General features: G+C 40.1%; 2 protein-coding genes across 8 annotated transcripts; both read left to right on the top strand.

The window, feature by feature from the left end:
• Nucleotides 1-3554: 3554 nt before the first annotated feature.
• On the top strand, nucleotides 3555-14436 carry LOC105266002 (uncharacterized). Of its 4 annotated transcripts, none has more exons than XM_011303869.1 (3): nucleotides 3555-3693; nucleotides 6922-7080; nucleotides 9422-14436. In XM_011303869.1, the coding sequence occupies exons 2-3, from the start codon at nucleotides 7076-7078 to the stop codon at nucleotides 11535-11537; spliced, it is 2121 nt and encodes a 706-aa protein (XP_011302171.1). In that variant the 5' UTR covers nucleotides 3555-3693; nucleotides 6922-7075; the 3' UTR covers nucleotides 11538-14436. The 4 variants fall into 4 exon arrangements, with proteins under 4 accessions (XP_011302171.1, XP_011302174.1, XP_011302172.1 ...); XM_011303872.1 differs by having other exon boundaries at nucleotides 3578-3647; XM_011303870.1 differs by lacking the exon at nucleotides 3555-3693 and adding an exon at nucleotides 3779-3925.
• A 4698-nt stretch (nucleotides 14437-19134) lies between these two features.
• Nucleotides 19135-56849, top strand: LOC105266001 (tsukushin). Of its 4 annotated transcripts, XR_892120.1 has the most exons (7): nucleotides 19135-19458; nucleotides 19588-19894; nucleotides 33994-34222; nucleotides 47367-47962; nucleotides 50583-51006; nucleotides 55525-56405; nucleotides 56483-56849. XR_892120.1 is itself a non-coding variant. In XM_011303865.1 (6 exons), exons 1-6 carry the CDS (start codon nucleotides 19297-19299, stop codon nucleotides 56234-56236), a joined length of 2430 nt encoding a protein of 809 aa, XP_011302167.1. In that variant the 5' UTR covers nucleotides 19135-19296; the 3' UTR covers nucleotides 56237-56849. The 4 variants fall into 4 exon arrangements, 3 of the variants coding, with proteins under 3 accessions (XP_011302167.1, XP_011302168.1, XP_011302169.1); XM_011303865.1 differs by having other exon boundaries at nucleotides 55525-56849; XM_011303866.1 differs by lacking the exons at nucleotides 55525-56405; nucleotides 56483-56849 and adding an exon at nucleotides 51399-51573.
• The last annotated feature ends 7418 nt before the right edge of the window (nucleotides 56850-64267 follow it).

Here is a 64267-nt window from a genome sequence, read left to right as displayed (position 1 = left end):
TTCATGCTCACTTCTGCCCATTATATATTTTTTATAATTTCTCCCCAAATAATCAAATAACCATCGCCAAATGCACCGAATAATCCACCTTATTCATCCCACATCATTCTTTCATCTGTCTTCATCGATTTCCACCTGTTTTTCATCCAAAAATTCCATCCACGCCACATGCAACCAACATACACGCTACATACACGCTACATACACGCTATAGCGTGTATGATAGTTTGCTAGGGCCCTAATCGGAAGACTGAAATTAGATTTTTTTCGTGGGCCTACCTAGTGATCTTTTTTCAATTAATTTTGCTCTGGCACTCTGTGTCGTTCATTATTTTGATTTTTTCTGTAGTCATTATTCATTTTTGTGGTTAACTGTAAATGGATAAACTTTTATAAATTAAATATTTCACAATGGGATCGATGTAATGAAAAAAAATGAACAAGACATGAACTGATGGAATTCAAATTTCTTATTTCCATACTTTTGTAAGGTCAAAAATTATTTGAATTTGAGTAAGACTGTCACTTGTTGAGCATTTAATTCCTGAAATACGCAGAGCGCAATTAAATTTTGTACATACTGCTCAGGGAATAGTCAAACGATATTAACAAAAATTACAAAATCCTTGCACCAGTCTTTTCCAATTCATTCAAATCCGAAATATTCAATTTAGAGTAATTTATTTAATGGAATTTTGCGCGGAAGTTAATATAGAAAAAAAAGCACAATTGAAATTTTTTAACAATGCAAAATACAGCAAGAAAAATATTGATAATTTATTTTCAAAAATTTTAATTTATACTTCCTGCACAATAAAATAGGATTGCTTTTTTTGCAGTCATTGGCATAATCGGGGTTAGTATCTAGTTCAGCACCGAGAGTGCCCTTTGCACAGGTCTGCACTAGACTGTACATGTTCCCAACAGTACGAATTTTTAAATATAAATTATCAGCTAATGATAGAAAAGATATGAAAAACCTTCATGGATTTTTCTGTTTTTCAATAGCCCATTTTTTAAACCACAGTATTTTATATGCCGCGTCGAAAAATAAAAAATTTTGAGAGTAGCATCTGGCAAGTACTCTCTTGTAAATTATTGGATCATTGTATAGAAAGAGAAATTTGTTGAGATGCTTTAAAATTATCAATATCAATGGAAGAACGAGTTGTACGATGGAATTGAATTTTCAATGACAAACTGGTTAGTAGTGATTTTCCTGCCTGAGTCAGTTAGACTCTTGAATATCCTTTTACCAGTACCAGTACTTAAAAAATCTCGTTTCTACACCACGATAAATTAAGTACATGGTATCTAACACAAAGCTTGATGTTGCACCCTGTGTGGGGTGTACTTATATTTATTGTAGGGTCTAGGCTCGAAAACATACATTTCACCAATTGTTTATCGGTATTTAAATATAAGAGCTTGTTACTTCAATTAGGTCATCTGATTGATTACAATGATTACGACTAATACACGGCGGAGCCCGATTTGGATCTGCCTTCTGCTTACCCAAACGACGTAAATACATAATAGTTTATGTGTTATGACTTTATCTGCAGAATCTAGTTACACTAACAAGTATCATGGTGACAATGCTGTAAATATTCAACAATAACGCAATTGACGCATAAATATCATATCAATTTTAAGACAAAAATTCAATAAAGGAATGATGCCTTGATTATGTTTAGGATCTGCTTCAGCAAGGAATGATGTATCTGTTCGGTGTCACATCCTCCTCTCGGATTGGATACACGGTTCGATGTTGTTCACAAACATTCTATCCTCCATGATTTATTATACATTTGAGAAAAGCACGAGCCAGTCTGTCACAATAATTACATATACATTACGTAATTTACATCAATACTCTCTTTTGGAGAAAATAGATTTCTTCTGTAAATCTCTCTAGGTATTGAAACAAATCGTGGGGTTGTTCTTGACTACAAAAAATGGCTGGAAATGGTTGATATAAGTCTTTATTATGAACTAAGTACAGAATGGGCCAGAGCTGATTTGGATTCCATTTGAACAATTGAACTCCATCAACATTAATTTTTTAATAAATGGTACGATCTGAATATAATTCACGACTTCCACATTTTGACACGATTATTCCAAGCCCAAATACACGAAGTCTGCCCATCAGTTATCAAAGTTTTTTTTTGAACACCTTGATAGACTTGGAAGTAAACGAACTCTCAATATCTTGAGTAAACCGATACGACGTGTGTGTGGTAGTGTTGTTGATTTCATCTTCATAGCAATCATAAAATTCATCCTCGTTCATACGATTTCCTTTTTCATCGAGCACTTCGTAATTTCCAACAAATTCATGGATGTTACTTCGAAAAATATTGTTCACACAATTTATAGCGCCTGGATCCCTAGCGGAATTTCCGGTTAGGATATAACCGCCAGTCGAATCGCCTGGGTAATCCTCACTCTGAGCATCAAGTATATCTATGTCTTGAATCTCTTTGCTCTTTCACTCAGAAATGCAGCAGATAAAACATCCATTTCTACATCGTTCGACATCTTGCTCGTTATTCTCGAAGACTCTTTACCTTCGAGTTCACACCGTCTCTGATTCTCATTCGTTTATTACTATCCGAGCCGGATTTGTTTGGAATCCGTGTAAGCCCCATTCGACATGGAGCGACTATTTTCAAGCCCCAAAGTCATCCATTTAAGTATGTGCCTCTCAGAAAACAATTTTCATTGACTGATGCCCCGGCAAAATTGAGGTCATCGAATTAGTGATTTTTTAATTAAAAATAAATTTACGTTTATTCTTTGGAGTAGTGGCGTACGTCGCAAATTAAAACATATAATCGCGAGACCAGAAATACAAAGGAAATCGGGAAGAAATAATTCGGAACTGGCTGTATTTTCAAATACTATCTACACACGGAATTTCGGTTCATATGGCTCATTGTTCCTCTATTCCAATTCCTTTTATTTTCCCCTTATTCTCATTAATTAATTTCGTTATTTTGATGAAAATCCACGATATGAACCCTGGCGTAGCATTGTGACCAAGGCAGGCCCTAATCGAGCATTCAAATTGAACGAAGTGCAGCTTGTAGTAAGAGATATACAAATAGTTGATACAAATAGGTCAATTATTGAAGAACTTAATTTTACTGGCATTTGAATAAATTAATTCTCCATCATTCTCGTTAATTCTTTTTCAGAACCACTTTATTTTTAACAAAATTGAAGTTGCACGGTTTCATTTCTGGATCCGACAAGCGCTCTTAAATACTCCATAATCAGTTTTTTCGATTGAACAACAGATTCATTAAGATGACCCAGAAGGTCTATGATGTATCTGAAACATTGAAATCAATATTTTCTATGTTGCACGTTATACCAAATAAATATAAAATAATCTTGCAGTAAAAAATTGTAAAAGATAAGGAGAGTGCGAGTCGCCTCAGAGTAGTTGAGATATAAAGAGCGCTATCATTTTCTTTATCATGGCGTCACGATAAGTAACCAGACTTTATCTCCGATTGGGCACTTCACGAATGCCATATCTGGCGAAGTTCACTATAGTGCGTCGCTCGTAACGTGAAAGATGGTTTAACGTACCAGAGAATATATTCGTATTACTTTATCAGTTTGGGTGACCTTATGTAATTTTAATTAAATTAACTCAAATTGTTCATTGATCGATCGCAGGTAATCAGTTTAAGGAATGACACAATACTACATGAATAAAACTTCCAAGTGAAATATTAAAAAATTTTCAAGCTTTTCCTATCAGTCACTTTCGTTCGGCGAAATCATAGAGTATCTCGTTATCTCGTTGCCGGTGATTCGATTCCCCAAGCTCTATTATCCATGCAAACACCGGCATAAGTGTTTCCGTGTATTGACCTCATGCATTAATGGAACATCAGCTGATGATTTGGTTAAGTGAAATTGATGCAATAAAAACTATTTTCAATATCACCTAAGTATCATGTATGAACGGAAAATCAGTTTTCAATTAGATATACGAAAGAAGAATTTATTCTCGAAAGTAGTTGATAAAAACGTCATTTTTGATTCTCCAAAGTATTGTCCTTAATAAATTACGGACTTACTTTAGAATTTATTATTCTTTCCTATTAATACTATATAGAATCTGTTTTTCCAGAAAGTTTAAAATATTATCCATTCAATACATGTCAATTTGCTGACCTATTCCGAGTAGTATGTTTCTGGTTTCTCAATTGGTTTTCAATAAGTAATTTTTGTTTCTTCGTCGCGATTTAGATGTCATAACAGAAAAAAGGACTTCGAAGAATTAGATCTTATCATTTTACCCGTTCGGGATTTAAATTGGAAACATGTCGCATGTGAAGCAGTGCAGTATTCACTGTGTTAAGCCACCAGTGTTCCTTAACTGATCATATCTATTGTCATTTGGCTACTCGGATGCACTGGCTAGAATGCAATTCCATTCAACTGCCCTCCCGAAATGATCAAACCTTAAACATCGATTATGAAATCTTTCAATAAATACTGTATAGTAATTTTTCTTCCATAGGACAATCATTTTTCTTGAAACGGTCTATACATTAAAAACTCTGCTTTAAATAAAATATTGATGTGGAGTAATGTCCGGATACAAATATCTATACGGGAAAACAATATATATGTATAGATTGACTACATATGGATATTTCTTCAGGATGCGATATAAAATGTATATCACAGCTTTATTTGACTGCATAACAGACAATAGTATCATGGACTTTATTTTGATTCAGTAGACACGGCCGGCTTAATTCATTCAATCCTTATTAAATTGATGTGGATGACAATTAAAGAATGTCTTGATAGGAAACTCACAGCATCGCAACCGTGGAATGTCTAAAAAAATTGGGATAAAATTAAAATGAATTGACTATCTTATACACCTCAAGATTCAATTGATCAGTTGATCCAATTTCAATGATGATTTTTTAAGAGTTTGTGGAGGAATGACGATAATTTTAATTAAGTACAAGAGCTCAAAGTCTGATTTGTTAGAGCATGGTAAGGAGGGAAGAGCTATAAGAGTAAAGAATCTTCTGTATGGAGAGAAATAGTCATTAAAAATTACAGAACCTTACACGGAGAGAAATATTCAAGAAAAATTACGGAAGATTTCACGTAATCTGCAAGCGATAAATCACATAAATTCTACGATCGGTTCCGTAAAAATTACTCATGCGCCCGACGACATACGCTAGCCATGAGTCACCGTGAGGGAGGTATTTTTATGGAACGTTTCGTAATTTTCTTGAATATCAAGGAATTTTTATGTGCTGAGGCATAATAAGAATTGAAGTTCCGTTCGATTTTAAAACATCCAAAAAAATTACGTGACTTTTTCGTATTTTTTCGGTGATAGAAAGCGAAAAGTTACTGAAAGTTCGTAACATGTACGTGGCATGTTCCGTAATTTTTCTGGAATATTTCTCTCCGTGTAGTTTACTTACTGATTACGAAGAAAGTGACGAAGAAAACTTAGAAGGTTCAGACAAAAATTACCGGACGTTTTGAAAAGATTTTAAAGTCGTTTCATAAAATTTTCTCTAACGATTTTTTGCTCCGGAATCACGGAAAATATACGTAATTTTTATTGAATATTCTTATAGGCGGCTTATAGTTGGCTTTCGCATGGATGCCCCGTTTATTTTCAGCGTTTTACCAGCGTTTCGCAAACATTGCAGTCTGCATCTTCAGGGCTAAGAGCTCCGATTCTGAGCTGCAATATTTGAGGGTAGTCGTTATATACAGACTACAATGTTTGCGAAACGTCGGCAAAAACGCTGAAACTAAACGCGGTATCCATCCGAAAGCCAACTATAATAATAATTATTGCCGCGAAAGCCTCAAAATTGAGGTTAATTGAATATTGTTTTCCATGCGAATGATTCATGGGTAATTATTGCAGAAAATTCTTCTTTGAGAATTTTGTAAATACTTTTAAGATTTTTCAAATTGTAATTACCGTACCTTACAATTGATTGAATGAAAGTGAGTGGCAGCTGTCCCTTTAGGGCAGAGGTGGGCAACCTCAGCTGGTGGAGCTGCTCGAGCTCCCGACCTCCATTAGGCAAAATTGTCCTAAGCCATAAGGTTTATGGATGCACGAGTTGCACCCCCTTCGGGCCCATGGTCTCCTGCGCGTGGCAGTAGTGAGGATATTCTGCACATACTTGCTGGTGGAAAAAGTAAAATAGAAAAATTTTCTATTTCTCTAATGGAAATATTTTTTCAATTATTAATTTTTTTGTTGTTATGCTTTTGATTAATTATTGGTCGTTTTTAATCGACTTTATAAAGAAAATATTCGGACTTTTGATAGATTTTTTGAAGAGGAAATATTGTTTTGAAGACCAGTATTAAATATTATCATGTTGTTAATAGACCTTTGCATGCATTTTCTAACTTTTAATTTCTATCTTTCCCGCTCTCGATGCCAGCTTAAAATGCACAAACTTCTCACCATCAAAAACATTATCGGCATCCTTTAATGTTTAATTGATGATTAAAGTTTGCTCTCTCAAGTTCACGAGCATCTCACTTTCATTTCCACCGATGAATGTTGAATCTAAACCATCATCTTTTAATTCCATTTTTTTCTAATCAAAAAGGAAATGTTCAAACACGTGCATGGGAATTAAAATAATTTTTCCCTCGCATTTCAATCACGCTTATGCGCCATCTCCCGATGTTACCCACACCGAACAAATATACCACAACTTTATAATCACGTTAGGTCCCTTATAATTGGAGCCTCAATCATTTTATGGCTACAGCCTATCTGAGGTTGCCCACCTCTGCTTCAGCGAACAAGTAGAGGGGGAGTGGAAGGAAAGTATACTGAATGGGATAATACTAAATGGGAAAAAAATATTTAAAATTTTTCAGGTAAAGAAGTGTTACAATTGTTCTCCATGTGCTGCTTCCGGAATGATTTGCATTTAATAAACTTCCCCTCAACCCCTCCTCTACTCGCCCGCTGAAAAGAGAACTGATCCTCACCGCAATTTGCAGATTTCTAATTTGGCGACTTCTAGCAATTATGAGGTAAGATAACTGCAATTTAAAAAATATTAAAAATATTTAAAAAACTATAAACAAAAATTTTTATTGATAATTCGCTATTTTTCCGTATTGCTCCTCACGATTTTTCGTCTGGGGATTCGTACTGCATAAGTCCCAAACTCGAAAAGTTGGAAATCACTAAAAAATAAAAAAATATTGGCCGGGTTTTTCGGAAGGGGTTTTATTTCACTCGTGAGGTTGGCCAGTTCTTACCTTGAGCTCAAACGCCAACTCCACATGGCTAAAAACCCCACATCCCAGCAGCTTGGAAATATCTCTTATAGCCATCTATTCCACACGATCCATCAAGCAGAACATTTTCAACTGGTGCTTCATTATAATTATCCTGACATCCAGATTAAAAAAACAAGGACTCCATATGCTTAATTTTTTTTTTACTTTTTCTCCACCATGCCTGCATTGTTGTGGTGCATTTCTGCTTAATGCAGGCTGCACCAACGTTTCCGATAAAATAAGCAGTGCGAAAGACTGTATAACAGTTGATATATAACTATTACTCTCTATATATGCTTCTTTTTGTTTCTGAATGGCAGTATTGCAACTGTCCGATCCCGAGCCCGCAAAAATTCGAATTTGATACGAAAGCATGTAGAATAGTAGGACATTCAAAAATCCCAAATTTTTGAAAATGTCCGTGCATCCCCTCCCGCCAAGAGTAAGGCAGCATACTCACGAATTGAACAACCAAATCCTCTGTGAACAACTACGACCATATTCACGGTGTATTTCCAATACGGCATCCCAACATTACAAAGTATTATAAATATCCTAAACACGCTCTCATTGGAGAGTTGAAACAAATACAGAAAACTCGAAAACTCGAATTCCTAAGCAGAGCTAGTACATATTTGAGAGTAACCAAAATACATCTGTACCTCTAATTTATCAAATCACTACTACTGATGTCGTATTTTTATCACACTGAATAATATGTAGAAACTTAGTGATTGAAACTGTAGGAAAAATACTCATCTACATCTATGTATATCCAGCACTAAAAAATGTGTATTATAAACATTCGCATGTAACTCATTAGTTGGAGGCCCCCGGGTAATACCCAATTGCACCTTGTGACGAAACACGTTAAAATATAAAATCTCTCATTTCGCGTTGCTAATCGAGAACCGCTCCCTCCCGTAATTTAAGGTGGTTGTCGCGCGACAGTCTCTGTAAAAAGTTTATCCGCTGTAAAAGGGGCCAGTTTAGAACACAATCTTTTAGCGGTATATAGTCTCACTTGATTGATTGCATTGTGCATGGATAGCTAAAGCATAACTATATGTTTTCCATATTAACTATTTTCAATTATATAAATTTATGAATTTCTGATAATTATATACCGTAAACCAAACGGTCAATCGATTTGATTTTTTTTTCTGTATTTCCTCCCACGATGTATATTCCACGTTTTTTTTTTATTTCTGAAACTGTCGAGCCGTTGATTTTTGAAAAATTCTAATCGGCAAAACTCCATTTAAACACGTGTTAAATCACTCGAATTTCAAAAATTTATATCTCAAGTTCAAAACGGTCAATTGCAAACGGAAAAGGCTCATTTTGTTACTAATTTTTCAAACTATTCACGATAAAATTGTTAACGAAAACTGTCGAAAAAAAATTCTACGCGACAACAACCTTAAGAAATATTTTTGGAAAAGCGACCAGCTGTATTTTTCTCCTTAAAAAAAAAATTGAGGTGCAACGAAAAGCTTCCCTGTTTTTTGCTACATAGCTTAACGATTTGTGATTTCTTTATGTTATTTAGTGAAATTGCAATTAATTTTGAATAATAAAACGTAGCGAAGCTACTTGGAGAGGGTATCCCAAAACCTCATGTCTAAACTTCACCTCAAATTTTGAGGTGGAATTATGGATTGAAGAGTTCTGTGTTGCTTTTCGATCAGACGCATTCTGTTCTTCTTATTCGGGGTTGAATTTGGGCGCAGGATAAGGGAGGAGGAAACGTGATAACGGATCTTCAGATGACGGGCTCCTGATTCGTTTAATTTAACCTTGAATAAGTTGAGGAGAGTCCGTTCAGTCGGAACGGAACGCTGGCGACTTTTCGATCCACAATTCCACCCACAACGTTGGGTTGACAAACCCATGATTAAGATTTTTATATTTGATTCGTACAAATTTGTGGGAAAACGAAGATTAATCTTATGACTGAAAACACTAACAATTATCATGAAAAAATTAATTTAAATTGCTGTGAATGCTGGTAAAAATATGTTGAACACAGTTGGTTCACTCCATTACATTAGCATACATTACTCATGATAATCTTTTATATTTTCAGATCTACTGAAAAGACACTCACCAAGATGCTGGAAATTGTTTTCATCTTTCCTGTTCTTGGGCTTTTCATTCTTCCAACGATACCTGTGCCAACATCAGGCCTGCACAATTTAAAAAATAAGGAAACACTTGTCGAATGTCGTTACCTGGATGATATCAAGTTCACCAAAGCTTGTGAGCTCAAAAGTCTGAAAGTTAGCTCTGCAAGCGCGAATTTATCCTCTTCAAACTTTGGAAATAACACAGCACTACAACGTCTAGATCTCTCTCATAGGAAGCTCCGTCGAATTGAACCAGGAACATTCTCAAATATGCGGAGTTTGCTGAGTCTGGATCTCTCACATAATCGCTTAACTCATCTAGGACATGGAACATTCGAAGGACCAATGCACTTGCGTGTACTGAATCTCCACGGTAACTCGCTTGTCAGGATTCCAGAGGATGCAATCAGCCTGAAGAACTTGAAATTTTTGGATCTTTCGGGAAATAACCTCACTTGTGATTGTCAAACGCTCAAAACTCGAGATGCATTGATTTTACAGGGTGTCATGCTCTCCACCAAAGCAATTTGTTCATACCCCGCAAATCTAAAGGGAGCTATGCTAACTGAACCTGATGCAGAGGTTATATGTATATTTGAAAAGCAGGATCAAGATCCAGAGATGCAGAATGATCAGCCTGACATTTCAACAGAAGGATCCGGAGATCGCGCTGCCGGTAACCTCTTTAACGAACTTGCAAATGAGAATATTTCTGAGCAGACTGATTATCTTTCACATTCTAGTTCTGAGGCACTCCCGAAACACAGCGAAATCACTTCTTATGGTGTCCCTCTAACAACACCTTTCATATCCTCTGAAAAATATGATGAACTATCCTCCACCAAGCAGCCCACCATATCTTCAACTTCTTTATCTACAGAATCAATCATTTCTGAAAATAATTCGGAACAGTCGAAAAGTCTCGATGTTTTGACGGAAGGATCAGGGCCAGATCAGGAAGATGACGGGTCTGGTCTGGGATCCACTGGATTATTAATTCCTCCGATTACCTGGGATAACGTCACACCTGAAATTCCGGAAGATGAAATTTCTGACGTTGGAGAAACTGTAACTCCAAATCCAACATCGACATCGACGGCTCCTGGTCTTCTAGATGGTTTCTTCGGATGGTTTTCTTGGAAATCATCAGAACCGACGACATCCATGCCAGTCACCACAATATCCTCAGAGGAGCTTACTCCTGAAGATGAACATTTTATCGGACTTCCTAACTTCAACAAATCGTCGCACAAGCAATCCAGTCCTCTGGATTCTTTGAAACCTATAGAAGGGGAGAAGAAATTCAATGTATCAATCAATGATACCGTACTCTATAACTCGAAACTTCAAGAATCCCCCAGTAAACCGTCAGTAATATTCGAAGAAACTCAGGCGGCAGGAGCTTCTGCAACTCCAGAAACAAAGAAAGGAATGGGCTCTTATATAGTTTTGGGAGTTCTTCTGGGAGTACTAGCAGCTTTGATCGGTGTTGCAGCATATAAAGGTAACTTCTGTAGGGAAAGAAGGAAAAATAATTGCAGAAATGGCAGAAGTGATGTAGAAAATGGAACTGAATTGAAGGACCTTCGAAAGTCATTACTAGATGGAACCAACTTAATGCAGTCAAAAATATCGTCGTATGAAGGCAAACCTGAAGGAGTGCCTCTAGTCACAATTGGCGAGGAAATCGGCTCTGCTAAAAATCCTACCACATATGTTGCATCTGTTACTGAATCCCCTTCAGATCTGAAACCTCCAAGAAAATCATTTTCTACAACGGAACCACAATTGATAGAAACCAAAGAGAAAGTTGCGAGTACTTCAAATCATCAGAATGACCAATGCATCGATCTTAATGATCGTATTATCAATGGCAATAACGGGACCAATTCGCTAGGTTGGATCAGAGAATACCCGTCCTTAGAAACTGTTTCTAAGCAACACCGTACTAATCTTATATCTTCAAGTCCTCCGGCTCAGAGGGTCAAAATCATCATGCAAGATAATCCCGCGAGTATCCCTAAGACACCCTTACTCATCACCAGATCTGGTGATAATCTAATAACAACACCCTGAACTCATCCAGGACAGTTATAATTTTTCTTATCAATGGCGATTCACGCTTCAACGATTTCTTGAACAAGTTAATAGAGTTAGATGGAAGTTACTAAAAGAACGTAGTGATAGCAGCTACAGTGAAAACTCGCCGAGCACCCGTCTAAATGCACAACGTTTCACCGTGTGATGAAAAACATTCCGCCATTCTAACATTACCTCCCTTGAGCATTCTCTGTCTAATAGCTCCCGTTTTCTCCCTTATGCGCGAGAAATGAGCGTAGAAGCATTTACCAGCTGACAGACCCCCGCTTGCCACCTACGTGCATCTCTTCTGGTTCTCAGTGTTCTCCCCCTCTCAGAGTTGCAGAGAGTGCGCTCGTTAACTGACATTGCAAAAAATCAGACCACCAAACCTGAGCAATTACCGAATTTTCACTGCATATCTTCTCAATCGGTTTCTGTGCATATCACGTGTTCTTGAAATCCTAAATAAATTCTCAGGAAACTTGATCTTTAGGGGAATAATGTCTAAAATTTTAACAGTTGATTACATGAACATGTTATTTTTACGAGTATGACAGTAATAATTTTGAAAAGGTAATGGGGAAATGAGTTGTAGACAAGAATTCACATTTATATTTATATTTAAAATTATCTTTCATATGAGAAGGTGACGACTATTAAATTTTTTTTTCGGTTGGATCCACGGGATAGAAATTTAAATGGCTTGGTAGCATATTTAAAATCCTTCATTATGGATGTAAGTTCCACGCTGAAAAAATTTTCGGTAATTAGTTGGTAGATTTACACCAGCACACGAGCCCCAATCCAGGTCTAAATTTTCCACGAATCTCACAGGATCGTGTATATAAATCCTTTATATATCTCCGCGCACGTTCCCAAGTGTAGACATTTAAGGGAAACAGTTGCATACCCTAACTTTACTGCGCTTTAGATCACCCAGTGCCAACAACTTGGAATGATTACACTGGTTGATACACTTAGAGACAATGGACAACACAAAGATGAGTGAATGTCCGTACGGGAAAAGCCTTGCGACTACCAGGGGCAGATAGCCAGAAAAAACGGGTCCTATTGTATTGTACACGTAGTCGGCGTGGCGAGACCCAATGCTCGTCTCAGAAAGAGGTATCGTCATGTCTGAACGCGGAAAAATTTGAATTTTTGAAAGAAAAACATGAATATTTTTCTTGGTGTATTTTGCATTGTAAAACGATATCAGTTATTCATTCTTTTCTATATTAAGTCCAAATGGAATTTTTCGGTAGCAAATGAATCGAACAATACTGGCGAAAAGATTTTCTAATTTGTGTTAAGAGTGTTTGGACATCTCCTAAGGGATATTTGAACCATTTAATTGAGTTTTCCGAATTTCAGGAATTAAATGTTCAGCAAGTGACAGTCTTACTTCAATTGACAAGATTTTCGACCTTGAAAAAGCACAGAAACCAGACATTTTAATTCCATAATTTCATGGCTTGTCGACTTGTTTCATTATATCGTTTCCACTGTGAAATCTTTGAACATCCACCCATTTCCAGTTAACGACGGAAATAAGTAATAAGGGCAAAAAATTCAAGATAGTTAGCTGCGGAAAATGACTGAGCAAAGATAATTGAAAAATGATCACAGATGAAAAAATCTCATAAACAATCCTAGTTTTTCACTTAATGAAACCTTATTGAATGCCTATGAAAATTCCATTAGTGTTTGGCTGACTGTTATTTGGGATTTGTTCCATTATGAACATTGAAAGAATAAAGAAACTCATAGGAAAAATTAATTAAAAAGAATTGATTTATACATATCATTTGTGGGAAATTTCCTTCAAGAATTGCTATTAAAAAAAACTTCTAAAGGAATTTAATCACAAACTTATATAATTTTTATAAAAATCTTATAGCATTTCAACAAAATTATATGGCGAGTCCGATAATATTTTCAGTTGAGTTGGTTTTATACGTGATATCGAAAAGACCCAGTGGCGGCGTCGATTAATTTTAAATTTACCCTCAGGACGTATGATGGGTGATGTTATTAAGAGGGTAGTTAGCCTACAGGAAGAATTTTTTAAGTTGAATTGGGGAAAATTGGTTTGAATTTTTAGGTGGTAAGATTTTGTAAATCAAGCCCTACTTTATATAATTATAATGTAAAAAAATACTGAAGTTTCCTACCATCACTAATTTGCTGACATTTTATAGTTCACTGAACCCAATTTGACGTATCTTGGAACAACACCAGGTATCGGGCTACCCATTGATGGTGTATAATTTGGCTAGTTACTAATCGTAAACACGAGTCTCATGCGCAATTCAGCCTGGGTCCGAGGTGTAATTTTTGGTGCAAATCTACTAAGTAATTATCCAATGGTTTTAATGTATGGGATTTCCCATGTGGAATTCGGTATTGCAAACTTTTCAAATCCTAATATTGGAAAATTACTAAGCATAAATTTGGTCTAGGCTGTTGTGATCAAATTATTTCTTTGGCCCAGGCTCGTCTAGGCTGATGTGATGGAATTTTTTTTTTTCGTCCACATGGAAAACATATATATCCAGAAATATAGGCCATTAATATCCGAATATATGTCGCATACATTCCGGCAAAAGATACATTATCTATATGCATGTAGTTTAAATAAATCCGTGCCGATATAATTTTTGTAATAATTTTTGGATTATATGTTTCGTCATGCGGGGGCTGATAGGTTTCTCGCCGTCGGCTCAGGCAGGATATCGGTATCGTTAGAAAGCACCGAGTATACGACTTCCATTACCGCTCAATCTCGACAGGCATGATCTCAGATTTGCATTATGTAGCGGGAATTGATAGTACCATTTAGAAGGTGATATGCTGTGTATAAATTTGAATAAATAACTAATCTGAGTCTTTATTCATATTGACACTTGAATTGTAAATATTGTAACCATTGGTTAGATAAAGAAATAAATTTATTTATCTTTTGTCCATAATTGAATTGTTTCTTTCTGTACACATTCAGTCTACATTCGATAATCTACGTTCATTTGTGGATATCAGTATAACATCACGTCCGGCCTTCATCAAACGTAATTTAAAAATATTTTTTATAGAAAACTTGTGATTTAATATCATTTAATGATCTACTGATGTTGGAAGCTCTGACTAAATTGAGGAGGAGCAGATTGAGTGAAAAGCTGCCTGATTTGAAGACCCTAATTCGATTTTTTTATGCTTTCTAGGGATTTTCATCAGTTGAGATATGTTTTCGGGCAGCGAAAAATATCGATCTCACACCACTGAAAAACTGATTTGGTGCATATTTGATCATGGTGAATGTTAGAGGTGCTGCACCGGATTTTAGTCTCACCGCACATCCGGCGTCGGACTGAGGAAGATTGGAAACCCTCTGAAAAAGATGGGTTGAGGTTTTTCTATCTGGGCTAACCAATCAAACGTCCAAACCTGATGGCTCTAGATAAAACGTTATAGATAAGGCTTTTGTACGATATATCACTTGTATTCCAGGTACCAGCTCGTGTTTAAAACGAAATATTCAATGGCGCAGACAAGGTGAGGGAGGACCGATCTGCTTCATCCATATGGCTGCCAAGTCGAAAGTACCTAAAGTGAAGAATACTCCTAAAGAAAATATTTTATTGAATCAACATTTACACTTCAGCGTGCCGTAACTGGCCAATTACACACGAGGAGCTTCAGTCTTCGCATGTATTTCGAAATGCACTCTGAAATGTAAAATAACCTACGCCACTCTGGCGTTAATTTTATTTTTCACGCGTGCAATAACAAACCTCGCCGTCAGATTGGTTTATTAACCTCACACGCGTAAAAAACAAAACTAACCCCCTTGAAACGTAAAATATTATTAATATGTAAGAATCACTGGATTGAGAGAAAAAAAAATTGATTCCTTGTACCACGCAACGTTTGGCCTTGCCATTTTTAATACTTTTCTGCTACCGATGAACAACATTGATCATAATCCTTCGAAATAGCCTACAGTCTTTATCGAAGCATGGGAATTACTACTCAGAACTTAAATTTTTAAGAGAGAGATAGGTGGAAACCAGCCGTCGGGCACTAACTTGCAAATTAAAATTTCCATAACTTAAGTGGTAAGACTGGAATACACTGGAATACTGGAATACGATGTTGTCGTAAACTACACTTGTAAATTCTCAGTGGATGTGAAGAAACCATTAAAAAATAAAATTTGTTGCTATTGCTTGCTGGTATGATGAGATACTAATTAAGTAAATGAGTAATCAGAATAATAATGATAATTGACAAAAAAAATAGTAATCATATCGAAAGTAAGAATAGTAAAAAAAATCTGTTTTAAAAGAAAAAATACTCTCCGAAGCTAGAGTTCCACTCTTCAACCTTTAAAACGTTCATACTGGCATTATTGAATGACACTGTCTATTGACGATAGAATCATTAATGAGGGCCTAGGTAAATAGAGTAGACAATCTCATGTAGATATTTTTGTTGTATTTTCTGATCTTATTGTACATTATTCTTATATACATTATTGTCATCCGGTATCAAGTATGTATCAATACACGCCCATGTTCGCACTTCAACCCAATGTTGGGGGTGGAATTCTAGATCAAAAAGGTCCTGAGCAACTTTTGGAGCAGACTCACCTTCTTCTACTTATTTACAATTTGAAATGGGAGAGTGTTGGTGGTATCCCTATCATGCGCTACTGCTCTCCTGCGGCGGCAGAAAGAGAAGACTTCCGTCATCCTTGCTGTGGTGTGAGCAGCAGCTTGGAGACAGAGGGGAAAAACAAATCAACAATGGTCTGCCCACCACTTAAAAATCAATATCTCCTCTTCTAGTTCATACTAAGAATTGATACGAAATTCATCTCTTAGTCTTATATTTTTTGTAATAAAACCACGGCGAAAATGATGGCGGTCGCGAAAAATGAATAATTTTACGATGAATTTGCCGTCTCTAAGAGAACAGGAGAGACAAACGCTATCTATAGTGTCTTCTTTTTTGCCCACATGTCAATATCCTTCAGTAGGCCGCGTGATCCTCGACAGATCAGAGAATTTTTTACTACGAATTGTGTAGTGGCAACGATGATTCAATAAAGAGGCATTGTCAATTATCACAATGAACATCATTGTGCAGTTGAAAATCCGAACGTTTCGCGAGCACGAGGATTTCAGCACCGGTAAGACAGCCTGAACGTTTGGGGAGATATTCGCGGCGACGATATCCATCTACGGCTGCTTCCGGACATCCTCAATGTAGATTCCTCTGATTTTCTGGTCTTTTTCTACATAATTCCTTGGTTTTTTATCATCATTAGGAAGCGAATTACCTTGAGTTCCTTGAGACTAATGTTCCAGAGCTGGCCGGCGATGGTCCTGGTGGCCGACTCGTTTACTATCGGGATGACGGTGCTCCAGTTCACAACCCTTTGGGTAGTGGCCCGAGAAGAGGGAGTGACTAAATGATTGCTTTTCAAATCATTGGACTAGGAGAGGTGGTCCCGTATACTGACCTCCCCGTTAATTGTCCCTATTTCGGATTCTCCTTCTTTATACCAATTCGTTATCATTTATTTTGCTTCCGTTTCATTTTTTTTTATCCAGATCCCCAGACTTGACCCCACTAGAGTTTTTCCTCTGGGGATTTCTGGAAGGAAATGTTGACTCGCAGGAGTCGGTCGATCAAGAGATGCTGGTGGCATGGATTCAGGAATTCACAGGTCTCATAATATCGGAAATACTGTCGAGTGTTTGGGCTGCGGTATTGTACAAGGCGAGGGCTCTGTCTGCAGGAGAACGGTCAGAGATTTGAGCATCTGCTGTAGTTGGAAGCAGTAACAAATCTTGTTCACCATAAATGAGAAAATCGGTCCTTTTCAAGGCCACCAAAAAGCTTTAAAATATATTACTCCGGGATTTCCCAGACCTTTCCCTTTCTTCTTCTGGGAACTAATCAAAATTAACCACTGGACGCCTTTGATTTTATCCTTTATTCTTAATTAGGGGGCCGGGGGGAGCCATTAGTTTTTAAGTGGCGAGCGGACCAATGCTGCTTCGTTTTTCCCCTTTTCGCTAATCCGCCTGTCACACTGCATCAAAGATCGCGGCAGTCTCTTTCTGACACCGCAGTAGTTGGAGATACTACCAATACACTCCCATTTCACGCACCGTTGTGCGTCAGCTTATGCCGCGCGTCTCATTCCTCCTTCAACACCAAATAAGTTGGAGAGGGTGCGTCCGATCTAAAAGTTGCTCAGGATTTTTGGACCCAGAATTCCATCTCAACTTTAGGTTGAAATGCGGACGATGGGTTTGGGACACTCGGTATTCAGGAAAAAATGTTTAAAAAAGAAAAAAATATGCACTTCGTTGTATTATTTTTTAGGTGAGTATGATTGCAATGAAGTAAGTAATTGCCTCAAAGCATAGAAGAAATCATTTCAATTATTTTTTGAAAATTTTCTAGATTTTTATGCCACAATTATCATACTGTACAACCAATAGATATCGCAGAATTAAAACATTACAATTTGGGCGGCGATGAGTTGTCAGTTCGGCGAGTGATAAGAGGAGGGGTAAGGATTGTAGTTTGAAAAAAATTGTTGTAATATACGTTTGCTCTACCTCCAGTTCCCCGCCTATTCTCCCTCATCAAAGTTGCACGTGTTATGTTGAACTTCACAGCGGGCTGCTATAATGGACCATAGGGAATAGAATGAGTCTTCATTACTCTGAACGTTCACTACTGCGTGCTTTTTCTAAATTTGCTCAGATACTTGGACGTAGCTGGAACTACCTCTCAATGAAATATGTGTGTTAATATGCATTTATTCTACATTAATTATTTCAGCCAATGACTAGCCAGATTCTCTTTCTTTGACATGCAAAGAAGTGTTTAATGTCAGTTGAAATAACGATGATTTCATTTTTTGTATTAAAAAAATTGTTCTTCCCGACCCTTTTATGGATTTATTTTGTTTGATTTTTTATATCCCAGTAACATTCCCTTCCAGCTGACGAATAAAGAATAGGAATTTTTTTTTGTTAATCCACTTCATGAAATGAAACATTGAATTCGATTTTCTTCAGCTTTTCGAAAGGATTTTCGTATTGCGATCGTAAATATTTAACAAATAATTCATCTTAGCCTTTATTCACTTGACACATAACTTTTATCTTCAAAGCATTCGAAAAAACTTATAAATTACAGTGTATAAATAGTTTTGAAAATAGTGAGGCATTTTTGAGAATTTCAATGAGTTTCTGAAATAATTGATGCATTGTTCTAATTATTGTAGAACTAACACATGTTGCAATCGATTATAATCGTCACTCATTCAATAATTTTGTTGTACAGAACATATAAGTTCATCACTTTTAAGTAACTTTGGTGTTTCTTTTCGCTTTTACATTCCGTCGAATTGTTATTTCTACCATACAGAAATATAATGTTCAACTACTTCGTCCGTAATACAATGAAGAAGTGGGTGAGTTATCTTCGTTTCGATTTTTAGATAACAGAATGATGAACGGAGTAGGGCAGATAAGGAGCTGGTAGTTTTCACTTTGACGTGAAACAGGGTTACGCCCGAGTGCAGCCCAATGTCTTTTACAATGAACAATGACAAACAATAATTCGAAAACTATTTTCAAACTATGCGTTGAGAACCCATCCAAGGAATCGGAAATATTATAAAACAAATTCTGAGATTCGTCATTAAAATCAAGTGAAATAGTAGAGAATGAAGGAAATATTGTTCTTAATATTCGGTTTAGTGTGGAGTTTCAACGATGCAGTAAGTATGGATCAGGTGAATTATTCAAAGTGTTTCGAGAGAAATCGAACGTCATTTTTTTGCCCCGATTCCCAACTGCACGAATTTCCGGAAAATATAACAAAATCGGTAAGTGATAAGGAATTTAATTTCCATTATATGCCACAAGATATTAAATGATTCATAATGATTCATGCTCATTTAGGGAGCACATATATTATTCCGTGATACTAAAACTTTGAATTATTTTTACTGCAGATTCAGTACCTGGATTTAACAGGAAACTACTTGAAAATCATACCCAGTGATATTGGAAGGTTTGTAGAGTTGAAGTACCTGAATCTAGGAAGGAATCTATTAACAGGATTGCCTGATAATTTTAAAGAACTCTGCAAACTGGAAAGACTGGATTTAAGTAATAATGATATTCACGATATTACGGCCGGAATTGGAGTTATCACCAAACTTCCAAATTTAAGGATTTTGAATATAAAGGGGAATTCCATCACAAGTTTGGAGAACTTGGCTAGTGAGGTGGTCAGAGCTGTCGATGCCAGTCATTGCTGTGAGTGAATGTCAGTTTAGTTGTAGAGGTGTTTATGATAATGCCTTAGAAGATAAAAGAAGATGAAAGTCTAAGTCGAAAGTTCTTCTTCGCTTTTGGCTCTGTCAACTCGTTAACTCAGTAATAAGCAATGAATGACATAAATAGCAAAATTATATTTAATCAACCCTTCTATCATACAGGCAGTAAAATACTGGAGGAAGAAGTACTTCATTAAAAACTTTTTTTTGTAATGATGGAATTATGAATTTTTCAATAACTTTACTTATTTAAGTTTGTGATTTATTAATAATCACATCTTGTATGTGGGCCTTCATGAAGATGCTAGTATCAACATTTTTTATTAGTAAAAATGATATTTCACTGGAAGCTGTTTTTTGGGAGTATAAAGGAAGGAATGAGGTTGAACCAGGGAACGCGTTTTCTCAGGAAAATTTGCTCACGGTAGCTTTCAAGACATGACCAGGATAGGAAGACGATTGGTACAACAATGATGGTAGAAAAAATTACGATAGCAATATTATAGGCACATATTGTTTGTAAAAAAATAACTACGCCAAAAACATTATGGGTTCATTGTATTTCCATAGTAATTTTCCTACAGCCATTGGAGTATCGCGAGGTAATTCCACTCTGTTCTAGATGAATTACAAAACAAATTATTATTGTTTTGTAGTATGGAAAATCAAAGTAAACGGTTTTTGTTTGTTTTGTCGATGCATATATTCGGATTGTCACTGGAAGTAAAAAGAATGAAAAAGCTACTCTCAACACATTTAATGGCACTGTATGCGGACGTCCGTATGAGAACGGCCCATTTTGTTAGTTTTAGTTTGTGAGATCATCGTAGTTTTTTTATTACTTTAGTGCAGACTCTTCAATTTTTTTTTATGACTTTAATAGGGAGTCTAGCACCTTCCCTGTCAAATCTGATGTGGATTTGGATGAACACGAGATATCTCGTGAATTGGATCATTGGAACGAGCAAATTAGTTCATGAAATATTCCAGTTTGTATCAAAATCGATTTACTTGAATATCTCGAAAACTATCCAATCTTTTTCAATGTCTCACCTCTCAACATATTCATCTCCGTGGACTCCATCTCAATTGATCTAAATATCTATAACCATCCATACTAAGTTTTGCAATTTTGCTGCTGCTGCAAAAAAATTGTTGGCACGATGATCTTGCGAAAAATTAATTCATCAAATTGGCATTTCCAACCGGCAATAAAATGTTTGGTATTAAAGAATAGCTGATTCGAATTATTAGTTCCTAAGAGCCAATTTTTCTTTTTTTTAAACTCCAATTGTTTTTTTTCAAAAAAAAATTGTTAACACACCAGAGTTACGAAAAATTGTCTTTACGAAAAACTGCTGAAGTTTCCATCTGACAATGAACTATTTAGGATTAGACAATGGCTAAATCGTAACTCTAATTCATAAAATATTCAACTTTGATTAAAATTGACTTTCTAAAATATCTTGAAAACTATCGAAACGATTTCAATTTTTTACATCTTCAAATATTCTGCTTGATATAATACATCTCAATCAATTAAAATATGAAATGAGAGGACATACAAAGTTTTGAGCTCTTCTTTTCGTTTCTTGAGCCGTTGGGAAGTATACCATCAATCCATTGATGGCGACGAAAGATTGAAAGAATCAGTCAAGGACATGCTCACTGTCACCTCCTCGCTTTGATATGCTCACAACCTCTGCTTATTTTCATATTAAATGAATATGAGTTCCAGTAACAATCTGTTTAATTTCCAAGTAGAATTGAAGATATTAGTAGCATGAACGTTTACGTAATGTCATTGTCATGTTTCTCAAAATAAGGTTTTTTTGCTTTCGAATGCAAGCTCTACAATTGGTGCACATTGACATTTTCAAATTTCCGTTAGAATTGATGTAGAATGGTCTGATATTTGAAAATCCGAAGTTTGGCGAAAATTTCTGTATGTCTCTCTCTTTTGCTAATCTTTGGAAGTTAAGTTTCAAAAAATGTAACCATAAGAGGACCAAACAATTAAACAAAAATTTGAAATGGGTCCAATAGGCTGATCCAATAGATCATGTGATAGATAGATCATGACCTTGTGTCATCCGATGGAGGCTAAGGTGATGATGATCTACATCTAGATATTCCTGGTTGTTCTGTTGTACCCAGGTAAGAATCGACGATCGGAACAGGGCTCATTCAACCCTGAAACAAGGCTTGAAAATGCTCAACGAGGGCTAGGCTCCACCCTTGGCTGAGCACTCGTTCAGTCTTAAAATGATAACCTCGTTTCAGGCTCGTAAATCAAGGGCTGTTTTAGCGGCTGCAGAGAAACCTAGATTCACCTGGAAAACGACATCGCAAGGTTTGAATCAAACCTTAATTTTAGATTTGTTCGAGGCATCGATAAGATATGGTATCAGCCCATTATATTTTTTTCTATAATTTCGTAGACTATCACTAGGAGGCAGGTGCAAGTATTGAATTACGGGATTAAATGAAAACATATTGATTTATATGAGCAAATTATTCAAAAAAAGGGATTGACAATAGAATTATCCTTTTTTGGCATTTTTTAATGCGTCAGAACTTGACTATAGTCTTATTCCACCTAATGAATTCAATAATTCCCATACATTTAGATTCTTATCATAAATCCAATCAACTAAATTACTTATACCGTTCCAAATGAAGGAGAAATAATTTTTTATATTCGGAACATGTTAGTATCAGGCCAAGTGTGATAAATTTATGCTCGTCATTAATACTCTCTCATTTAGTACTTTCGAAGAGAAAGATATTCACTAATCCCTTATCTTCTAGAAAAACACAACTAAAAACATTTCTTTTTGGTTTGTTTTTCAAAGCTACGACAGGTGTCATAGTTTCGCTTGGTATTTAGCTAAACATGAAATCAAATTTTTTAATGAAACCGAAGAATAGTTATTCTGAAGAACAATGCCCTAACAACAACATTAACTTCACGTGAAAATTATGCAAATACTGATCAAAAAGCAAAATGAGTTAGATATCTCACTACAATTTCATTATTTACCACGTAAATATACATACAAATATCCTGTAACTCATTTTATTGAGTAAAACTGCTGAAGTTGAAAAAAAGCTCACTTAGATGAAAAACTCTTTAGGCTAAAACATTTCACTATCCTTAGAACCAGGCATGGGCAAAGTCGGGCCTTCGGGAGCCGGGGCATAAAACCCTATTAGACCTATTATTGGAAATACTATACACCAATTGCGTGAATCCCAGGCGGTAATTGTTCAAACATCATGGTGCCAGAAATTGATTATTTCTTGGTTATTTTAACAATAAATAATTATTTAATTAAAAATTGAAAAAATATGAGATGTCAGTTCTTTAAAATTATACAAATGAATTATGAATGTAAGGTTTATTTTATAAGTTTTGCCCACTCTTGGCCAGATCACACATTTTCTAATCCGTGAACATTTTTCGATTACCTTTCCTCGATCACTCTCTGCAGCAAATTATTTTTATGTTTTTTTGCAGTAATTATTCATTACCATGGCTAACTGGAAATGGATGAATTTTCAAATATTTACCAGTGGGATCAATATAATGAAAAAAAGTCAACAAGACATGAAATGATAGAATTCAAATTTCTTGTACCCTTATGCTTCTTCGAGGCCAAAAATCTTTTAAATTTTTAAAATGCTGCTTAGGAAATTTTCAAACAATATTAATAAAAATTGAAAAATCTTTTCACAAATGTTTTTCAATTAATTTGTTGCTCGAATATTCAATTCCGAGTGATTTATTCAACGGAATGCTATGCGGAAGTTGATATAGAAAAAAATGATTAATTGATATTTTTTAACAATGCAAAATACAGCAAGAAATATATTCATATTTTTCGTTCAAACTCGCTTCGTTCAACGCTACAAACGCGTTTTCGGCCACAATGACATAAAATCGCATCATAAGCATCGCCAAAAAGGTGATTCTGACTCATGCGCTTTATAATTCTCGCTTTCGGCTCGGCTTTTGGGCCGCATTCAACAGATTAATTTTATCGGTCCTGGGTGTGAAAAACACTATTTACCTCCATTATATCAAGGTTCATCATGGGAACGTCAGTTCATACATTTGCAACGTGATATTTTCGTACGGGGGTTGAAAATGTAAGCCTAATAAAATTTAAACAACCGGCCGAAGGTTACTTTCTGTCGAAAATATTAGTAGTTCTACCTCAATAAAATTCACCAATCGCTTAATTAACCAATTGGAACTCAACAAAAAAGTAAATGTTAAGAAAAGCTAGGCTTTGAGAAAAGACGACAGTTATACGTTCGCTTACGTTTCATCTTGTTAAATTTTTCAGGCCATTGAGTGTATCATATCGCGATATGATAGTTGAACAGTCAAAGTTTCAAATTGGAATTAATCCTCATTGTATCAATTATTGATCTCTTTCAAGATTCTAGCCAAGAATGGGTAAAAATATATAATGAAAAAAAAAATCATACATTTTCTTCTTCCCAATTCAAGTCAGGTTTCAACGGAACATGAGTAAGAATCCGAACCAATCGTCACAACATCATATTCATGAATATTTTTGTCCAGGTGTGGATTTTTTAATTTTTTTTTGTTAAACCGGACGGGTGTTTTTCTGACGTTACCATTTGACAGACGTTTCATTGGACCAATACTGCAAATGTGAGGCCCCCCAGTACTGTCCCCACTATGATCGTACTAGGACCCTTATAATTGGTATGGTTATAAACTTTATTAGATGCCTAACTCCAGTTTATGACCCTTCTCTGAGCTACCTGGAATTCCGAGCATCTCCAGATGCCTCACGGAAGTAAGGGAAGGTTCTATATCACAAATTTATCTTTAATTAATTATTCGTATGCTTCTAAATTTAAGGGATTTCTTCTTTTTGGGTTTTTGTACAGCGCCGGCGGGTTAGAATTAATTAATACTGTTAACTTAGATTGACTAGGAATCATCAGTAGGGTTTTCATCTGGATTTGGATAATAAACGAATCAGGCTATAGAAAGTCTCACAGTTTTAACATTCTTTTTGAGGACTACCGTATTCTACTCCTCCCTTCACAACCTAGCATACTGCGCGGCACAGGCATCCATAACCTCTCCCTTAACCACTTCGCTAAATTAGGATTAAACCAGTTTAGAGTTTCTGCCATTTTTCGTTAGAGTAGCCCGGCAACTTTCTAGATCCCGATTTCTGTGTTTCTTCAGCATCGGCAAGGAGGCTATAGGGAGGAAGGGCGAAGGTGATATTTTCGGTCGGTTTGAAAATGTTACGTCACAACCTTCTTTCTCGCAACTCCGACAATTCTGGACCAATGATCACCACAAAACATCAACAAAACTTCGGGAATAATCAGCAGCTCATTCAATCCTTAAAAATTTCTTTAGGAGCCAATTTTTAGAAACGCGTGACCAACCGTAACTAAATCACACGTTTAAACCAAAATCTCACTCATTATCCCCAGAATTCACTGCCAACATACACTTGACTCGGAACTGGGGAATTACGAAGGTATGGTATTGCTCCGTTGCTCAGTGTGTGAGTCATGGCAAGAAGGATCCGGTAGGAGAAATAAAATTTAGTCAAAAAATATGCTGATGTCGTACCCTACATGGTCGGTATATTTATTGTAGGTTTTAGGCTCGAAGGGATAAATCCCACCCATAGTTTATAGGTATTGAAATATAACAGCTTATTACTTTAATTATATGAAACACTTTTCCTGACATCCTTCCGGAGATCAAGGATAAGTATTACCTTCGCCCGTTCCCATGCTCACATCCTAATTGTCCAACCGAATGAACGCGGGCGACAGCTAGCTTTTTATGGGCCAACAGCTGACAAAAATCAAGAGAGCCGAAACGAGGGTAAGGAGACGGGGTGCCCTGCCTCACCCAAGGTCCGTAAACCTCACAAATCTCAAAATGTATACTAAATCTGAAAACAAGAGCACAAAAGGACTCGTCCTCGCGAGAATACAAGATTCGAAAAGCCGTAAAATCCTAAAGGAGACACGTCCAACCGGTCGTGATCGAAGAGACAGCCCACGAGAAGCTAAAGCTGGTGACAAACGGAACGGAAGCGGGAAGGCCTGAATTACTCAGGATGCTAGGTCGTGGAGAGATGGCCAGGCTCCATGGATACGCGATTCTAATGAACCGAAACTTCGACCGCGAAATAAAGAGAATAGACCACCGTTCGGGACAGCAAGAGCATACTAGCGGGAACCCGAGGCGCTTCTAGGGATACCTCGCCGAGAGTGCGAAGTTAGGTTAGCGGAGTGCCAGGAGACCAAGAGCGTGGGGGAGTAATTCACCCCAATTACACACTATCGAGAGCGTGACGGGCACCCTAGGATAGCCCCCCACATATAGAGAGCATAGCCAGGGAGAGTATCACTCTCACCCAGAGAGCGTTACCAGGGGGAATATGACTCTCACCTAGGGAACGCCAAGACCAATGAGGGGCATTGGGAGCCTACCAGAGGCTCAAGAGAGAGCCGACAGTGGTCCGCACTGGGAGCCAGCGGACGCGGCTCTGCCGAGTGAGTCGGCAGTCTGGGCAGTATTGCCGATGCCCCCCACTCTCGACTACGGCTGAGTGGGCTGCCGTGTGTCGGGATGTGTTGCCCTCGCCCTCGCGTGGCTATCCCCGACAATAGCTTCTCCTGGAGCGCGTCGAATTCAAACGTCGCCCCTGACCCTTTCGGACAACCCCTCCGAACGATTAGCCGTTGAATGCCGGCGCCATTTAACATGGAGCGCTCATACACCAGTATGAGTTTTATGCTGAATGCCAGGAAGTCTCATCGAGGAAATGGGAATGTTTCTACGTGTCCGTCCTGTGCTGGTGCCTGCCTCCAGGCCTCCTAACTCCCTAAGCACTCGGGCCTCAGTCCTCACACCCTTCGACGATTCGAGAAATTCTCAGGGAGGGTCGAGATAGCAGACATAGCAGAGAACTTAGTTCAAGGCATCCAAAATCCAGTTTAATATACGGGATTTCCTGAAATGCCGTTACATGTACCATCTGCCTGATTACAAAGTTTACGACTAATACATCTGGGAGCCCGATTTAGATCTGCCTTCTGCATACCCAAACCGTCTCGTAAATACATAATTATTTGTGTGTCATTACTTGGTTAGCATAATCCAGTTAGGCTGGCAAGTGTCATGCTGACAATGCTGGATGTCCAAATATTTAACAATAATCCAATTGATAAAAATCCGGAGGACAACACTAACATGTTTTACCATTGACCAAAAATTTGAGTATAAAAATAAAAAATCATCCGAGCACGGTTATTATTGTGATGTCCAGAATTTTTACCATAAAAATTCGATTAAAATACTGAAATATTTTTATTTTCACTAATCAATTCGCCAAAAATATATATTCATAAAAAATAAATATCGAAAATGTTTCAAATGTTAACCAACAGTTTCGCCATAAAATTCCATATAGTTTTTTCAGCAATATTTAAGGACATCAAAATCAGAACAAAAGAACTGGATGTGTCGATGACAGAATACTTCGTGAGCATGCCCTAGTTAAAACGTTGTGGATAATCGCAGGTTTCGGGGATTAACAAATAACGAATGGACTGAAATCACTGTGGAACGAACTACCCGAGTGGAAAATTAGCTCAGGTTTGGATCAAGTTCGGATCAAGTCTGACTTGATGTTGGATCAGGTACTGATCCTACAACTTGATCAGGACTTGATTAAGCATGTAACGCCTTGACTCGATCCGCATTTGATCAGACGTGCCGAATCAGGGTTTGATCAAACAAAATGAATTAATCCTTGATAATCGAAATTAAAGATGTTTATCAATGGTAATGAACTAAAAATAAAAAATTGATCATTCTTTCAGATTACATTACCTCTATCAATGGGTACCTAGTATAATTAATGCTGAAAAAATCTAATTATTTTTGCCGACAGTGGGGATCCAACCGGGGACCTTACGAGTACTAATCCTATCCCCTAACCACTTTTTTTTTTTTTTTATTTTAGAGTTTCTTTATTTTAATCCTTAGTATTACAGTAATTATAAGCTTTAAATTAACTCCTTGAAAAAAACATAGCTTTAGTGTAACATAGAGTGGTGACGAAGGTGGCCTGTTGAGGACATCTCGTTCATCATCATTATGGGCCGACTGCGGGCTAAAGGTGTGGGAGGTATCTTTGATTGGGTGGATAGGAATCGATGAGACGGTATTTCGCATAAGCGTGGGACGTGAGGAAAAATTCGGCCCGTGTGGCACGAAAAAAAACCACGAGACTTGAGTGGGACTTAAGAGCAAGAGTAAACCTACTATGTACAACTATATACATGTGACGATTGAGGCTGCCGGGAGCAGCCATCCGTCTGTCATTCTTGGGTTAAGGCCTGGTGCAGTGGCGTTGGGGGACTGCAGCGTTTCTGGGGTGGTTGCTCAGCCTGATTGCTAGCTCGGGGATGTGTTTGGCGTCTTCCTCGAGCCATTTGTATGAGTGGTTGAGGCGGTGATTGTCCAGCAAGTCACGGCGCGGAATTGCTGTGGAAAATTTTATTGGGAGGTTGCCGGAGTCATCGAGCGGGATTTTTTGTTGGACGGGTGTCTGGGGAGGTGGTAGAGTATGGGGGTATTTCTGGCGTCCTGGATGATGCCGAGCCTGTCCAGGTGCATGAAGGCTTGGGGTTGTAGCTAGCCAGATTGGGTGGCCCCCCTAACCACTATACTATCGCGTTATTATTATTGCGCGAATTGTTTTGCTTATCCGATATGTATTGGAGATATTGGTTCACTTTAAGAAGCGAAAATTTACTCTTTTAAAATTTTACCTATTTTACTTTTGATAATAATAATAATAATAACAAGTTAATAATTGAATTATTCAGGTCAAGCTCACCTGATCTGAACTTCATCCGAATAACTACTTGGATGGGACAACTTCAGGTCAGGTTGATCTGATCAGAATCTGATTCGACTAGTTGTAGGTGGTTGGATCACAGTTTAAGTTCAGGCCGACCTGATCCGAACTTGATCAGAGTAATTACAGGCGGGCAGCTCAATTTCAGATCACGTTGACCTGATCAGAACCTGGTCCGAATGGTTGCAGGCGGGCGAAGTCACTGTAAGTGCCGGCGTACCTGATCCAAACTTGATCAGAATGATCACAGATGAGTGAACCACAAATTCAGATCAAGCTCACCATATCAGAACTTGATCAGAGTAGTAGGGATCAGGTTGGGTAAATCAAAGACTGATCAGGTTCTTATGAAGTTCGGCCTGATCAGTTCATACTAACCATCGCCATATCAAGTTCTGATCAAACCTGAGGCTCGCCTAACATAATTTCCACTCGGGTACTTTTTAATAGAACAAATAAGTAGGAAAAATCACACAACCTTTTCCATCAATTAAAAATCATCTCGTGGAACCGCCATGAGAAGGTGAACTCCCAAAATTATCATTATAATTCAGCCTTGAAGCAGCTGCAGAGCAATAAACATTCTGGCGGAAATGGTTTTAATAATGAGAAAATCTAAATGGAAAATGGAAAAAAAAAGATCCATTCAATCACTTTTTCAATCCATATATCGCTATATTGAATGAAATTAATCGTTTTGAATCTCGCATGACTTTCAAAAAAAAATTTTCAAATAATTGTTTAAGAGCGAGAGGAATGATTCGTTCTCTCTTTCGGTTCCGTCTGTAAGGGCAACAATACCTTGCCCCCTCCTCATTAGAAGGGGTATCGTACACACCGGTGCGTCGAGTTATACAGACGTACAGCTGCTCAACGCTGTAGCGTCATTGGCTGTTTTTTTCCCCCTAATATCTCTAGTTTCAGTCAGAATGAACTGGTACACAAGGCTGAACTTGCCGTCTGAGTTTTAGGAGACAGATGCACTGATCTGGAAGACAGGACAGGACTTAACGTCGGAAAGACTGTACTGTGTGAACTGCTACACGACAACTGAACTGATTGAACTGGTACACAAGACTGAATTCTTAGTCAGAACTGGAATTACTATGAGTGGATGATTGCACCCCCCTTTCTGTAAGATTGGAATCCACGGGGGGGTTTTGGCTGCTGGACTGAAGGGCATTTTGGACGTAGATAATTGCATCTAATGCACAAATAATTTAAGCTCGAAAAACCACCTTTGAGAAGAATCTTAACGTGACAGGTTAGAGGTCTTCGATCATACATGAGTCTGGCGTTCTATTCATGTCAACAGTTTTTAAATAATTGCTTCGACTTCGTGTTGATAGATCCGAGAATTTTTTCCGTGGCATGGCAAGGTATTCTTCATATGAAATAAGCAGGTAATTATACGCCAATTTATTTAACGCGAATGAAAATAATCACAGAATAATACTTGGTCGGTAATACAACCTTACTTGTGATCGGGCGAGTACCTCATCAAAAAATGGCGGCAAGTCGCAGCGTGAAAGGACGCTGAGAATCGCGTGGGATGATTGTTGGGCTGAAGTCGGCTTGGCTTGCCAGTAAATGCCATTCAAGTGACAATTGCCCAGAATCTAGCAATTATATCGAGCAAAAAGACGACAGGTTATGCCTTGATTTTTTGAGTTCGGGAGAAACGCAGTGACATTATAGAACTGTCGTGTATTCCACCATTTGAACGAAAATCCAATGCCTCAGTTCAGTTGCTCTGGGAAGATTACATATCTGGAAAAAGCTCGAAGGAAAAGGCCACAGTTATTGCTATAAATGGCTAGTTATCATTTTTCCAATTTTAATTGAAGTTTCACTGGAGTTTATTGAAAAAATGAAAAACTTAATCTAAAACAATCACTTTGTGGACTTGGTTTACAGTATTTTCGAAGAAATATCTTTTGAAGTTGAACATCAGAATAAAGAATCTTCTTTACTTCAATAATCGCAGGTTTTCATCAGAGGTACACTCATTTTTTGTGTAGTTCATGGTTAATACATAAAAAGTGGTGAAGAGATTTTTGAAACAATGCATGTGTGATCCTACGAAAACTGGCAAATTTCTGCAATAGCTCTGTATCCGATTATTTTTTTTTATTAACTATAATCGCGGAGAAGGGAAAAACCTAGCGGTGGAAGGGAGGGAAGGGAGTGACGACGACGGCGGAAAGGGGCAGAGGGGAAGGTAATTGCCCCTACAACCTAAGTTGAAAGAACGTCAGGGGTAGGTCGAATTTCCACGTACATACGACTTAAAATGTGGAAAAAACAGAAATAAGTGACGATATGTAGGATGAAAGTATGCTAACTTCCCAATTGAGCATGTACAATTTTCAGCTCAATTTCAACGTCGCGAGCTGGTCTGCAGACGTTAATACTAAATTGAAAAACTCGGTAAAATTTTGACTTCGGTTTTTTCGTCTGGAACTCGAAAACACTGACGAATGGTCGAGGGAAAGAAAATACCACGTTAGAGTACTGAATAAATTCGAAAAATATCAACCGAATTCAGTGACGAATTAGAAGTGATGGAGAACGTTGCATCGAGATTTCTGAAAGAAGAGAATCCTTTGCTTAGATATTTAACAGAAAAGTCGGACTTTCAATTTTGAAAATTTTTTGGAGTTTCACAAAAATTATATAAAATTTATGGAAAATTATTTTGAATTAATCTGGAAATAATAGTCGAAGTTGTTGATAGACTTGAAGTCATGTGATTTATGATGCAAATTATCATTATTATTGGTTGTAATTAGCCTAAAAATTGTGAGTGAGAAACAGAAATTGAACAGCTCACTAATAGAAGAAGTCCACTTTTTGCTAGATTTTGGAGAAAATTGCTCCCCCCTTAAGACTTCACTTAGCATGTGTAGCGTACCGGCTCAAGTTTGAGCAGAGTTGCCGCTCGGTCGGCGTCTAGAGCAGGCATGGGCAAAGTCGGATCCTCGGGAGCCGTGGCCGTAAAAGCCTATTAGACCCATTATTAGAAATACAATACCCCAATTGCGTGGAGCCCAGCGTAGTCAGGGTGGGAGTAGCAGCGTGTACGAAGTGGGGTGCAGTTAGACAGAGAGAGCACGGCGCGCTTTCCTTTCAAATTTAAAAAACCTTACCGCCTAAAGATTCAAACAAAGAATAAATAGATTCATAACAAAAATGGAGTTGAAAGTTTTTTTTATAGAAATGTCCCACAGAAAGCTCTGGGTTTAAAACGAATGGGATTTTTCATTACATTTTAATCTATTTTTCTTATTTTTTGCCGATATATGAGCCAAAAAAGACAACTCTAAATGATTTCACCATGAAAGTTCTGCAAGGAAATTTCTCTCAAATAATTTGTATGAACGGATTCTTTTAACTCTATTTTTGGTATGAATCTATTTATTCTTTCAATATTCATATTGGAACAAATCTTGTATTAACAAAAATTTAAAAATCTTTTCAACATTTTTTAAAAATTAATTTACTGCGGAAATATTCAATTCAGAGTAATTTATTCAACGGAATTTTATGCGGAAGTTGATAGAGGGAAAATTGATTAATTGATATTTTTTAACAATGCAAAATGCAGCAAGAAAAATATTGCTATTTTTCGTTCAAAAATTTAAATTTTTGCGCGTTGACTGACGTAACGATTCCCCCACTCTGACCCAAGCATCGTGGTCTTGCCCCTCCAACTACCTGCACGGTACAATAGGACCCCTTATTTTATAGTCATTGGCCTAATTGAGGTTGGGAGCTAGGTGAGCCGATTGAGCGCACTTTGCCCATGCATGGTCTAGAGTAGTCAAGGCTGTCATGAGAAATAGTCATTCTCGTCATTGAAGTCGGAATCTTGAGCATTTTGGTCTATCCGTTGTTGTTCTGCCTCGAGAAATACGTGATGGAGCGGCTGATCAGGTGGGCGAAGCCGAAATATTGACAATTTTCTAAGAAAATTATATTTTATTGAGGAATCCATAATGCCATCTCTTGTTGTGTTTTTTCGAATTGAGAGAATCGAATGATTTCAATTGAGATTATTTGAAATTATAGTTGAGTCAATTCACCTTCAATTTGATGAATAATAATTCTGCTATTTTTTTGTCGTCGATTAGTTAGTCTCGAGATATATATTCGGCAATTTCTGTAAATTATTGATTATCGGAGGAAATAAGTAGACTCAAGTTCTGTTGCTGTTTTGTATCGGAACGGACCCGCGAAAAGCCGTAATTCATATTTTGTATTTCCAAATTAATTTTTTCCTAGAATTATATTATTCATTACGTTGAGTAGAAAAATTGTGGCTCCATTATCAGAAATGAAAGAGTAACCCAGCCTCGGGTTAGGGAGCCCCTTCTCCTTGTAATATGTAGAGTCTACTCAGACCGGAGCAGTCGGACTTCTAGAATTTGTTGGGTGTTTGGTAGAGCTGAGGCGAATTGGTGTCACTTATGGATTTTGTACTGACTGAATTTTATGGTTAATTCTTCATAGGCGTTGCGTACGTCACAAACTATCAATTGCATGCCATGTCAAACAACAAAGTATGGAAATGAGCATTCAAAATGGATAACCGAAAAATAATGGAAAGCCAAAAATATCTATGAATGAAGGGACACCTACATATCTGCCGCAGGACTGCTATTGGTGTGACTAGCTCTGGCGGCTATTAATACTAATAGATGTTTGGCAGCTAGATGTGCACGAGCTTTTGTGAGCAGTGAGGTGGGAAATTAACTTTTTTTTAGAAATCCTTGAGGGCGTCCATTATGCTGATGGAGTTAGGTATGGGACGTTCTGATAATTCTAACTCTCTATGGATTTCGAATAAGTTCAAAATGATAGAATGTTAACAACTTATAATTAATAACTCCCTACTGCTCGTTAATTGTAAGACTCACAGTATTTTTTAAGCATACTGCGAAAAAAAATAGTTTTTAAAGAGGAACTTTCGTCTCAGCCTTTATCTTCTTTGCTGTCTTCAAAGATTACCTTGAACTTTCTGACACTCTTCAAAATAGTTTAGTTGATTTCGTCATCTCCTTGGAAATTATTACAAAAAACATAAGATTCGTGGATTGATTCATAGATAATCAAAACATTAAAATTTTAGCAATCACCAATATGACGAATACATCTCTACTGGGACTTCCCGATTTGAGGTCATTGACTTTGGCTGGAAATCCTCTAAAAACGCTGCAAGACATTCAGAGTGAAAAACTTAAATGGTTGGATTTATCAACTTGCAGATTGAATTATCTCGTTGCAGATACATTCAAGAAACTTCCTGCGTTGGAGTATTTGAAACTATCACATAATCCAAAACTTGTTTATAGCACAAGGTAATCTATGAATAAAAACAATCCTAGAGAACACCTAACAATATTAGAATTAGCGCCAAAAAAAAACTGGAATTGTTGAATGATCTTAGAAAAAAAATGAGAGCAGGTAGCATTTTAAGATCTAGTCGGAAGGTTCATTCTACAAAGAGAATACAATTGCATGATATTAATAACTTCTGGATAGACGCTGCGTTTTCTTCCAGCGCTCCGCCTTCATTTCACCAAAATTACAATTTCCATCCCCAGGGCTATCCGTTTCAATTTTCAGCCCCTGTACCATTGGGCGGCTCTCTCAATACTTCTTTTTGAAATTCCGAGAGATTTGAATTTGAGAACCATTCTGGCCTGATTGCACTGAATGGTTTGTTCAGTATTCATTCGGTATTCAGCCAGACCAGACTATCTTGGTTGTCGTATTCTGGGTAACGGTGGTGTTCCTGTAAGTGGTGGTAGGAGCTAGAAGACATAAGGATATCAAGAAGAAGAAGAAGAAGAAGAAGAGTTTATCATTGGTGAATCTTCGGACTCAGGTGGTTGTCACTGGACGTTGCTGAGGTTGACGAACTCGCTGGTTCGATGCGAAAAAAAAATACCTATTTTCCTTCTTCTTCTTTATGTATTTCTTATTGTTATTGCTCCTATTGTGAATGAAAAATCGATATTTATTTGGATATATGGAAAATTAAAAAATTCCTGCTTGATTGCGCGGTCGCTTTCTGCCGGTATCAGTTCAATCAACGGTCAAGCAGGCAGAATAATCCAATTACATCAGGTAACTCCGTAAGTGGATGAGGCCCCTCTTCCGACTCTCACTAGCGAAGCTGGGGCGCCGGTCGAACCAAATGAGCTGAGTTTCTCGGCTCCTGACCTAAACGACACACTTACCACTCTTTCTACTTTCCTGGCTTGTACCAGTGCGCCACTCGACCACCTCACAAACTTCGCGGGGGCTGCCCGCCTGACTTTTGGAGAGGGAAAAAATGTAGAAAAATGTTTAAAAATCAAATGCGAAAAATAATTTTGATAAAAATTGAATGTATCGATAAATAAAACTCAGACTTCCCTCAATCTTTCTGGCGCATGCGCTAGAGCTAGACATGCGCGGAATTGTAGCGAACACTGGGTCACTAGGCAGGTCGAAATATCGGGTAAAAGGTGAACCCTTCAGATGAGTTGTCCGTAACTAGTCACGGCAGGTAGTGTCCGGAGGAGAAAGGATCTTATAAATCTCACGTAGTGGGGCCAATTGCGTGGGACTAAGTACTGACGTACACAATGGTTATAATATGAGGAATTACAGACAAAGAGAAAGATACCCTTAGGTTTCCTTTAAAATAGAATTTAAATTTATTACGCGTCACTTGGTATACAGAATAGATGAAAGTCCAAGATAAAAACCAGGGGTAGATCGGAAAAAAGTGTAGGAGGGAATAGTGTAAATGTTGTTGGTGTGTTTTTCTGACTTACGGTTGTAGAAATAAACGGCAGCAGGGAAGGGGTGATCTCTTGGTGTTTCCTCTTCGCAGCGGATTCTGGAGGACTCCAAAAATATGCTAGATCCTCTAGCACTGCTGGAGTCGACGAACTGCTCAAACACGCTTCTCTAGCACTGGTGATGATGATGATGTGACTCCGGAGGTGTTGGTGGTGTTAATAGACCTGAGTCGTCCACTCAGGCAGAACTTGGTTGCTCCCTAGCTTTATGTTGCTAGGTATAGAGAGATCCCGGAGCTGGACACTCGGGGAGACTCAGTTGTACGCTGAGTAATTCACCAGGTCGGTGCTGGCTTACAGAAATATCCGTGGCTGAACGCCCGGAATGAACTCAGTTGTACGGCGAGCGATTTACCAGGTCGGTGCTGGTTTGCAGGAATGCGATGGATCTGACGCAGTGCAGAAAAATCGAGCTGTGCACTCGATGTAGCAGCGATGAGAGTGGGTGATGCTGCAGAGCTGCTTCCCAACAGACGGATCTTGAAGGATCAGCTTTATTAATGAGCAGGGCCCCTCGTTAATAACCCAGAATTTGTAATGGGGCCGACTGACTTGCCTCCCTTGAAGTACACTCAGGGCACTCAGTACACTCAAGCACTTAGCAGGGCCCCTCGTTAATAACCAAGAGCCGAAATGTTACTTTCGACTCGTTGGTTGTGATTAAAGCTGTGCACTCGATCTGGGGTTGCGAGGAGAGTCGAGTTATACGCTCGGACTCCGCCCAGTGGTGACGTCAGAGGGTGGTTCTGCAGAGTTGCTCCCCGGAAGACTGGGCCTGGAGAGTTGAACTGGATGACGAGCAGCGTACCACTTGAAGATTTCGAGTCGACGATTTAATTTAGACTGACTTTATTTGGCGAACAACCGCCCTCAATATACTGTTCTGGCGTGATTACCCGTTGGCATTTTGAGATTTCGTCATCCAACGTTTTTCGAGGTATGGTGGGAGGCATCTTCATATGATGAACAATGTATTCAAAAGGGATGTTTCCTCATCTTCATCATCACCAATGTACCCTCACGCTGATGGTACCCCCCATTTCCCCAGGTGCGGGAGAAGTTTTTGAGAAAGAAATGGGACGAGCGCGCATTGGCCTCTCCTTGACAAAAACAAGTCGCCATGGAAATTTGTCTACTGCGCCGACGCTCGATGGCGGGTTACAGAATGCTGAACCAGTATGAACATGGCACGGTATGGCATAACTATGGTTATCGACTTACGCCACAGGGGTGGCGTCGTTCAGATGGACCTATTGGAGAACGTCTTCCTCAAGTCAGTCCGGAACGAAAGTCCCCATTTCTCGTACGTTTCTATTCTCTTCTGAGCCGGCTCGCATTTTCGGCAGACACTACGAATCCTTCTCACTTGGCATGGTGCTAATCATCGGAAGGCCTATGCGATTTAGTGAGTGAAAGCAATTCGACCTCGAGTGGAGGCCAGAACTACTTTACATGAAGGCACATGCTTCACCCCAATACGATGTGTTTAACCCTGCGGAAGAGTCTCTGTGGCCGAAAGCGTTCGCTTCACGGCCCCGAGGCTATTCATCTCACTGATCGGGTACGCGTAAGCGTCCCTTTCGCTTGCTGTTTCAATTCAAGATCGAAACAACGTACCCGTCATAACCCCGAAGGGGATTATTTCAACTGGTGCCAAGCTGCTAAAGTATCCGCTCGCCATCAGCACTCAGCTTTAACTACCTCGAGATCTCCTAGGGCCTTCTCCCCTAGTCTGAACCTCTCGGCGACTATGGGTCATTACGTTACTCAACCAATTAGTTCGACGGGATTATCGATGTTAGTCCTTTCACGTAGCCGTTTTTCCCGAGTGCAAATCGATATGGTACCATATCACGTTTCCTCCCACGATGTAGTTGGTTTCATTCATCTGCGGAGTAGTCCAAAAGGTCGTCAAATATACTGGTCATCTTTGTTCGGCTGATCTAACCAGCGTTAGATGTCGCCACAAATTCTACTTTTAACTTTGCCGGTACTATTTTATGAGTAACGATAAAATTTTGTTACATATTTCGTCAGCTTATTAGCATAGTATCTCAGTGGATTATCAGCATGTCTGCTGATAAACTGGCCATTAGACATCAAAGCCTGTTATGGGTTGCACAAATTACGAACAGTACTCGTACGATTTCAACTTATGTCAAGAATCGATAAAATTTTATAATTTTACGTTTCCATGCGTGATAGGAATGGCGAAAAATAGAACTTCAATTACCCCTAATTAATGACAAGTGTGTCCCAGATTTTCGATTAATGATGAAGCTCAAAAGAAACAACTGTTTAAATGATGCACTGTGATATAATGAAGGGGGATTTCTTAGAAATTCAATAGTTTTATAGATTTTTCATTAAAAAAGTAATATAAAAATCTGTTATGGAGTTTTGACAAATATATTCCCGAATTAGCCGTTGTGGCGTACTGACTGGGTAGAGTCAGTCGAGAGAGCCAACACTACAAATTATGTCTCAGAGAGACACGTCTTTGACTTGCGTCCAAAGCGCAGAGAGCGATTTAGAGATCTAACTTCTCAACCCTATAAAGGGGAGAAACAAACAGAGAGCAACCGTCCCTTCGTCCGGGTATAGGAGGAAGAGGACCGATAGCGGTGAGTGCACGGTCTTGTACCGTGGGATGGCCACTTCTCAATCCTGAGAAAGGAGAGAAAGTCCAGGTAGTACAGAGTGCGTAGGATTACTAGGAGGTAAGGCAAAAGGAACTAGATAGCTAGCCAGGTAGTTCTGCGCTCAAGGCAAGACCGAGCACGAACTGGTCCAGAGAACTCGCGTAGGCGTTTATATAGCTGCCAGTGCAGAGTAGGAGAAGCGTCGTGTGACGTAGTCCCAAGTGCTCCCCACTCTGGTATTCGCAGTGCCACCGTACGGGAGTACGATCTAGGCCCCGCAGGTAATATAGAAACACTACCGCGGGTAGGTAATGTAGCGAAGGCTACACCGTGGAAAATATTTATTTTTCCTATTTAAAGTTGCAATATTTGAAAAGAAACTAATAATTGCCAAAAACAATTTCCGAAATATATTCTCCAATTTTTTTACCGCAAGTTTAAATCCCTCCATTTTGTATTAAAAATTTGAAGGTTAAATTTGTTGCCAATTCTGGCGGAGTGACCATTTTATTCTGGCTCGCACTCCACCCTACGTGCCTGCCGGGAATATAGTCATCAGTGGGATTTATTCGCACAGAAAGGTCGGGTAATTGGATACCCATTAGAATTTGGAGATTATCCTGACCCTAGTAATAGGTCGGCTTTTGATTGAAAGAATTTTGATTGGATAATTATCCGCTGGGCTTATTTCTATCTGCTACTATTTATCTTGAATCTTCGATTTCATTTGGCCGAGATTTTCATTTCTTCACGCAAAAATATTAATTTGCTTTTCACAAATTACTTTTCACTAGTAAGTATACGTAGTAGAAAAATTTTTTTTCTCAGTGTACAACACCCGAGTAGTATCTTATCAGCAGGGTTCCTTGGCCTCATATACGGGAATTGTGTGGGTGGCCATTCGTGCTCTTCAGTTTTCTCACAGACGAGAGGCCTGGTATTTATTATGATTCGTCGAAAATTCCAAAAGTAAGTAGTGCGTTTCCATTACAGTATGATGAATTTCACGGTTACAGTACAACTCCCACCAATTCTCTATTTAGAAGTAAGGGAAGAGCAGACTCTCGAAACCTCGACACCTTCAGGTCATGATAATAATAATTGTGCGGTTATAATTGTTTTGGTGTGTTCCCCAACACCAAAATAGTCCAGCTGTGGATACGCTCTTCGTAGGAACAATAAAAAGAAAAAGATACCCAGCTCCTCGTTTTCTTCTCCTTCATCCTTACCGCGACCGAGTACTTCTAGTACGCAGCAATATTCTGGTACGGATAGTGAGGATGATTCATGGTTGGCTTACCACGTTGCAGTAGGAAGAAGCGTTGAATTGAGAAGAAGAATACCAGAAACAGACCCCCGCAGAAGTGTATGAATGCGTTTCATGTTACTCTTAAGAATAAAGACTTAGTAAACTATTCAAAGGTGAGGTCTTATACATTACAACTATATGAATTGACTTTAGAACTTGTATTTCTTATAGGCCGTCATGTAGGACAAGCGGTAATGATATTTTCGGCAATGGGCCAACGTAAAAATGTTAGAAATGAAGAGAAAACCGAGAGAGAGAGAGATCGGAGGTTAACGCCTGACGAGGAAAATAAATGCGGGAGTTTCAGCTTCATAGGAGCTTAGGTAGTATTAATTCTCTTTTCCTTTCTGTGGAGCAGGTGTTACCACCTGCACGGGTATAATGCATGCCGTTAACCTCTACTAACAAGGAGAGTCCCGACCAGTTTTCTTCGGCAAATCGTTTACTCGATTAGGTTATTTTGAGGGGAATCCGGGGGGCCTTCACCACCTTCACCACCTTCATCACTTCTTTTAGTAATACAATCAGACGATTTTGAGGAGCCTTCATAAACTATTATTATTTTTCTACGGAAGGGCATTTTAGCCTTTCTCCGAGAATCCTTTCCTCTTTCCACCCATACTGAGCAGCGCAGGTATCAGTAATCTCTCCCTTAGCTCCTTCGCTGAGCTAGGCTTAAGTATGTGTTAGAGTTTGGTTACTCGTTTCATTTTAGATTCAAGTTTCGGATTGCTGGTTCCTTGGCTTCAAAGAATTATCGAGTACCCGGCAGCCTTTCTAGATTCCGATCTACTTGTTTTGTATGTCGGCGAGAATGGCTATAGTTTTAAAAATATCATGTGACAAGGTATAAGTAACAACGGACGATTTTGATCTTTTAAGATATTGAGGTACAGCAGAATGTCACTGTCCGTGAAGATGCTGATACATCCCTATCTCGTCCCTATCACATCCGTATTTCTTGCAGTGTGCAAAAAGTATGCACGCAATGTGGTCACGACAATGGGGAAAGCGCGAGTATGTCTTTCAGAATAAATCCACGGCAGTTGCAGGATTAGTGCATATCGCGTTTGCCAAGTATCGTTCCACTGACAATTACATTTATATTGTGCACAACGCGCATAGCTTCGATGCACAATTTATTTGACGTTATCTGTTCAATGTTGGAAGAACAAGACTCTCGAGCTCTATTTTCAACGATATAAAAATATCTTTTAATTACATTTTTTTTAATCAAAAAGAAAATGTCCAAACACGTGCATAAAAATTTAAACCATTTTGCCCCCACGTTTTAATCACGCGCAGGCGCCATCGCTCGATGTTACTCTATCACACACATATACGACAATTCTTGTAATCACGTTAGGTCCCTTACAATTCGAACCTCAATAATTTTATGGCTGCAACTCCAAGCCTACCTGAGGCTGACCACCTCTGCACTATACCATTATCGATCTCCTCACAAAAAGTAGTCATCAGAAAAATGGAAGTGTAATTTTCATAATACAGAATACATTTTATCAGGGCCGTGGTCAGACAGATATTTCTCCGAATTCTCATTATATTGTGATTTTCAAAGAACGCGCGAGATCTTGCACAAATTCAATATCTTGCGTGACAAGTTTATCCTGACAATCCCAAATTTTTACAAGCAGCTTACCTACAGCCTACATCGTTATATACTGCTGGATCTGAAACGATCCACACCAGCAGCTTATCGGGTACGCAGCTCGATCTTCCCAAATTTCGAAAAATAGTTCGTGCACGTATACGAAAAAGTATAAATCAAAGGTAATAATGAATAGGCTTGTCAGTTTTTCTTGATATGGCCCCGCGAAGTACGTCCAGCAAGAAAATAACAGCTATTCTTCAACCACTGTAACATTTGAAGAAAGAACAGCGTCAGACATTGCATAGAAAAGCTGATACAGAGTTAACCCTTAATCCTTTATATATAAATAACAACACCAATGATATATAATGTTCAATGCACACTTATATGTAACCTTAAGCCAGGAAATATATGTGTGTATTGAAAAATTTACGCGGTAATAGATCAATTGGTAAACCTCAGAAATATCAATTGAAATCGTATAAAAAAGTACCTCGTGGTTAGGCCGTAGGTGACAAGTGTCTATCAAGAAAGAAGAAGATTATTGTTCAGCAAGGAGAATCCCTCCCACTCCTTCCAGCGCTTCTATGTGGTACTTCGATTTCTAATCTCATTAGTAAATAGTAAGAGTGCCACAATCGAAGACATGGACTATGCATAGAAAATTGTACTTGTTCCAGAAGACGGGATTGGCGGGATTACTGATGATAGATGTCAGACACTCATGACGCCAGATGACCGTTTCATTACGCTGAAAGCTGTACAAACACAGGGAACAACAGGTCACGTCTTCATCATGAAATGAATGAAATCCTAGTGTGCGATTCATACGCTGATGAACGTGAGAAATGAAACGCATAGCAACAAATTTTACAGGGTTATCGTAGTTTAATACACAACTCTCATCAGTTGTCCATGGATACTGAGACTTTTGATGATTCAAAAGGAAGACCAAGAACTTTGTCAAACTTCGCGGATTCAACCACGTTTTTCTAGCTGTTGTGTAGATGATTACACTGACGAGAGTATTGAATTAAGAGGAATAATTGAAATTCTACCGAAGAGATAGCGGAAGAATGCTGCAGCACTTTTGCGCAAACTGTAAGTGATGCCAAGAGAGATTGTATCTTGGGACGGAGAAGACATGGTAAGCATCAACGGGTAGCTTATCAAAAATTCAAACATAGCAGATTTTATTATCGAAGCAATGAGAAAAAGACTCCCATTGGGAGAAAATTATTTGGAAATGTACTAAAAGTGTATAATATTCTACGAAAGTTTATTGGTAACGAGGAGTTGTTACGGATAACTATCAATGTAGAGATCAATGTAGAGATCAATGTAGAGATCAATGTAGAGATCGTGTAACCTGAAATTCTGATGGAAAAGCAGCCTTCTTTGAAAGAATTAACATTCCACATATTCCCGCACCAAACGCTATGTGGATGTTCTTCAGAAAATTGTCTTCGCACACAATCATACAAAACGGATACGAGTCGGGGTGAAGCAAGAAGTTTCTGAAATCAGACTTGTCTCTCATTACTGTAACCCACTAGTGTATATCTTACAAGACATCAAGGCTGAAAACATCGACGGAATATTTTACGAAGGAGAGTTATCAGGATACGGCACCGTGACAGTAAAAATGAGCCATGTTTAGGATAATCTCCCTGCTGTGTTACCTAGCAATAATAGTATGAAGTACTACTCAGATAATAAATCACGAAACTTCATCACAAGTTTACGGGAGGTGGTTAACTTACCTGGTAGGTGGAATGTCGCTCTCTCGGAAATGCATAGACCTGTGACATTTTTGCCTATACCTGCACGTTACAGTCGTGACAATTGTGACAGTCGTTACAATTGTGACAGTCGTTACAATTACTTGACATTAGAGAGCAAAAGTAGGCTGACATAAGAAGAACGAGAAACCGCGAGCCTCACGTCCAACGCCGTCTTACAGGATGAGATCATCACTACAGGTGATGAGCTCATGAGTAAAGAGAAAGAGAATCATCCGCATGGCGTATACGGTAGTATTACAGATTAGTAGGATAGTATAGACGGGATGTCATTTATGAAAAATCATGTTAAATTCATGATGAATGGCGGCGGCTATTTCTCTGTACAGCGGGCATGTGCTGATTGCTGTGAAAATAGGGTCACACACGCGCGTCATTATCATGAAGTCTCCTTCAAACTATGTATGTATATGTATATATCGAATATATGGAAATAAACGTAAATATATGTATATAAACGCTGATATACATACCCCACTAATGCGTATTGTCCAATTAGACATTGATAATTATCAAGAGGGAGGAATGCAAATCAAGATATCTTCATCCCCTCTTCATCTCCTGTTACCATGCATGAAATTTCAAACGATCGAAATAGATATAAGAGATGAGTATGGAGCGCCAATACCATTCGAACACGGTATGATAACTGTGACACTTCATTTCACACGAACCAAATAATCACAGATTATGCGCCTACATTTTCACCCTTTATATATACAGGTACAGGTACAGGTGCACATGGCGGTAAAAATTGTGTGTACATGGGTAGTACCAATAAAAAATGACATGGTATTGGTAGTTTCTTGGGCAGTCCCTTCGGAAGAATACTACCATTCCTCAAGCAAGGAGCATCCCTTATCGGAAGAGATGCTCTGCGATCCGGTGTAAATGTCCGGAGCGATGTTCTCGAGTATGATATCCCTCCAAAAGACTGTCTACAGAACGGGGCCTACCAATTAGGCGTCAATTTTTTAGAGGAAGGCTGAAGGCTGAGGAATCGCAGATGGTTGTCAGGTAATTAAATTCATCACTGCCCTTCTTACCCGAGATGTCATCAATTTGACGGGTCACACCGGATCACCACTTTCGCTTTTACGTCAGTAGCTCTTCCGTCATGTCTCATACATAGTACGTTAAATCATAGAACCTTTATATGTGCTATGCGTCGAGTCGTTCATATCAGAGTCTGGTTGACATAAAGCGAAGAAGAATTAAAAGGTTCAGACGGTGAGAAATTTCTTGCTGATAAATATAGTACAGATTTTTGGAGCCCTACAGTATATACAGAATCATATAGTCGGTGCATACCCAGCGGACGAAATCCCAATGGCCTGGATGAGTCCGACTGCAATTATAGCAAGCACACATGGCCACACCCAGCCAGGAGAGCACTCGATCGAGGTGGTAGAGAGTGATACTTGGACAGCTTGAGACTATTTCCTACCGTGCCCCGACACATTTCAAGGCCACGAAAGAACTGTAAACTCTTTAAGTCCGGCATCCGCCAGCACCAGCATCACCACTGTATGACTATGTTGGCTATTTCTAAAAAGTTCGTTTCGTAATTCACTGTTCGATCCATATCTCATGATCGTCTAGCGCGTGAATATCATAATGCATTTATGAAGGGAACACGTAATAGCACGCCGCTGGAAAATAATGTAGCGGGCGTGGTTATGATTGTACGTTGTGGTGTCGAAAATGTAAGTAGCTTATAAGGATAGTATGTAATTTATGGGGTTATATTTGGGAAAATATATATTCAATTAATAATTAAAATTTTGCGTTTCTATTTCTTCCAGTATGATAGCTACTTTGACGTTCCCCCAGCATTTCTAGTCACTCCCACCCCACCACTTGACCCACAGTGACTGTTGGTGAGGGGCGCCATGGCAGTTCCCATACCATTAATGCACTATCATATAATGAAGGTGGATTGTTTAGAAGTCCAAACAATGAAATTGAACGATCAAAAATTAATTCAAACAATGTCAACTGGACAAACATTTATGATAATCTACCGGGAATAATTCGTTTTGTTGAAGAAGAATGTAATCGCACAAAAAGTGAATTGAACGATTTTGCGTGACTCACACAATTAGCTTATCTTGTTGCCTTAATTAAACTTCTCAATAATATTCACCTTGGAATGCAGAGAACAACATATCTTTTAGTGACCAATGATGATTTGAACAAACCGTTGTAACGAGATTTTTCTCGTTACGGGTTGAAATCCCCCTGGTAACAGAAAAGAACCCTGTTGTATGGACAGTGGAGGCGGAATAGCCATCTAGCGGAGCCGAACAGCTCTCGGATGGATGGCAGGTAAGACTTTCCTCCGATGAGGGGCCAAAGGCATAGCGGTTTGGGTGGAAACTGCGACCCCTGTCGGCCCTGAGGACGTTAGTAGACTGCGCATATTTGGAGTTGTCTCAGCATGTGATAGGGAGTATTGGGGCCGACGTACAGGCCGTCCAACTGAGCAACTCCGAAGCGTTACTGACTTAGACTAGGGACCAACGGCCAGGTGAGAGGACTGGTGCCCCCGGGATCCCGTCGGGTTGATTGGCCGTGGCACGGGTAACGGAATGACCGTGTTGCCGCCGAGATATCCAGACTAGGGGGAGAAGGCCCTAGGAGATTTCGGGCAGTCGAGCGCGAGCTCTCGATTAGAGCGGCCGCAACGCCGCTCGCTAGCTGGAACAACGCATGGCTGAAACAGCTTAGCAACGGGAAGTTATCCTTCCTCGTCCGAGTGATGCAAATCACTAGGGCGAGCATAGGGAGATGCTCCTGCATCTCCCGTGAAATCTCATGTCTCGTTTCGGAGCATGTGGTGACGACCATTGTGTTTCCGGAGTGATCTGTGCCCGGACGAAAAAGGTGATAGTGCGTGGCCCGTGGGTCTGGAGTCGAGAGGACTCTTGTCGACCCGACATGCGCCGCCATCTTGAGTAGCCAGGGACGGTAGCTCGCGAGGGAACGGGCGAACTGCGTGCCAGGAGTGTGGGTGGTCGTGAGGTCGATGGGAGATATCCACCTTGGTCGGATCAGCCTCCTGGTGGCCCAGGGAACCCCGTGAAGTCGCAGGCGAGTATGATCTTGCCTCGGGTAGCCATACCTGAAGGGCAAGAGGACCGCCCTGAGAGGCCTGGAAAGGCCTCCCAGGGGAGGAGAGCGCAAGGAACCGTGCTCAGCGTCGCGAGTGATGGCGACGTTGGGCCTGGAAAGGCCCAGAAGGATTTGGGGTTTCTCCGGGTGGACCACTCCCACTCTACCTAATCACAACTGAGGCTAGCTGGGCATGTGGCATGTCCAGCGGCCAGAAAAGTCCCTCGGGTAGCCGCATAGGCCCTGCGGGCCGGTTTTGTCAGGCCTTCCGAAAAGGTCTGGCTGGCGTCCGACACTTTAGAGGCATGGACATTGGTCGTAAGGGATGATTCCCCTGGGCGAAATACCCCGGGAAAATCCCCCTTACACCGTTCTCCCATGTAAACGATTTATGATACTTATGGTCGTTTTTCCAGGCTCCTAAAGCTTGTATGTACGATTTTTTTTCTATTTGCTTCTCCTCTCGTTCCTTCCCCTTACCCATGATGGAAGACGTCTACCACCTTTCGACTGTTTCCATTGAGCAACATTCCAAGAGTAAATTAATTAAAAATATATCAATTTTTTTGTGTTTCAAATTCATAATTTTTTTCGGCAAATTTTTGGTCCTCAATTCTAAGATTTCATCAAAATTACAAGTTAGAAGGTACGATTCACGAAAGAAATAATTACAACATTCATTTCGTCATTTCATAAATGCAAAAATTCATCTTTCGTTTTCAAATTTAATTTCTAATATTAACAAGATAACATGAAAATCGGCAATGGTATTTTCAAGAATATATTTCTAAGTTGATCGTAGTAAATTTTTATTTTTCCCATTTGCAGTTGCAATATTTGAAAGGAACATAATAATTGCCGAACACCATTTCCGAGATATATTCTCCATGGTTTTTCATTGCAAACTAAAAGTTTTCAATTCTATATTTAAAATTAAATATTCAAATTTTGCGATAATTCTGGTGGGTCAGCCATTTTTGTTCGACTCGCACACCACTTTGAATTGGGAGATGCCCATTTGGATTGGGAGATCATCCTGACCCTAATAATAGGATGGTTCTCGGCTACCTGAGGGTTGCCGGGACCTGGTCTAATAGAACAAAGTTAGGTTAGAGTCGTTTATATCATGATATACTAGGCATTGTAATAATGGAATATATTCATTTTCCAGGAAGGAAACTTTGAAACACAGTTCACTCAAAAAGCTTGATGCTTCAGGCTGCAATTTAGATCGCCCAGGAATTCATGGCTTACCATCATTGACGCATGTGACTTTATCGCACAACATGATTCACTTTCTTCCTGACTATATTTTTGTAAAAAATGGGGCATTAATTCATTTGAATCTCAGTTTTAATGGATTGTTACGTATAAATGCGTGTTCGTTGATAGGCATGCCAAAACTAGCACACCTGGATTTATCTGGCAATCACTTGGAGAACATTTCAGCCTCAGCATTTCGAGATAATATAGAATTGAAGAGCCTGAACATTTCTCATAATGGTATGAGAAACTTTCCCAGGCTGGTAGCGTCTGTAGTCAACCTGGATCTGTCCACTAATTTAATTGAATACATACCGAGGGATAGTCTGAGGAACATGTGGAGAATAGACTCCCTAATTTTGAGCGGTAATCGACTCGAAAGATTTGAAACTGGAATGGCGAGTAGAACTTTGAAAACTTTAATCCTAAAAGAAAATGGAATACTCAGATTGTCAACTGGTAGCTTAGAAAATTTGCCGATGTTGCGAAATATCGACTTATCAGGTGAGTACACTATTAAGAATGTTACATGACATAGACTCTGTGATGTCTAAAAACCTAGGAAATAATTTTTCCGTAATTCCACAATTATTCCGCGTTGTAGGCATTAAATATGTGATACTGGTTCCTCAACATGGACCTCAAGATTGCAAACTCATCAGTAAATATCCTCGTTATTGTCCCACTGTGAGGACCTACTTGCAACAGTGAATGTCAAAAATCGACAAGTGGGAAAACTCACGCTATATCATGCTCCACTAATGGAACACCGTTCCAAAAACCATTCTAAACTGAACAAGTTCCAAAAATTGCTATTTAAAATCAATCCGGAAACACCCGCGAAGTTGACAGTACCTTGATGAATGACATCGAGATTCGATCAGAAGACTTTATTCTTCGAATGCAACTTTTTTGCTGAATTGTAAAAGCCATTGAAATTTAGTAGATGATTATGGGAGTATAGTGAGTAGGAAGCAACATTCCTAAATTTGAAGTTCGCGGTTCTTCTTGCATATGAGAGGAAAAAGAATTTCATGATGAAATTTCGTGATAAATTTCATGTACATTCCTTTTTAAAGATATTAAAGGCATATTAAATTAAATTAATATACATTAAACTGTTCAACTTAACAATTCAAAAAAAGTTTCGACTGTGTGAACGTGCTTGATATTTACCTATACCGAAACCAAATCGCACAAATAAAATTGGCAACTTATGAGTACGCCTTTCGATAACCAGTTTGTCGTCAGATGGAAGAATAATTCCGAGAGGACATATACTACAAACCTAAACTGTTTTTTTGTTCATTCAAAGGGTTGGAAAAAAATACTGTTTTTCTCTCGGGTATAAAATCTGTTAATGTTCTAGTCATAATAGATAAATACATAGGACTATTCACCGACGGTAGTGGCCGTGCGGTTAGAGTGCTAGACTAGCATGCCAACGATCCGGGTTCGATCCCGGGCACCGGCGGTCAAAATTTATAGCGCTCTAATCTTACAGTTTCACTGTCGAGCGTTAGTCCTGTCAAAAGGACGACTGTACCACAGGGCAGGTTTTTCCCCTCGAATGAGGTTTTTCCCTCCCTTCGGAAAATGCGGTACAGGGGGTTGGGGGGTGGGAAGGGAACAAATGGTAAAGACCCGAAAGGGTATACGAGAGGAAAAAATTTTTTACATAGGACTAATCGAAACACAATCCCAAAACAAACTAATATGTATTTCGACACAAGAAATGCGGCGCATCTATTGGCTCTAATTCCAATTGCGCGAGTTGTAGAAGACAAATTTACAGAATTTTAACTAAATACTGACGGCCGAATTCTTTTCCTCTTAGACAAACCAGTATCTGATAAGTAAATCACTTGGCCTCTACCAAATAAATCGACTGGCTTTTCTCCGGTCTCAGTGAAAAGCGTGAAGATGGGGGGGGGGGGGGGGGCTATGGGTTTTGCGGTGCCCACACGAGTGTCCAAGTCCGCTTAGCGGCGCTAGCATCGTCTGTCCTGGTAGGGGTGGGGTTACGCGGGCTAGCGATTTAAAATGAATGGAGCGTTGTCTTCGACACAGGCCTAATTCACATCACTTCTTACTTCTAATCAACTTTTTTCCCTTTAAATTCAATCCTGTTGAAATATTATATTTGAAAGCGTGAAGAATAGGGAGATAGGACACACAATGAAAGGAGTTCGATTGTTTCTGTATAGAATTTTTATTGCTATTAATAATGGCTGTTTTTTACACACAAATTGAATATAACAGAATTTTAGGATTTACACCATTTGGCCGCTTTTTTTTAGATTGATTAGCCGTCTCTTGTTCGCGATTAATACGGTTACAATACTGTTGCATTCTAGCCCTCGTGAAATACCGAATAATTTGTAACATCCTCTCAGAACCATGTACTTCACAAGGGAATGGCACAATTTGAATCGTAGACTTCATTCAATATAAATTCAAATGGGTCGGTAGAATTGCAATGCTTCTGGAAACAACTTTCCAAGTATAAAATGAATCGAAAGAGGTGTAAGTTGGGGTGATAAAGAATAGAATCAAGAGTCAATTGTGTTAAAAGTGCTTCCAGTCTATTTCTTATGCACTTTATCAGGTGTACTATGTCCGCGAATACAAAGACCTTGCGCCTGTGATCCAATGGTTGATGAAAGTAGCTCTCCGCACTGTCATATTTGCCACTGACCTGCATATTCTCGTGTGTCCAAATCTTCCGGTTCGTTCTTGGTCCGCCCATCACTACACCATGAATCTTTGCCCCAGCATCCTCCATCAGGATGATTGCCTTTGCTTTGAGAAGCACGTCCCCTTTCACGGGTGCTCTCGAGGCAAAAACTGCGATAGGTTAGCTATATTGGTCAGCAAGTAGCTGATACATGATTACGATGGATTGAGGTCAATCCATGGTTGGCCTTGTCATTGAATTCCGAAGAGAGCGGACCATCTACTCCAAAATCCTGCAGTCCTGTGTATCTCAAGCTAGTTCATTGAAAACGGAAGGCTGCCTGCTTGGCGATCAATACTATAGGCCCCGAATCAATTTGGATACATTGCAAATAATTGAATTACCATACTATCCGATACTGAAGTAACCATCTGTGTTTATTTTTAGGGAATAGATTAACAGAAGGATTCCAGAGCGAAGTATTCAGTAGAAATCCAGAGCTGAACAGCATAGAATTGCACAACAACCCATGGCATTGTGACTGCAATCAACTGTTACCAATCTATCTCTATCTCACCCAATCACCTATGAAAAGGACCCTTCGGACATTAATGTGTCATAGTCCGAATGATAAATCCGGATATTTATGGACCACCGCTTGTAATCAATACTGGACGCAGAGTCCGGGAAAGCGATTCGAGAGCAATAGATCGTTCGTTATTGTTGTGCTTGGAGTATTTTTAGCTTTTTTGGTATTTGCCAGTACGATTTCTATTGGACACACTGTAAAAACGAGGAGGAGACAGGCAGAGCTGAGGGTGCGAGAGGCTGAAAGAGCGGAGGCAAGGGAAAGGTTGCTGCTTCATCGAAGGTATGATATTCGAGCGGACAGGTTTAGATTGGGTTTAGATTTTTTCAATTGATGGCAATAAATATACAATCATGGATTGTTAATGACTAATAACGTATAAAGCCATATTTTTTAATTTCTCATAAAACCAATAAAATTAAATTTAAGGAAGTGCTTGTCAATTCTCTAATGTCACATTTGTATATGACGATTGAAAATGCCTACTGCCCTTATCGAAACGAAGTACTGGTCGCTGCGCAATTGTTAGAAATTATTCAATATTCATGAAATCTACCTACGAATAAAAATTCCAGTGAAGTTCACTCCAGATGCAAATAAAATTCTCATTAAAACTGTTTGAGAACATTAAAAACATTAAACAACATTATGAACATTAAAAATTCGACAAATAGGAGGGTTAGCAGTTTGGAGTGATGACTCAGTCTGGTGGTTGATAGACTCGGAGACTCCACTACAGTGATAAAAGGGGTTACCATCGGTGGATTTCTTGATCCAGACGACTCTTACAGGGTGATGGTGAAGTTGGCGAACTCGGTGGTTCGATGGACGATCTAGGTGGTCAGGATCATCACTTGTCGCATCAGAAGCTGTCGAGCGAGAGGTTCGAGTAGCCTGAAGAAAGCATCCAATTTTCCGTCTGACCGGGGGTGACGGTGCGGCTGCTCCTGCACTTCGGGTTTCGAATCACTTGATGCTCGTTTTATTCTCGATTCGCCACGTGAGTTGCATAGTCAATCTTGTGATTAATTTGAATGTTACTTCAGTATTTTTGGATTTTCTGTAGCTGAATTAGCCCCAACGTGTTAGCGGGCACGTATTTGTAATTTCGTGCGAATACTGCTTTCACGACTGCGACTTGATAAGTCCAGGAGAATCTTCGCTGGTTGATTTGGTTTCTTCTGGCTTACGCGGCTTCGACGTAAGCAGCTTCTGCAAACGGGTTTGCACAAATTAGTCTGTATAGACTCACGCAGTTCAGGCGTAATTACTGGTAGAGACGGTATTGTTTTCGTAGAAAAATGGTAGCCAATGCTAGGATAACGCTGCTTTGGCGTTGTAATTATTGATGGAGGCAGTATCGTCTCGCTGGCTGAACTTCTCTCTCTCAGCGAAATCGATGCATCAGGATTGGCACTCATCGTAGTGGTCCTTTTGCGTGTTCTTCAAAATTTTATTCTTTATTCTGGGAGGCGAGGGAAGGAGTGATCAGCTGCATTCGTAATTTTGGGGTGAAATCATTTCCATATTACTGATTTTCACGATGTCTCGGTTATTAGTGACATTGTCTATGTGACATCGCAGAAGCTCACTCCGAAGCTTCGTGAAGCTGGGGAGCTCAAGGTTGGCCCGTCACAGGAATCCCTGTCGTTGTCAGATCTGACAACGTTCTTGACTGCTCGAGATTCACGCATCCCCAAATCCACGAGGATCAGCTCGGGGAAATCATCCTAGGTTCCAACGCAAACACTACTCAATAGTCTACTCAACCTTTCCCTGAAGACGGATCAATTTAAGGCTCTGCTCAATCGGCGAAGGTGCCATATCCATGCTCCATGTGTAAGGCGGATCATTATCTCTCGTCCTGCCCCACAATACAGTCCACTTACTCTCGCTTTCAACTTAGAGTTAATGCCTATGCTCTCCGTCAGCGCACAACTTCTTTGCTCACTTTCTTACCGGGACTGCTTACATGAGATCATCTGCATGGACTTCAACTCGTGGATCCTGAAGTTCTGACACCAGCACCTATTGACGTGTTAATGTCTACGGCCACCTCATCCTTCTGGACGTCATCACCAATGGACGAAACTCACCATCCATACGTGTTCTGCAACAGCTTGTTGATGACGAAAGATCCAACTATCCTCTGGCTGTGGAACCGCTCATGAAAGGACAATATGTTGACGATATCTGCGGGGTACTGACTCAAATGAAACGCTACTCAGGACCGCTCATCAGCTGACACAGCTCTGTTTGTCAGGTGGCTTCCCATTAGCCCAATGGCACTGAAACAGTTCCGCTCTCCTGAACTCTCTTTTACCGGATATCACTTCACATGATCACCGATCCATAGAAGAATCACTCACCAAGATCCTGAGGGTTTCATAGCATCCAGCATCCAGCTTCAAGTTCTCCGTCACTCAACCTAAAACCAACTGAATCACGAAGAAAATCATCCCCTCGGAAACAGCTCAACACTTCGATCCACTCCGCTTTCTAGCGCCAGTGGTTATACGGGCCAAAGTCGGGATGGGATGAACCAGTTTCCCCGACAAATGCTCACAAATGGCGTCAGTTCAGGGAAGAACTCAATGCACTGCTCAAGGATTCTGTCATAGAAATCCATGGATTTTCGGACTCATCTTAAGTAGCAATGTCAGCCGTGGTCTACCTCAAAGTCCACAACCAACTCAACGCATTATCACTCTAGTCTGCTCAAAAAATAAGGTCGCTCCGTTCAAACAGCTGACAATCTCCGGTGGGAACTGTCTGCAGCTCTGCTCCTTGCAAGATTAACCAAGTACGTTCAGGACCGACTCAATCTCACACACGTTCCCACCTATCTCTGGGCGGATTCATCGGGCACGCTCATGTGGATCAGCTCACATTTATCAAGGTGGAAGGAATATGTGAAGAATCGAATATGACTCATCCAGGAGCTCACTCAGAATGCTCACTGGAGACTGGTACCGGGCAAGGAGAATCCTGCAGACTGTGCTTCCCCAGGTCTCTCAGTCCAACAGTTGACAGCTCACAAGTTACGGTGGACCGGCCCACAATGGCTTCATCACGACAGCTCAACCTAGCCAATTCACGCCCCTGAAAAGGACCTCGCCATACACCTCGAAGAGGAGCTTGGAGTTTTGCTTCATGTGTCAGCTCAACCAACACTCGAATCGATTACGCCGGCCCAGTGTCTTTACGGTTCTGGAAAGGACGGGGACACAGGTCATATACAGGCTGGTTGACAATTTTTGTCTACATTGAATTGCTAGGCACATCTGCACTAATCTTTCAATCTTCGGAATCAGGGAAATAATAAGAAAGTGATAAAAGAAACCAAATTTAATGACTTTATTTAATGATAACCGTGGCCGAAATACAATAGTTACTTACTGATTCTGATTTAAAACTCATTGAGTCGATGCATTCCGGGGACGAAGCGTGTGAGGAATTGAGAAATCGGTGAGATTACTCATCCGATTTCTCTTCAAAGATTTTAGTTTTACTATTTGGATGTGCTCTGACTGTGAGCGCGGTATCAATCTCATATGTGTAACCAAGAAAGCGTCATAATGTTAACCGTATGAAATGCCGACCTCAACGAAAACTTTTAAATCATGGAATTCATACGATAAATTAATTGCTTTGGATAGAGTACAGCTAGAAAAAAACACCATGCTTTAAAAATCTGCAAACATATCCTAAATTGTGAAAAAATATGGGTTTTAAAAAAAATCTATCACAACAGGGTGTTATTAATCGGAACTTTCAAAGCGGCTTTATACCAATCCAATGGCAATTTTAAGCTGTCATGATTTTGTCATGGTTTTGATCAATTTCGAGCAGGAACAGCTAAAGATCCCCGGTTCACATCCCGTTCTGAATTGTCCATTTTATCATGAATACATAATTGTTGGAACTTTCGAAAGTGACTCCTTCCAATTTGTTCCTTGCTTCTGAAATCGAATCTGTTTTTTTTTTCGATTTCATTCGAAACAACCGTTTCCTAAAATAAATCATAACAGGGAGAAAAATTCCCTGTTTCCCCCTCCCACTCACTTTACCTCTTACTTCCTTCGCTTCAATCTCACTGCTATTCCGGTCCATTTCAGCGACGAGGAAAGTACCTGGCTCGTAAAGGACTATCACCGGATGCAATGAGCTCTCTTCTGCGCTCTGTTACATACTGATAGAGCTTGGAAGTGAATAAGCCTCAGGGAAGGGCATCACCAACTTATCTTCTTCTGAGGTGGCTAGATGACGGCAACTTCTTGGTTTTGAGAATTTCATCTCAGAGTCTCCTTTTGTAGGCTATATACAATGTCTAAGACATCTCGCCATCACTGACCTAAAAGAGAGAGTTGAAATGCAGATTTTCTTCTTCATTTGAGAATAAATTGAGAAGGGCCGACGCTAGCGCATCCTTTCATTTACAAAGTGACGTGAACTATTTGAAAAATCTATTTTTACACGAAATAAATTGTTTCTTTTCGTTAACGACTCGTATCATCACAGTTGAATTGTTATGCCATCAATATTTCCACGCATTACGCGTATCTGATTCCATAAAAGGCGACTGACTGCAAGCTTATTAATATTTTGCGGAGGACTATTGTTGATATATAGGCGTAAAACCTATGCACACAATAATTCCTTATTTGTATCCTCATTTACATATATTGAGATACCCCCGCTTTTATCATTTTCTTCAACGAAGCTTACATAATCAATATTCCAAAATTTAAAATGTCAAAAAGCGCTATATTTAAATTAGACTGCTTATTTTCATTTCAGAAGCAGAGAAATGCAATCAGCATCTGATCGCTCAGAACAGCAGCTATCTACAATCAATCCAGCAGAGTTACTGGGTCCTCCTACTTACGAAGAAGCACTAGAAATGACGAGAATTGGTCGATCTTTGGACACCCTCAATTATGTTTCCAGTGGCAGTTTGGGTCACTCGCATTCATTTTCATCTCAAAACGTTTGGGAACGGAAGAAACGGATGCAGAGGAAAGGGTCACCTAAACGTGCCAGAAGCGAAAATGACTTATTATCTAGAAGAGACGCAAGACCAAGAAAGACCAACCGAATCATTAGGAGAAGCCATTTGAAATCACCCCCCAAACAATCCAATGCAAAGTCCTCCATCACTCAAACTATCATGATAAAAAATGAAACCCTCAGAGAACAACGTCAGATCGACGACCCCACAAGCGAAACCAATGAAATTACCACCAAAACCGGAGCAAGATCGTCAATGAATAGAAAGAAAAGACATCATCTTATGCAGAATGACGGGAATTCTAGCGATGATGAGGATTCTGATAATATATCGTTAACGAACGGTATTAGAATTGAAAAGTCCCAATCGAATGTGCCAGTAATTGAGCTCCTACGTGAGCCCCGGGGTGGAACTCACAAACGACTGACTCGACAGAGTGTGAGGCCATTATCGGAAGCTTCTAATAGTGCGCAAATAATGTCGACAAGTCAAATAATTTAAGTGTCTACGAAAAAAGCAAATACAATTGAACATTGACTGCAATTGCTGAAATCGTTGTTTATGAATTCGAATTTGCAACATAATAAATGATAGAAAAATACAGTAGCTTCTAATTTTCTTCATTCTAATGGAGATTGTTGAAATCTGGTTCTAATTTCATTATAAGATTGTGGGTACAGAATGATATTGTACAATAACCATATAGAATATAACTAAACTATGACTAACTATGACCTCTGGTGACAGGTGCTGCTAAGGAGGCTTTTCACCCTAGGACGGAAATTATTCATCTGTTGTAGTATTGTAACGGCACTAGAGGTAAAATTCGAAGAATAAGGGAGAGAAATGATGACTCCCAAGATGAAATGCTTCGCTCAATTTTTTTATTGATTGTGAAAAGAATCTAATTTGACAGCGTAATGTGTGGGATAAAGGGCTGAAGCACACTATGACGACCTACAAGCAAAATTGTGAAAATGAACAAAAGTATTTATTCTGGTTTTTAAAGTGATTTTTCTGACCAAGATTAGGGGTTAGAGATTTTACCACGAATTCGAAAAAAGAAAAAAATTTGTGTAAAAATAAAATGGAAACGAAAGTGTTTGACTCATAATGGTGGTTTTAAATGATAGGCGAGAATCCTTCAGTAGCGTTGTCCTTGTCCAGGTGCTGACGTTGGCGATTGTTGAGAGAATTTAGCAGGTGGTAGGTCCAGTAGGCAGGTTGACTAGAGGTGTAATGATCTTGATCGGCTGGACGGAACTTCTCAGATGATTTGGTTAGATGTTGATGAGTTATGAAGAAGAGATTGGTAGTTTGTAGCTAACCAAGCTTAATATTGTCCAAAATTGGCAACTCTTCGTCCCAGTTGGTCGGTCGATTGGCTGCACCCTGTTGCTTTGCAGAAGTACACTAAAGGATCTCTATATTAACACTCACTTCGAAGTATACAGAGATTAGTACAGCTCGTGCTCAATATTAATGAACAACTGAGACGAAGATAATCGATGGTTGAGTCTCTTATGGGTCAGAGCTACGGCATCTATCAGGGAGACGAAAAAAGGAAAAGCATTTTCTTGGACCCCAACGCGTCTTCTTGTCATACCGGTTCCCTTGAGAATAATAAATGAGGGAGCTTGGGGACTTTCCGACGCTCCTTCCCCTCTTCCTTTCTAGGAAGTGCAAGTGCTTTCGAAATACCGGATATAAAATTTTGGTGGACTCCTGGTATCAGAATAGAGCTTCTACAGAGAAGGAAGAACGATTGCGCATTGTAGCTGCTGCGGCTGATATTATCATAGAAGATATAAAAAGTCAAGTTTACGATGCATCAGCTTATCCATCACCTGGAGAAATTTTTAATACTAGCGTATATGGCGCGCTATGCGCGCCAAATCGTCCACGTATGGGGTGTTATCATTGTTGAATTTTGATTTTGCAAGTTATTAATTTTATAAGGTTATAATTTTTACGAATTATATCTGATGATTAATTTTTCATATTGCTGTTTTTTTGTTCATTTTTCTTTTGCCGAATATTGTATGAATAAACTTTCAATTATTTATATTCCAATGAGAATTTCCTCATTATTCATTGATTATCTTTAATTTGTATGGTTTAATCCTCCTTCCTTTTTAATCCAATTTCCTTATATAAATTCTTCTTCTCGAGTCTCAAATTTATCAAGTTGTTGAAACAGTGAAGTCTACACATACTATTCTTTCACATTCCTGTCCATGTGTGCAATTAAAAAATAAATTATAGTTATTTTAATCCGTCCAAATATACTGTCGCTGTGACAGAGCATTTGAATGTTCTGCGCATAGCGCGTATATCAATGAGTGGCCCGCGCACCAAGGGCGGGCATACACAATCAGCTGATTGTTCGGATCTTTTTGTGTTAAACGGTCTTTAAAAATTAATTAAAAAATAATAGTAGGCTTAAAAACATTACTTCCACCCGAAATTTGAAAAATTGGGTCAGCCCAACCTCTGGATATTTTTATTTTTCCGATAGGATTAGATTAATCAATCCAGTGCAGTTTTTTGGCGTTCCCCCTCATTTTTTCATTAGTTCTTAATTAATTAAGCATATTTCTGCTCAACGTGTGCATGCACATTTTTGATATGATGATCAAGGGAATTTTATCTACATTTACATGCAATTTCAGCCTGCCAGGACTTTTTTAGGGATATCAAGTATAAACGCGAATCTTGTTTTACTGGCCTATACAGGGAGTTTTACGCAACACTAAATATATGCGTGGAGGTCGTTTTTTGGGGGCTATGGGGGACTGGAGGGTCCTAGGTCGGGGAATATGGAGGGACATAAGGGCAGAGATGGCTGGGGATTGTTGAGAGGAGGGCTCGGGGACGAAGGTCGGTCTTGAGAGCGAAGGGGAAGGCGAGGGGAAGGTGAGGTTTCGGTGGTGGTGGGGGTCGATGGTGTGGGTGGTGGGCGTCGAGTCGGGATTGCTGGGCGAACTTGAGAGGGAAGAGGACTAGGGTCCTAATGAGGTCTTTCAAGGGGCGACGATGAGGTCTGGAGAGGCGGGTGGCGATGGGGAGGTGGTCGGGGGGGTTGTTGATGGGGGTAATGGGACGCTTTGGGACTCGGCCTCGTCGTCGTCTAGGGGGGGATACTCGAGGGGCTTCTTCTGGGGCTTCTACTGGGGCTTCTGGAGTCTCCACCTTTCCTGCGTTATTTTCTGTCTGGCTTGGGCCAGCATCTCTTCTTGCTCCCTCCAGGGCGCTGAAGGGTAGCTCGACGGGGGAGCTTCCTCCCCGAGGGGGAGTACATATATCCCCCTTCCGTAGGGGACCCTCCCACTGTTTGGCATCTGAAAGGGTTCGAAGATGATAGGGTCTCAGGTCTGTGATGTGTATTTGGTGTATCCTATTGCCTCGGGGGTTTTCGAGGTCATATAGGCTAGGGGAAATTATGCTTACGATGTGATAGGGGCCTTCATACTTTGGGGCTAATTTTGCTGCAAAGTGCTGAGCTGCATGGGATAGGGGTCGGTGCCTTCTCAAACTAATTCGCCTAGCCTGAAAATCTCATCTCGTCGACCTGCGTCATAGTGGTCCGCTTGCTTCGTGAACGCCTCACCCATATACTTTCTCGCGAGATCGTAGAAATAATTCATTTTCTCGAGTCGCACTTTTACGGGGCCCGTGGGAGAGGGATCAGGGTGTTTATCGGCACCATTTGGTGATTTGATCAAGGGACTAGGGGGTGGGGGAATGCGACCGATATTTAGGAATGCGGGTGAAACGCCAAGGGAGGAATGAATCGACGTATGCAGGGCAAACGCTAACTCGGGTAAATGTTGATCCCGATCTCGGTGATTGTCGCCAGCATAAATGCCTATCATGGGTTTAAGGGAGCGATTAATTCTTTCGAAGGGGTTGGATTGGGGGTGATAGGGGGGGGGGGGGGGGTGATGTGGGTAATTCCTAATTGAGCTAGGGGTTTCGCTAGGCCAACAAATTCCGTGCCGTTGTCGCTGAGGAAAAACTGCGGTTTTCCCCAGCGTAAAATCACTGGCTCATATAATACTTTCCAAATATTTTTCGCGATGGCTTTTCTAAGGAGTTTAATCTCGACATATCGAGTAAATACATCTTCTAGCACGAGGAGGTAACGATATTGGTTTTTGCTGGGGGGGAAGGGGCCCATAATGTCACCTGCGACGGTGGACCAGGGCTCGGAGGTTGTTCGCTCCAGCATCAATCCTTTGGGTCTCGGCTGAATTGATTTGTATCGCTGGCATTGGGGATAGGGTCTGACAAATTTCGCCACATCGCGATAAATTCCGGGCCAGTAAAAATACAGGGCTACGCGGTGATACGTTTTAGCTAGTCCACCATGGGCTGCGTAGGGGCTGTCGTGTGCGTCGCGTATTGTCTCGTGTCTTAGTCCCGGGGGTAGAACCGTCTTCCATCGATTCAGGTCAGGGACAGTGGGGTCGATCTGGGGACAGGGGCGAAGGAAGTATAAAACGTCATCATCTACGGTCCAGTCGGGGTACTTGTGGGGGTTGTGTAGTACGTCTAGTTTCTTCTTCTGGTACCACCTGTCAGGGGAGGAATTAATTAACGCGAGAACGGTGAGGGCATTGGGGCAAAGACGAGAGAGGGCGTCAGGGACGGTGTGGAGGGAGCCTTTTAGGTGGACGATTGTCAAGTCGTCGTTTTGCAGTTCCAAAGCCCACCGGGCCACTCAACCGGTCGGGTTTTTCAAATTGAACAACCATTTTAAACTCGAGTGGTCTGTGATCACTGTAAATTTCCCCCCTTCAATGTAGGGGCGAAACTTACACGTGGCCCATAATACTGCCAAATATTCTCTTTCGGTCACAGTATAGTTGCGTTCGGCGGGGGTCAAGACTCTAGTGGCGAAATATATTGGTCTGTCTAGTCCATGGCCATCCAAACTCCGATTCCTGTATCAACACCGCTCCTATCGCCATGTCACTTGCGTCCGTCTGAAGGGTAAAGGGTTTAGAAAAATCGGGGCGGGCTAAAACGGGGGTTGTGGTGAGAAAGGTCTTCAATTTGTTAAATGCAGTTTGGTGCTCGTCCGTCCATGTCCACGTTACATTTTTTCTGATCAGTCCGAGCAAGGGGATTTTGTCGTCGGAGAGGGAGGGCAAAAATCGGGAATACCACCCGACCATGCCAAGAAACCGTTATAATTCCTTGACATTCGTAGGGGGAGGGTAATCTGTAATGGAGGCAATATTATTAGGGTCTGCTTCTAATCCATTCGGGGTTAAGAGGTATCCTAAAAATTCTAATCGGTCGCATAAAAAGTCACATTTGTCCTCGTTGATGGTCAGGTTATTGTCCTGGAATTTCTTAATTAATTGGGCGATAAGCCATATGTTACGGGTGCGGGTACGGATACGGTGAAAATCAAAAAGTCTTCGGCGTATTTACGTACGTTGTTAGACCATTGGTAGGGCATGATCATGTCCGTCAGTAACTGAAACATTGCGGGGCCGTTCTTCAGTCCAAAGGGCATCCGTTTGTATTGAAATAGTCCGGGGGGAAGTCCAGGGATGGCGAAAGCAGTCTTTTCTTTACTGTCGTCGTCGAGGAGAATATGGGGCAACGTTGGGCTCACGTCAACTTTGGTGACGTAAACCGCACCGTGGGCACAATCCAATAAATCCTCTAAACTTTACATAGGGAGGGCGAGGTGCTTGGTCACGGCGTTAAAGGGGCGGTAATCGAAACATAAACGGTAATTATTATCGGGTTTTCTAACTAACACGGGCCAACGACACCAATCACTTTGTGAATGTTCAATTATACCTTCTTTCAATAATTGCGCGGCTTTTAAAATGTGGGGGCATATCTACGGGTAGCGCCACGGATAGGGGGATGATCTTGGGTATCGATATGCATTAACAAGGGACAAACGGAGGCAATTTCGGGGGCTGGATTTATCCAACTTTTGGATTCTTCGCGGAGGGTTTTCAACTGATCTTCGGGGACGATGGCTAATTGGGCTAAGTCACAGGGGGGAGGATTGGTTAAATTAAGGGATCGTCGTCAGGGACCTTCACCGTCTGAGGTATACCATACGCTAATGGGTTGTGCAGTGAGCTCGAGGGAATGGCTATCGGAATTTTGGAATTCTCCGCAATCGAGGGTAAACTCTAGAGCTCTGAGGGCGTCCATTCCGAGAATGCAATCGAAGGCGAGGGCGTTTGCTAATCTAAAAGGGACGAGTTGAACCTGTTCGGAATAGGCTAGTCTCATGATAGCGCACCCGGCTAGTGGGACTGGTTCGCCATTTCTCAGGACGAATTCTTCCCCGATTGCGATGGCGTATTTGTCAAGATCCACTCCGGTCTGGCTGCTGATGAATGATCGGTTTGCCCCTGAGTTGATCAGGGTGCGGAGCGAGTGTATTCCCAATTTTATTTCGACGAATTTGCGGTGTTCTAGGGGTTGGTCATAGGGAAGGGTAAGGAAGTCTTCGTAGTCGATATAGTCGGGGTTGATATGGTCATTTAAGGTGACCGTAAATAACTTGGGGCTCTCGTCAGGAATGGGGTCAGTCCTGAGGGAAGAACGGACAGGGGTTTCAGCGATACTTGCGGGTAGTACGGTGGGGCTGAGGTCTGTTGAGAATATTTCTTGTATGGGGGGAATATCCTGGAGGGTACTGGGAGAGGGGGCTGGGGAAATACTTCGGGGTGGGATCGGTGGTGCTACGGGGGGAAGTAAATTCGTGGCAGGAGTAGGTTCAAGGGTAGGAGATACGATTGTCAGGGATGCTTGGGGGTGTGTACGGGAAATGGGCTCAGGACAGGGTGAGTTTTTGGAATCGGAAATGGGCCGTACGGGGTTTCTCTTGGGAACTGGTTGGGTATGATAATACGGGCGTAATACCAATCGAGGATTTCGCGGGGGTGGTGTGGGTTTAACACCCCCGCTTCTTAGTTTCCCGGATTTTGATATGTTCCATAGGATGGTCGGGGGTAGGACTGCGTAAGGCGAGCGTTAGGGTAGTATCAGGAAGGTTGGTTCTGTTGTGGTGGGTTAGAAGGTGCTTGTGGAGAAAAGGCTTGTTGGGCGTATGGGTTGAGGGGGCACTCTCGGGCGAAATGTCCAGGTTGGTGGCAACGGAAACAGTTGGGGTATTTTGGGTATGGGGGTGGTTTTGAATGTACGGGTGGTGGAATACTCATAAGGGGTGGGATGTGACGTGGAGAGGGTGAATTGAGACGGGGGGAGGTTCGCTCGGTCACTTCGGCGTACGTTTGTTGTCTTGAGGAGAATTAGATCTGAAATTACTGCTCATCTGTCTGGGGGATGCGTTACGTCGGGGTTGGTTGTGTCATCTGGGGGAGGGAGATAGGGATTCCTGGAATATTGTTCAGGGGGGACGTTATCTGCACGAAAGGGTTGGGCGCCGAGGGCATGATTTTGGGGAGAATCAGTATCGGGAAGGTTACGATTTCTGGTGTTGTTACGACGAGGCGCAGATGAAGCGGTATGGATCGCCGAGGAATATCTATAGAGTGTGTCTGATAGAGTTCTGTGGACTAACCTAGCGACCTCGATCAATTGTTCCATTGTAGTACATCTGTCGCGACCCATTTCTTTAAAATAGACCGGATTTAATTGTGATTTAAGAATGCCCAATTGTCGCTGTAGGGAAGGAGGGGGATGAAGACTCACAAACAGTCTACGGAGGCTGATAATATAGTCCCCTACGTCTTCGTCAACGCCCTGGAACCACTGATGGATATCCTGCCATATACTTTTTTCTTGATCAAGCAGTACATCAACTGAAACGCTCTTAAAAATCATCGTAACTCCTGATATTTGGCAATTCCGTCAAATACCAGGAGTGGGCGTTATTTTGAAGGCTGAGGGAAGAATCCGAAGTGCCTCCGCCTCAGTTAACCCGTTAGATTTATAGCACCGGAGTGATACTGTCTCAAAATTTGTAGGGATCCTCACTTCGAGTTCCCGCAAAACTAATTCCGTCCCTCTTGGAAAGGTTACTGACCCTCAAATCGCGCGTCTGAAGGTCGTATTGGGTTTCTTCTCGAAAGGGGGCGCAATACGTATCTTGTAAGCGGGTCTGGGGAAATTCGGTGAGGTAATCTGGGATAGTGGTGGTTTGTGTGGGGGGCTGTAGGTAGAGGAAAGAGGTGATTGATTGTGGTGTTGAATCTGGGGTGGTTGGGCAGGGGTTGTGGTAACTGGTGCGGGAATAGCGGTAAGTGGTTCAGTGGAGTAATAATTGCCAGGGTGAACGGGTCTAGGTTGAGCAGGAGGTGGTGTAGGATAGTGAACAGTGGGGTGAGATGTAGGGCGTGTAGGGAGAGGGCTTGAGGTAATATTGGTATGAGGGGGTGCGTGAAAGGTGACTCGATGGCTAGGAGGTGGTTGTTCTACAGGGTAGGATTCAGAGGGTTCCACGGTTGATTGGTCGAAGCTGATGGGGTCTTGATAATCTCCGAGCATTTGTCCCGTACGCAGGGTGCCAGAGGGGCGTAACGAAAA

This window comes from Fopius arisanus, unplaced genomic scaffold (genome assembly GCF_000806365.1).
Source record: "Fopius arisanus strain USDA-PBARC FA_bdor unplaced genomic scaffold, ASM80636v1 scaffold00034, whole genome shotgun sequence".
NCBI lineage: Eukaryota > Metazoa > Arthropoda > Insecta > Hymenoptera > Braconidae > Fopius > Fopius arisanus.
The sequence above is the reverse complement of the archived record's forward strand: the minus strand, read 5'-3'. Positions and strand labels throughout refer to the sequence as shown.

Coding starts and splice junctions, on each gene's coding strand:
- LOC105266001 (XM_011303865.1), top strand. CDS start 19,297: ATGAAGGAAATATTGTTCTTAATATTCGGTTTAGTGTGGAGTTTCAAC. Junction 19,895..33,993: donor TGTCGATGCCAGTCATTGCT/GTGAGTGAATGT, acceptor TTAAAATTTTAG/CAATCACCAATATGACGAAT. Junction 51,007..55,524: donor AGGTTGCTGCTTCATCGAAG/GTATGATATTCG, acceptor TTTTCATTTCAG/AAGCAGAGAAATGCAATCAG.